Raw genomic sequence first — 72,089 nt, 5'->3', positions numbered from 1 at the left:
GAAATATTCTCCTTCATGGACGATTTTTCTGAATACAATCAAATCAATATTCTACCTGCCGATCAACCAAAAACGGCTTTCATTTGTCCATTGGGGACATTTTCTTATTGCAAGTTACCTTCTGGAATTAAGAATGTCGGAGCAACTTTTCAAAGGGCGATGTCTTATGCGTTTCATGACATCAAGCACATTGTGCAACCCTATCTCGATGACTTGCCTGCTCATTCATTACATCGAGCTGATCACCTCGTCCATTTACGAGCAATCTTTATGAGGTGTAGGCATTATCATATTCGGTTGAACCCACACAAATGTGTCTTCTGTATAGAAACGGGTCGATTGCTGGGGTTTGTAGTTTCAAAAGCTGGCATTCGCGTTGATCCCTCGAAGGTCGAATCTATCATCAAATTGCCTCCTCCTTCGAGTCTTCGCCAACTCCAAAGTTTGCAAGGGAAAGCAAACTTTTTACGACGATTCATTCCTAACTACGCCAAGGTTACAAAGGGTTTTACTGGTTGTTGAAGCAAAATACTCCATTCTATTGGGATGAGATAGCTCAGAAATCTTTTGATGCACTCAAACACGCGTTGACCCATGCACCGTTGTTGCATCCTCCCAACTACAACCAAGATTACTTCTTGTATATCGCCGCCTCTCATTCCACCATTGGAATGGTCTTAGTTCAGGAAGATGAATTCGGAACTGAACATGTGATATATTACCTTAGTCGCACTTTAAATCCAACTGAGCTAAAATACTCACATGTGGAGAAATTGGCATTGGAAGCTGTTCAAGCTGTCCAACGTTTTCGTCACTACATTCTACTACGTAAAACTACGGTAATTTCGGATTGAAACCCTATGATCTACATTTTGACCAAGCAATTGCTAGGGGGCAAGTACTCTAAATGGATCATTATCCTGCAGGAGTTCGACTTGGAATTTGAGAAATCTAAGTCTAAGAAATCTTTAGTTTTTGCGGAGTTAATGTGTGACTTCCCGCGTGCTGACACGGAAACTGTGGCGGAGGAGCCCATTGCGGATGAATCCTTGATTCTAATCAGCACTTTAGATCTGTGGTATGTGGATATCATCGTTTATCTCCAGACCCAATCCTTTCGGCCAGAAATTTCAAGGTCAGAACGTCGAAAAATTCGATTCCAGTCCCAACAATTCAGGATTATTGGAGATACTCTTTATCGCCGTGGGGAAAATTCCGTTTTTCGACGTTGCTTAACTCACGAGGAAGCTGAAAGGGTTCTAAATGACTATCACTCTGGAGCGTGTGGCAGTCATATGTCTAGGTTTGCCACAGCCCAAAAGATATTGCGCACTGGCTACTTCTAGCCGTCTTTATTTAAAGATTGTGTTACGGCGGTCCGAAAATGCCACAACTGCCAAATTTTTTATCGTAAGATGCGCGCTCCACCTGCTCCTCTCCACCCTATAATTGTCGTTGGTCCTTTTGCCAAATGGGGTATCGATTTTATCACATGTAACCCTCACTCGGCCGGGGGGCATGCGTATATCATCCTTGCGGTAGATTATTTTACTAAGTGGGCCGAGGCGATGCCTACATTTGAGGCAGACGGAAAGACAGCTGCAATTTTCGTATTCAATCCTATAATTGCTAGGTTTGGTGTCCCGCAAGCAATAATCACTGATCATGGGCGTCATTTTTGAAATGTTATGATGACCGAACTTACATGCCAGCTTGGTTTACATCACGATAGTTCAACCCCTTATTATCCACAAGCGAATGGTCTAGTTGAATCCATCACAAAGTTTTAGTTATCATGATCCGACGAATCATTGGGATTCATCGGTCGAATTGGCACAACATGCTATTTTCAGCGCTTTGGGCGTACCGAACTTCAGTAAAAACATCAACAGGGTTCACTCCTTTCCAACTAGTCTATGGTTTGGAAGTTGTGTTACCCATTGAATGCGAAATCCCGTCACTGCAAATGGCCATCGAGTTACTTCCAGCCACTTCCGAAGAGGAAAAACGTTTGTTATACTTGGCTCAATTAGATGAGAATCGACGCAATGCTGCATTGGCAATCGAGACTCACGCAAAATGAATGAAAGCTCAGTATGATCGAAATGTGACCCCTCGAAATTTTTCGGAAGGAGATCTAGTCTTAGTTTACGATCAAGCTAATGATAAATTGGGCACTAGAAAATTCGTTCCTATGTGGCATGGTCCCTATGTTGTCAAGCAAAAGCGAGCCAAAGGGGCCTATGAATTGGTAGACTTTGACGGGGACTCTTTGGGTAAACCTAGAAATGGCCTTTACTTGAAGAGGTATTATGCTTAAAAGAATGGGTATGGAGATTTTTAGTTAGGATAGTTTTTCTTTCTAGCTGGTGTGCTTTAGTTTAAATAGTGTTCTTAGCTTAGAGAGTGTTTTTCGTCATTATTCCTGCTTATCTTGGTTTTACTCTTGATATTGCAGATGTCGATGCCTCTCCAAGCATACATTGGTTTCGCTGATGGTGCTTGTCGTAATACACGGAACATCTCTTCCGTAGATTGGGTTATCTATTCGCCCTCTGACAAGTTAGTATCTATGCATGGGGTAAGCCTTGGTCAAACAACGAACAACATTGCCGAGTATAGTGCAGTGATTGAGTTATTATCTGAATCTATTTCATTTGGGATTCGGAGTTTGATAGTGAGGTTAGATTCTGAACTCGTTGTATTACAGCTTAATAGAGTGTATGCCATTAGAAATCCAGTGTTATTGAGATTATTTTTGAGAGTGCGTCTCTTGGAACGTGAATTTGATTATATTGAATATCAGCATATTCCAAGATCTTCAAATACATTAGCATATGCAATTGCTTCTCGAATGTTAAATAGACTTTTGAATGATCATACATGTAAATTTAAAACCATTCCATAACATGATTTACAAGATAAGCCGGTAATAGTGATATATATATATATAGGAGTGTGTCAAAAAATACATCGTCCTCAATCATAGGTTGAAAAACACCTTATGATCGGCAAAAATGATAAGTACAAAAAACAAAAATGTCACATGTGCCCACAATAGGCGATCATCCTATCACTGGTGATGATCTCTATAAGAAACCACTACACGGGCCACCTCACAAAGGAACCTCCTAAAAGGTCCCGGGACCCCAATCACATAGCGCTGAAGTCGACGAGTAATGTCATCTATAGTGGTCTCAGGAATAACTCCTGTCAAGCGCTCGAGATGACCCTCCAACTCGGCCAAAAACTCTGCTGATTCGTCCTATGGGGCTGGCGCGGGTACAACTGGTTGCTTCCTCTCGTAAGGCCGGAGAGCGGCTGGTCGTTGTGGACCCACATCTGCATTTTAAATTTTTTACTATCAGGTTTGAGACGATGGAAAAATAACAAAAAAAAAAATTAAAATAGAAAAGAATGTTGAAAAGGATTTTACCTGACTCATCCCACTGCTCTCCTGGTGGAAGAACCATGTCTGGGTCACCACGAAAATCTATCCCAGCGTAAGGGAAGTACTAAATAGAAAAGACCTGGTTTTCCAGCCATTGGAAATACTCAGGTTTGAATCGAGCAACCTCTGTCCTCTCGTCTGGATGACGGGCCATAACTGCGACCCATTGCATCAATTTGGGCTCTCGAGGAAGCCCAGCTCCAATAGTAAGGTGCTGCGGGATCAGCATAGGAACCCTCTCTAGGCCAAAACTCACGACCAAAGCCCCATAACCAAAGGTCTTTAGTCGTCCATTCTTGGCCCTGGTCAGGTGGCCTTTCACATTGGCCAACACAGCATCGCACCAGTTGAAGATGGTGCCTCGAAAGCAATCAACTGCCATACGCATCTAGGATCCGGTGGCAATATGTAATGTGGAAGCTCCGCAAAGTCTGGTGACAGTGAACGCAATCACCATGAGCTCAGGACAGGATATGGTCTTTATGTCTATCCCTTTGTCTCTAGTTGTTAACGGGAAAAGTGTCTACTCAGAACGCCCCTATCCCACTAAGGTGTGACAGTACCTTAGAAACAAACAGAGAAAACTACTTTCGTATTCTTCTTTATGAACTATAAACGAAGAGGAATAGGATGAACCAACCTGTGTCTTGCGCTAGTCCTTTGATCCAATCTCTCTCCTCTTTGACAGCTTCCAGCTACCTGCTCCCTTACTTGCCCAGCTTCACCAAGTTCCTGCAAGATCACAGAAGAGGAAAACTACACAAAGACATGGATTTATGTCCATAAATAGCTTAGAATCAGATTTAAGCTAAACATGCAAATATAACAAAACATCCTTGATACACAAGCATGTAGGAGAAACTCAAATAGTTTTATTGATATAACAAGAAGGTCCAGGAGGAGTTACAACCGATGATTCCTGATCCAGCATCAACCCCCCAGCAAAGGAATCCCCTCTTCACCTCCAACAAAGCATAAATCACCCAATACTCTGATCTTTATCTCAAAACCAACAGCAATTCTCTGCAATGTACAAAATTCCAGCCTCCTGGATCTCTTGGTGAGGGATCCATATATAGATGTATGCAAAGAGGATGAGACAGCTCATGAATTGATTAGTGGCCTCTCTCTGTCAGTTCTTGCTTCCACTTGGAGACTGAGAGCCTCTTACTCATCACTGGTCGAATTCAGTGAGGCAAGTGTCATTGGAGAAGATTCTGGAAGCTTCCATTGTCTCTCCACCTCGTGGAATGACTCTGCCACTTGTCATTTCCCGCTCAACGCACCCTGGTAGTGCATTCAAGTGCGTTGCAACGCACCTAGCCAGTGTATTTGGGTGCTTTGCAAAGCAGCTAGCTAGTGGAGCAGCTGAAATGATCCTAATTTGACTAGTTCTGAGCAGTTTCTGGTGTGAGAACTTCTGGGAGAAGCTGTAATTTGTTGACCTTGTTTCTTTAGGAGCTGGAACAACACTTTTAGGGATTTAGGATCCCTTGGTTTATGTACATTTCATGCTTAGAGTTGTAAGGCACAAAAATGTCTATAATAGTTGCCCCCTAAAGTATGAGGCCGTTTATCGGGTGAAATGCTTTATAAGGAGGATCCGAATTTCTTTCAATGCTGGGAGGAGACCTGTAATAAGATACAATACAATACATTATATTCATACTGTTTTCATGATCTAGCTGAGGCGGGCATTCCCATGCTCAGCTATATAAATTCATTTTCATGTACATAGGACAGACAATCGTCTGATGGTAGACTGATGATTCTGATGAAGTCATCATCCTTTTGGTAGGATAATTATCTGTGCTGCAATGCTGTACATTTCAACGTCTTTATTTTTCCTGAATATATATCGCAGCTCGGATGGATGAAACTAGATCTGGGGTCTTCAATCTCGTCCGATCTTCACTCGAAGTACAAGTCGATCCATGTGAGAAATGTTTTGAAGTCGAACATGGAAAGACATCGCTTGATTACCAGTCAATGATGTAAACTGTTAACAAGCGCGAGAGGAATCACCGATAATGATAATGACCCTCAAGGTACAGTAGTACAATTCACGTGGTGTGAATAAAGGACTTGGCGTCGAACACCACGCAAAATCTTTCGGTCGAAGGTCATTGATGTATACCTGTCGCCGGAAGTGAGAAACTTGCCATTGAGGCATGCAAGCTTCAAAGTACTGAAGGGGTTGTTCCTAGATCAACTTCTTGGATAATGAGCTGATGTCGACAAGAAGTGATCCGTCAAAGGAGGGCCTTAATGAATCCCACATCAATGACACGGAACAGAGCAAATGATTTTGATCGAGGTGAAAACGATCTGGTGATATATGGTTCAGGGTGGCGATCATGAAAGAATGAAGTATAATGTATGGTAGTGGATGGGACATGGGTGACTTCTCTGGATGACTTCTCTTGAACATGTCGGCGACACTTATGCTTTGGTCAAGGCCATTAAAGACTCTGTTTGGTTTGGAAATATGGAATTTCCTTGAATCCTAAGAAGTCTCTGTTTGGTTTGGAAGAAGGTAAGCTGTTGGGACATATCATTTCAAAGGATGGCATCAGAATTGACCCAGACAGAATAAAAGCTATCTTGCAAATGCCTCACCCAAGAAATATCAAAGAATTGCAAGCTTTCTTAGGGAGGATCAATTTCTTAAGAAGGTTTATCCCAAACTTAGGAGAATTGATCAGATTATTGAACAACATGCTAAAAAAGGATTCAAAAGTAAAGTGGACAGTAGAAGCAAATCAAGCCTTTGAAGGTATAAAATTGGCCCTTACCCAAACCCCAGTCTTAACAAACCCTCAATTTGACAGAGAATTTATCATTTTCTCTTTTGCCTCCCAGCATACCATTGCTGTTGTTTTATTGCAGAAAGATGACCAAGGAAATGAGAAACCCATTGCTTTCTTTAGTAGAGCTCTTAGAGATGCACCTCTGAAATATCAAATCATGGAGAAACAAGCTTATGCTTTGGTCAAGGCCATTAAAGACTTTAGGATTTACAACCTTTATTCCCATGTTATAGCTTATGTGCCAAGTCCCATTGTAAAAGACATTCTCACTCAAGAAAACTTAGAGGGTAGAAGAGGAAAATGGATTGCCAACATCTTGGAATTTGATATTGAGATAAAACCCACAAAACTAATAAAAGGGCAAGGCTTGGCCAAATTAATGACAGAAGCAAACTTCCAAGCCTTAGACATAAACCAGCTGGACAATGAACCGGAGCTGGCGACTCCAAAGATCAATGTAGCCTTTGAACAATCCCCTTGGTATTCTGATATATGTTATGTACTACAAAACCTGTGTGCTCCCCCAGGATTGTCCAGAACTAAATGTAGGTTCCTAAAAATGAAAGCTTCAAGATTTTGTGTCATGGATGGCAATTTGCTTGAATCCTAAGAAGTCTCTATTTGGTTTGGAAGAAGGTAAGCTGTTGGGACATATCATTTCAAAGGATGGCATCAGAATTGACCCAGGCAGAATACAAGCTATCTTGCAAATGCCTCACCCAAGAAATATCAAAGAATTGCAAGCTTTCTTAGGGAGGATCGATTTCTTAAGAAGGTTTATCCCAAACTTAGCAGAATTGATCAGATTATTAAACAACATGCTAAAAAAGGATTCAAAAGTAAAGTGGACAGTAGAAGCAAATCAAGCCTTTGAAGGTATAAAATTGGCCCTTACCCAAACCCCAGTCTTAACAAACCCTCAATTTGACAGAGAATTTATCATTTTCTCTTTTGCCTCCCAGCATACCATTGCTGTTGTTTTATTGCAGAAAGATGACCAAGGAAATGAGAAACCCATTGCTTTCTTTAGTAGAGCTCTTAGAGATGCACCTCTGAAATATCAAATCATGGAGAAACAAGCTTATGCTTTGGTCAAGGCCATTAAAGACTTTAGGATTTAAATCCTTTATTCCCATGTTATAGCTTATGTGCCAAGTCCCATTGTAAAAGACATTCTCACTCAAGAAAACTTAGAGGGTAGAAGAGGAAAATGGATTGCCAACATCTTGGAATTTGATATTGAGATAAAACCAACAAAACTAATAAAAGGGCAAGGCTTGGCCAAATTAATGACAGAAGCAAACTTCCAAGCCTTAGACATAAACCAGCTGGACAATGAACCGGAGCTGGCGACTCCAAAGACCAATGTAGCCTTTGAACAATCCCCTTGGTATTCTAATATCTGTTATGTACTACAAAACCTGTGTGCTCCCCCAGGATTGTCCAGAACTAAATGTAGGTTCCTAAAAATGAAAGCTTCAAGATTTTGTGTCATGGATGGCAATTTGCTTTGGAAAAACCATGAGGGTATATTGTTAAACTGCCTGATTGAGAATGAAGCTAATAATGTCACCAAAGAATTTCATGCAGGTGACTGTGGTGGACACTTGTATTGGAAGTCCACTGTGGATAAGATACTAAGGGCTGGTTACTATTGGCCCACTGTTTTCTCTGATGTCAAGAAATTTACCACCTCCTGTCATAAATGTCAAGTGTTTGAGGGAAAGAGAAAGTTACTGCCACTTCCTTTGAGGCCTATTGCAACAGAGAGACCTTTTCAGCAATGGGGCTTGGATTTCATTGGGGAAATTCATCCCTCATCTTCAGGCCAACATAGATGGATTCTAACAGCTACAGACTACTTTACTAAATGGATTGAAGCTGTTCCATGCAGACAAGCCAATGATTCCACAATCATTCAGTTCCTTGAGACCAATATTCTTTCTAGATTTGGTTGTCCTGACAAAATAATAACAGACAATGCTGCTGCCTTCAGATCTAAGAAGATGGTGAATTTCTGCCACAAATTTCACATTACTTTGGGCCATTCTACTGCATATTATCCCCAAGGAAATGGCCTTGCTGAATCATCAAATAAAAGCCTTGTAAACATCATAAAGAAGGTGTTGGAAGAAAATAAGAAGAATTGGCATAAGAAGCTTGTAAATGCCTTATGGGCAGATAGACTAACAACCAAGAGATCAATTGGGATCAGCCCATATCAGTTAGTTTATGGATTAGAAGCCAAATTTCCTTCATCACTAGGGGTCCCGGTTATGAAACTTCTTCAAGAAAGCCAGGCAGAACCAAATGATATGCAAAGAAGGATCAATCAAATAATATGTTTGCAGCAAACTAGAGACCAAGTTTACAACAGAGTTCAAGTTTTACAAGAAAAGTTAAAGAAAGCCTTTGACAGAAGGACCAAGGCAGAAGATTTTAATGTTGGAGACAAAGTCCTCAAGTGGGATTCAAGAAGAGAAGATAAGGGAAAACATGGAAAATTTGATTCCCTTTGGAGAGGACCATTTGCTGTCCAAGCAGTACAAGGAAACAATACTTACTTCCTTAAAAGTCTTGATGAAGCTGATTTGGATGAAGGTCCTGTGAATGGCAGGATGTTGAAGCACTATTTTGACAACTATCCATAAGTGCAGCCTGAGTTTCCCTTGTACATATTCAGGTGTATATATTACTTTCTGTTAAAATGTAAAAATGCAGTTTCTCAAGTTTTATTAGTTATCAGCAAAAGGCAAATGAGTTCAGAGATCTACCAAGATGGGAAGAGTACAATTTGGCATGTCAAAGCAGCATACTTCAAGTTCTGGTAAAAGGAGTCAAGGGCCAAGGCATTCTGACCTGCTGTTCTTGGCCTTTCAAATGGACAAGCCATCCCCATGTGGAGCCACTGTTAGCTACCTATACCAATAGGTTTCATATTTCATGATTGGCAAAGAAAGTTCCAAATATGCTCTGCTTTGGTGATACAAAGATCCCATATTTCCAAAAAGAGACAATGTCTGTATATAGTTTCATGTTGATTAAGTTTTGATGGGTGGTCCAATTGCCTAATCTGGATCATGCCATGTTTCAATTTTTTGTTGTAGAATAGAGAAAGAAGTCTGTCCAAACTGTTTAATCTTGGCAGACCAGTAGCTTAGGTAGAGAAGTAAGGTTCCCAACTGCTTAATCTGGGACCTTGGAAGCAATAAGGGTAGTTCTAGATAGAAAATCAAAAGTAAAATCCAAGAGAAAGGAAAAGGCAAATAAGGGTCTGCAAGTCCAAGTGCACCCTCCAAGAAGAAACAAAAAATGCTAGGCAAGTAGATGGGTAGGCAGATGGGGTTGCAGAAATGGCATTTCTCTCAAATGAATCTTGCTGGTCTAATATGCAGCAAAGCAAAGGAGCATGTCTAACTTCACATTTTCCCCTTTCACATTCATTACTAACATCCCTTCATCAGTTGAGATTCATGGAAGAATTTGAGGCTTTATGGTGGTTCTTATTCCTTTAAAAGCCACATTTCTTGTCTAAAATTCTTTTCATTTTGATCTACTCCCAAAGCTAAGTTGTCCTCATATAAACTTAGTGATTTTATCCCTCATTCACTCCTTCCATTCATATTAACCCCTAATTCTTATTATCTAAATCCCCTATATTACCCTTTCCCTATTATTATAAACACTATGGTGTATAAACCCCAAGCATTCTATAAATATCCCTTCCCCTTGGCATTATAGCCATATGTTCACCGTCAGGGATTAAATTGACATCTGGTCAGTTTAAGAACCCAAACCTTACCCCTTTTCCCCCTTCAGAAGTTATCTAAACCCCTTCATTGGCTAAAAGAACCTTGTGAAAAACCCCCATTTGCACCCCTAACCCGCTTCATTTGAAAAAACATATGAAAAAACCCACTTTTTCCTTTTATCCTAAGTTTTGGGCGCTATGCGCGTTTTTACAAAATACATTGAAAAATCATGCAAATCCGCCAAAGTTCTAAGGTCCCCGTCGGGCGCATTTACCAAAGAAAATATTATTTTATTCCCCGCCAATATCCGTATCGACCTGGCAGCTTAACGATCCGTCGACCGTCGGATCGGGCCCTTTTCATCCGACGGCCCACATGAATATCGGAGTGGCTCCGACGTCCGAAGAATAGCTTCTGATATTTGTCAGAGGGTGACGTCAGGCCTCTGCCACGCATCACCCCCACATCGTATCGGAGCCCCCTCTGACAATTCAGCTTCCGTATAGAGGGCGGTGCGATATCAAACCGCTTACCGCTTCCGGTTTCCGTTAACCCGCTAGGCCAGCGTCACTGCTACGTCATCGCCGCGTCAGCACCCCCGTTCGCCATTTGCTCCACCTGTCCGCCACCTCATCGTCCCCGTGGACCACTCTTAAGCCGCCACGTCACCTGATGACGTCATGCTGACGTCATCCGACCTTGACCCCACCTGATGACGTCATGCTGACGTCATCCAAAAAGGCGCCAATGTTCCAAAAAATCCATATTTTGGCCAAAAAACCATGTTTTTTGCACTTTTTGCAAAAACGACTGTTGTTTCTTCTGCATGCATTTTACGTCCAAGCTTTCACCAACCTGCTGAATTCGACCTGGAGACCGTTGGCGCGCCAAACTCACCTGAATTTGTCACCATTGCCGCAGTGTACCAGGTATTTAATCGAATTATCCTCCCTGCGCCCAAGTTTGTCAATAATTCTCCAAGGATAACTTAAAACACTGAAAAACACATAATTCACCGGCAAATCCTCTCTGCCTAGTCTCCATTTACAACTGTAAGGGCGAAATTCAACTGCTGAGCCTTGTTTACCCGAGTTTCACAAAACCTGCATGATGTTCGTGCAAACGTGAATGGGGAACCCGAGCTGCACTAATTTACAGAGAAAAAAGAGATGTGAGGGCCAAGCATTAGCTTTATCAGTTCTTGTGCAGTATTTCAATTGCTGCCTTTTCCATTGTTCCCTCTGTTTCTTGCAATTCACCTCTCTATTGCAAAAATACCCCTTTGGGATTGTTCCGTTCATTAACACCAGTTTACATACCAACAGAGCTTTAAAGTAACCATGGATGCTCCAGTAGCTCCTGTAGCCTTGAACATTGCTCCTTTAAATTCTCCTCAGAGACAATTTGATTGGCAGCCATTAGCAGACCTGGATTATCAGATATCAGAAGAAATGCTGATGCACAGCAAGTTCCACATTCCCTTGCTGAATGAGTTGAAAATTAAACATGAGGCTGGAACAAATGTATTGGGCATTTGGGATTCTTTCCTCCCTCTCTTCAAGCTCCCTTAGGTCAACCAGTTTCCTGACCTAATCCACCTATGTGCTGAATCCTACGACGCCACTCAGAGGGCTGTGATGGACCCTTCAGGCTCAGTTGTTTTCTATGTCACCCCTGAAGCCATCAGAGAGATGTTGCATTTCAAAACTGAGAAGAAATTAGTCCCTTTATCACTGGCTGATCTGATAAAGCAAGGAGCCAAATTGACAGATGCTCAGATCACCAAACTAAATCAGTTATACATAGGGTCTGACACTGTGAAGTACCCTCCCATTTCTCATGTTTACCTCAACCAAGTGGGCAGGGACCTTGTAGATATGATCAGTCCCATTCTGGGCTATAATTCTATTGAGTTTGTTGATGAGACTATGCTGGTGATGATGCTCATGTTTGCCCCTGGAAAGTCCCCAATCTGCTATGACTATGCCACCTACATATCTGACAAGATACATGAGCAACTAATGAACTTGGCAAGAGAAAGGGTGTTCAGATACACCTCTTATATCTATCACTTAATCTTGTATTATCAACATGAGAAATTTCACTTTTCTATGAAGAGAGTGGATGCGCAAGGCAATCCAAGGTCAGTGGTTTATTGGTCCTCTGCCTTCCACTGCAGATCTAGCTCTCCATATACTTATTGTGAGTTTATAGACCTCTTCATTCACCCAGCCATGTCTCTGCTCATGAGCTCACCTCCTCCTAGACTGACTGATGAGATGCAGAGGATTCTTCAGCTGTCCAAGGCATATAGCATCGGGGATTGGTACTATTACCAACACCACACAGTCATTAGAATCTATGGGTGTGAGTTGCCCCCATACAGATTGCCCAGATATGTGCCCATGAGATTGTTTGCCCTTGAATACTTCAGGCAGTTTGGGAACGCTGATGTGCTACATTTCTCAGGTAAGGGCAAGAAGGCACAGCTCAAGGTAAGAAACCAATTAGGCCACTTCATCTACAACAAAAGGGAGGAAGGTTGGCAAGAAGCAGACAGAATGCTAGAATCCCTTGGCCTACAGACCAGTTTCCTTTGGAAACCTTATGACCCCAATCACTTCATAACTTTAAGAAGGGTCAAATATAGGTTGTCCGGTTATGACCATGTAAGGTTGCCTCACATAGAAAAGTATGCAAATCAAATTAAGTGGAGGAGAGGAACCTTAGAGGAGGCTGCTACACAAGAAGAATTAAATCAAAGAGCAGTTAGAAATATCCAAAAGATGGCTGACTTGGAGCTTTGTGCACAGGTATTTGCTCTTCCAAGCACTCAAGTGGGAGCAGCTGCCTCATCCTCCACAGCACAGCAGCAAACAGCCAAAGCTACTGATCAAACCTCTAGCAAAGGCAAAGAGAAAGAAATGGAGCCAGAGCAGCCACCTCATGGAGAGGTGCACCATGAAGAGGTGCACCATGAAGAGATGCAGCATGAGCAGGCACAGCAGCAGGAAATGCAGCAACAACAACAGGTACAGCAGCAACAAGAGGAGCAGCAAGAAAAGGAGAAATCAGGGCAGCAAGAAAATATATCACAGGCCCCAATTTCCACTGAGCAGCAACCCCAACAAATTGTGCCTCCTAGGCAAGAGACAACAGTGGAGGCCTCAGTCCTCCAAACCCCACAAAAAGAAGACATAAGCAGAAAGAGGGACAGAGAGACTCCCCTCACAACATCAACAACTCATGGGGAGAAAAGACATAGAATGAATCCCTTCTCAGAGGAAGAAATGCCTATAGGGAAATCTTTGGGCATGGGCCCACCTAGCATGGAGGCATCTGCAAGTTCCTTCCAGCAGGAACAAGAGAGGACAGTGGGAGGAGAAGTCAGCTCCTCAAGCCAGCAAAGAGGAGCTGAGGTGGGCATCAAGCAGCAATTCATTGACATAAAGAAGAGGAATGAGCCCATAAGAGTACAGCTATACAATCATCTGTTGAAAATGGCCCCCACTAACCAGCAAAGACTAATGTCTGCATTTGATGTCCAGGAGGGCAAGATGATCATGAGCCATTTTATGCCAGCAGTGTTGCAGCCGCAGTCAGCGGCAGATTACATAAGGACCAACCTTGAGGTCCTTGCCAAGGACATCCACCCAATGGACAAAATCGAATTGCATAAGCAAACGGGTGAGATGGTGTATGCCTCCTTGGCAGATAAGACATTGGATAACTACAGGCTAGAAAATAGCCTAAATAATACAGCTGCCCAACTTGAGTTGGAGAGAGCATCCTCTCAAGCAAAGGACAACAGAATTAAAGCCTTGGAGGAGATAATCATAGAACTTGGGCATGATCCCAAGGACATCAAGGTTGTGCAGGCATTGTTGAAATTGAGAGATGCAGATATGGCAGCATTAAGAAAGATGGTGAAAGTCCCAGCAACCATTCACCCACAAACTGAAGAAGTTTCCCAGCTGAGACATGACCAAGATGCATCAGCTATGCTGGTGTCCCTATATAAACAACTGATCCAAACACAAGAAAAATTGGGGGAATCAGAGGCTGCACAGGCTGCACTGCAGGCAGCATTGCAAGAAAAAGAAGGAGGACAAACATCTCAGCCTCCTCCAGAAATAATTAACCTGGAGGAACCTCCTCAGACTACAGCTACTCCTACTGAACAGACAGCACCATCTACATCAGCAACTGCACCAACAACAGAGCAGGCTCCAGGCCTAGATATGCAGAAGCTCAAGAATGAAATACAAGCCCTGGAAGCCCAAATGGCAGAGCTAAATGAGGCCAGGGAGAATCTAGCCAAGCTCAATGAAAGATATGATAAATCCAAGCAGACTGTAGCAGAAAAGGGCAGGGAAATAAAGGCCCTTAAGGATAAGATAAAGGAACTGGAGAAGGAGCTCACACTTGACAAAGTGACAGCTGAGCTCAAGATAGTCTTATGGGCCAACATTGGCCAATCCATAACTGATCAATGGCAATACATTGAGACAATTCATGAGAAAATAGAGCTCATAGGAAAAGCACAGAGGGAAATCCAGAGATCAAGGGCATCTCTAGGCAATATGCCTGAAGTCGCCAACAGAATGATCAATGTGCTTAATAACAGAACAAGTGCTCAGCTGGTGACAATGGGAATCACAAGCAGAACTGAGACCATCCAGCTGATAAAGAGGGTCCTTACACTGAGAAACCTGGTACAAACGCTGGAAAGAAGAAGCCAGGACATGCAGACAGAGGTGAATAAGTTCATGGACAAGTTCACAGCACTACAGGGCAAAGGTCTTCCTAGCTTACTGAACAGCGCAGGGAGACTACTTTCACATGAGCATTATGCCAAGAGGGTCAATACATTCGCTACTAATCAGATCACTGAAAGGCCCTGTACCTCAGAAGAAACAGGACCAGCAACAGGACAAAGTCTCTTCAACAGGGTAGAGAATTTATTCTTTATAATGAATGAAATTAAACATCTGTTCGAAGTGCCTCCAAACTTCTATAAATACACAGAGGCAAATGAGACTTTAGAGGCAATTCTGAGACATCAATTGCCCACACAGGAATGGTGGACTAAGGCAATACAGATGATATTATAGACAAGAAGCCATTCACTAAGTTTTTTCATCAAAAAATACAAGTTATCATGCACAGGAAAATTTTAACAAAAATCAGCATGCATGGAGAAGAATGGGCTGAGCCAACTCAGCAAAACCATTTCGACCACCAGAGCAGCAGTGACAGTCACAGGTGACAGGGCCGAAAAGCTACAGGAGGACAGAACTACAAAGACACATCATTCATCATTTATAACAGAGCGTTCAACCGACTCAGTGACCTCCAAAGGTCGAAAAAGTCTTCTGACAGAATTAAAGAAGCATTTATGTTATATTCAAAGCTGTAATAACTTCTTATCTGCTTTCTGTACAAGTTGGTGAACATATTTATGTCTCAGATGACTCAACGCCTCAGATATTTTGTATGACCACTTGTATATATTCCCCCCTCGCATAAGTTTGCAGGGGTTGTTGTTGATTTCTCTTCCAGATTTCTTGTGTTGTAAACTTCCAGATTATTAATACAAAAGTGATGGAATTTCCAAAGCTCTGCGTTGTTTGATGCATTGTGGTGTTTAGCTGAATGTTACAGGATTCCTGCGTATTTCATGAATCAATAAGTTTTCTTCAAACTCTTCGTTATATGTTTTGTCATCTTCTCATAGCTCATTCATGTTCTGTGTTTTACAGTTTAATGGCAAGGAAAAAGAATAGTTCTAGGATTTAATCACAGATTACCCTGGACTCAATCTATGCTATTATAAATGTTTTCTTCAATTACAGTTATAAAGGTGTAATTCTTAGTTGTTGCACCCCTACACTATATCTTTCACAGTGATTATTGTTTCAAGAAATTCAAGTCTGCTTCCTGTGCAGTATATCTCTTTCTCACACTCCCAGCTTAGTGGAAAATTCTCAATTGCTTTCCACTGGATAATACACACTTCACCATCACAATTTCATATTTGTTTCATGAAGTATTTAAATGGCCCTGTAATTTCAGTAACTCAACTCAATATTTCAAACAACCTGTAGTCACGGACTCCATGGCCCAATGGATTAGAACTATCTGAAAGTTTCACATTAAGTACAGAAAGATATCCCTCAACCAAAACATAAACCAAACCCTGAACTCATAACTAGCATAAAATCCTCACAAAACAGAGACAAATCATAAAGAGAGAGCCCTCTCTGATTACAGTTTGGCTAGAAACTGTAATCCAAAGATTGGTTAGTGGTTACCCCGGCCGTATTCCCTTGGGAGTCAAAGGGAACAACCTGGGTGTTAACATGGAAAACACATTACTCTAAAGAGTGAGAAGACAATGGCTCCCATGCAATAAATATAGTCTCATCCAAGGAGTAGGTTATAATCCAAGGGTCCTTGAACTACCATGACGTTCATGCGAACTGTCTTCCCTCTCAATGTTATGGGCACATCGGGAAGGATCCCTAAAGGTCGACTGGTTCCTTTATCAAAGCCTGTCATATTTCTCATCTCAGGCAACAGCGATGGCGAACCAAGCGCTTTCCAAGCAATAGAGGAAAGGATACTCACAGAAGCCCCCTCATCTATGATGGTACCAGCCATGACCATTCTATATATTTGAACGATAATTCAGAATGGTACACTTGCTGGTAGGCGGGGTCTGCCTAGTTGATTCCAATCGAAGGATACAACTAGGTTGCTTGGAGGTGGGACCGAATAGACGGCCGGGTATAGCTCTGACGAACTTCCTTCCTGCGGTAAAGGAACGGGTAAATTGCCCCCATGTTCGTCGGAGTCTGTGTTGATGAAGAGAATTTGGACGGTGTCATCTTTGTTCTCTTCAGTGACTGTATCATCCGAAGATAAAACTTCTGAAGGCAAGACCGGGTCAACTGCCGCCTTGACCTTTTGACTTTCGTCTGGTATGGATTCAGATGGCTTATCTTTGATGATAAGCGCTTCAGCCGACCACTTGAGCGGGCCAGCTGGATTCTCAACTAGCGACGGACTCGGCAAGAGTTTTTTATATCCAGGAGGAAGTCATAACGGTGAAACCGGACGATCATCCAAAACTCTTTTTGCTTCATCTAAGAAGGGACAACGGTGGACAGCATGATTGCCTTCGCACAGTTTGCAGGGAAATCTAGCTTTCCCTTTTTGTCCTGGGGCTTCACTTTCGCTAGTTGACGGTGTGCTTTCAACATGATCATCAGAGGTTGATGACACCGGATTGTGCAAACGAGGAGACCAGTCCCTTAGTATCTGAGGGATGCCAGGACAATCTCTGTGAAAGTGGTATCCTTTGCAAATGACACATGGCAATTTAGGCCTGGTCAGTGTAGTGTGTGGATTTTCGTTAGACGACACTCGTTTTCCCCCATTCGCCTTTGGCTCCTTCTTCTTCTTCTCTTTCTTCTTCTTCTCCTTCTTCTCCTTAGGAACTTGACTTTTGGCTTTGCCAACCCCATCAAGCGAAGAGGAAGGGGGAGAGGAAGAATTAGAGGAAGTAGAAGGTTGGTGGGCAACTCTGGACTCATTTAGTTGCTGATTCGATTGTTCAGGAATAGTGGTGTTCTGAACGACATTGGTTGAGAAGAGCCATACTGGCAGGCCAATTGTCAGTCCTGGAAGGGACAATGTGGCCATATGGGGCGCACCAACATCTCCCCAAGAGGAGAAGGGACTAGGATTTCCACCAAGGGGAATTCCTTGGTTGGTAGGCTCCATTTTCTCAACCCAAAGATCAACGTAGGAAAAGGGGATGAATATTTCGCTTAAAATAAATTTTAACACGCTTTGACACAACTTGTTTTTTCAGTTTTAAAGAGTCAAGAAAAAACAAAAGATGACTCTAGTCTCCTTCGATTTTTAATGAGCCTGAAGTGACAAGTGCTCAGATGGACCTTTTCGTTAAGGAGTCTGAAAAGGAACGAAAGGGACTGCTCTTGAGGTCTAGGTAGAGGGAGTACTAAACCAATCGCAAAACTGCAGAATACTTTTTACGGTACGGCAGTCAATCTTCCCGAATGTTGTGTTCGGTGCATTGCGATCAGTAGGGCGACCGACACAGCTTCCTATGGATAAAGGTTTTATGCCTATAGGGGTCTCCCAATATATACTCGATGGAACGTGGGAGCACAAGTCCGTACTGGCACTTATCGTCTCAAAGTGGAGGAATCACCCAACCATCAGTGAGGACAACAGTTACCAGGCTTTACGACGCCGGAATACGTCTCTAGCCTAGACCTCTAAATATTGTGCATTAAGTTACAAAGCGTTGTTAAGTTCATTGAATTTATTTTAGGTTGATCTTTCTTATGAAGTTTGCCTTTTTGGTTCACCACGAGATGTAGATGTAATTCCTAAAATGCAATCTAAAAATGATAAGCAAGCTTTTATCTCTTTTCAGCAATGAAAATCCTAGCTACAAGGGGAAAAGAAAGACACAATCTTTTCTCAAAGAGCAAGGAGCACACTGTAAATGCACTTTTCCTAAATCAAGCCAAACAGACTGTCAATATGCAAATGCACATGTGCATGTATTTGTTTTTCACTTTCTTAATATTGATGCCTAAAAAGAAAGTTGATGTACAAATCTGAATTTGCTTTCAAGTGAAAAACAAAAACAAACTTCTTTTCGAAATCAAAAGGTAGAGATGATTACAACACTTTATGATTTTGAAATAAACACTCGTTCGACACTAGAAAGTCTCAAATTCAAACCAAAGGCAAAAGTAAAAGCATAATCAACTGTCAACAGCAAATAAACTTTCTCCTAAGATCAAAATCGACACTTACGACAGATCTAAATCAAAGGACGACAGTATGGCTATTCTACTTTTGCAATGGGAAACTGTAAATGATGCAACAAACACACAAAAAAAATACAGTTTCTTTTATACAACTGAGGCAGAATTAAGGCAAAGAAAAGGGGTTTTTAAACAGACACACACACTGATCACAGGCTGCAAAAATCAGAGACAAAACTGAAAAAATTGAGCAAAGAACCTCAGCTGCACAGGGCTAGGCTGATCAACGCACCTGGTACACAGAAAAACTAGATTGCAACGCAGGTTGCCCTCTTGGGAACTGTGCTGAAATGCAGGAACTCTTCACAGCACCTGCGCTGGGGCAGAAACGAGAATTCTATCCGGGTTCTAGGTCACAGTTTGCAGTTAATCTATGGTTTTTGGCCAAGTAAAAGCAATCAGTAATGCACAATCAGAGGGTGGATTTAAAGGAGGTCTAAGAGCTATCACAAAGGGTAATTAGATCATTTGTGAATCAGCTGTTCAAATCATAAACAAATCCAGTGAATGGATTGAAGTAACAGGTGTCTACTTTGCATTTGATAATGGCAAATGCAGTTCGATTGCTACTTCTATGTTTATGAAACAAACAACAAGAGAAACACAAACAAACTAACTAGACACGATCCCCAGCGGAGTCGCCATTTTGTTAACGGGAAAAGTGTCTACTCAGAACGCCCCTATCCCACTAAGGTGTGACAGTACCTTAGAAAAAAACAGAGAAAACTACTTTCGTATTCTTCTTTATGAACTATAAACGAAGAGGAATAGGATGAACCAACCTGTGTCTTGCGCTAGTCCTTTGATCCAATCTCTCTCCTCTTTGACAGCTTCCAGCTACCTGCTCCCTTACTTGCCCAGCTTCACCAAGTTCCTGCAAGATCACAGAAGAGGAAAACTACACAAAGACATGGATTTATGTTCATAAATAGCTTAGGATCAGATTTAAGCTAAACATGCAAATATAACAAAACATCATTGATACACAAGCATGTAGGAGAAACTCAAATAGTTTTATTGATATAACAAGAAGGTCCAAGAGGAGTTACAACCGATGATTCCTGATCTAGCATCAACCCCCAGCAAAGGAATCCCCTCTTCACCTCCAACAAAGCATAAATCACCCAATACTCTGATCTCTATCTCAAAATCAACAGCAATTCTCTGCAATGTACAAAATTCCAGCCTCCTGGATCTCTTGGTGAGGGATCCATATATAGATGTATGCAAAGAGGATGAGTCAGCTCATGAATTGATTAGTGGCCTCTCTCTGTCAGTTCTTGCTTCCACTTGGAGACTGAGAGCCTCTTACTCATCACTGGTCGAATTCAGTGAGGCAAGTGTCATTGGAGAAGATTCTGGAAGCTTCCATTGTCTCTCCACCTCATGGAATGACTCTGCCACTTGTCATTTCCCGCTCAACGCACCCTGGTAGTGCATTCAAGTGCGTTGCAACGCACCTAGCCAGTGAATTTGGGTGCTTTGCAACGCAGCTAGCTAGTGGAGCAGCTGAAATGATCCTGATTTGACTAGTTCTGAGCAGTTTCTGGTGGAGAACTTCTGGGAGAAGCTGTAATTTGTTGACCTTGTTTCTTTAGGAGCTGGAACAACACTTTTAGGGACTTAGGATCCCTTGGTTTATGGACATTTCATGCTTAGAGATGTAAGGCACAAAAATGTCTATAACACTAGCCTGGCTGTTGCAGTACTCTAGCCTGAGGCTATCGACAAACTGGCCACCTACCCTAGCCCTAAACAGAGTCAAGTCTTCGCCTCTCTTAGGCAAACTAGTCAAGAAATATATGTCCACCAGCTCGATTTCGAGCTGGTGGCCGCCAATGAAAAAGCACTGGTCCTGTACGCTCCATCTGTCAACCATCCACTGTAAGAAATCCACCTGAGCCCTCATGCCAGGAATGGCCCAGAATTTGTACAAGCCGCACGCCCTCAAAGCATCAAGTGAAGGCTGATGATTCCATGCGGCAGCATCCACATCCTCATTCTCTCGTTTGCGCCAATCTAGCATGATGTACTCTCTGCATCAAGTATAAGGATAAATTAAATTGCTAGAAATTATTTTGATTGGTCCATTTTTGAGAATTTTTGGGTTAAAAACCCTTGCGACGGGGACCGCAACCTCCAGGTTAGACACAGTGCATGGGACCGCACTTTTTCTACATGGAAGGTGCGGACCACGAGCTTTTTCCCAATGGATAAAAATTCGGGGTCCGCAGGCCAACAGTGGTAAACCTGCGGGCCCCCGCGCGCGGGTTTTATGCCTAAAAACCCTCCCAAAAATGAAATAAATGACTAAAACAAAAAAATCAAACTGTTAAAAATGAAGAGTGGGATGATGTGGATTACCTGGAGAAGACGGCGTTCGATTCCGACGATTGGATTTTCCGCAATCTTCACGGGAAGTTTTCTGAGCAAAAGCACTATTTTCTCACCCAAACTCAAACGGTAAAAATGAATTGACAAAGGCCCTTTTTATAAGTTTTTTGAGTAAATAAATTGCAAATTTGTTTATGTTTCACTTTGAAAAGGTATTTTTGTGACCTTTTTATCTATTTCAAACAGGTATGAGTAATGTTTTTGTTTTTGTGCAGGATAAAAGATTATTCAGGCGAAATCTATCATTTTCAACGAAAAAACATTTAGAGTCACCTTTAAGCTCTTTTCTGACTCCTGAAACATGAAAAGATTGTCGAGTGTTTCTTTTAAACTCGTTAAAACGGAATTAAAAGACAGTCCACTTACAGCTCTTTTCCGAAAGTAAAAACACGAAAAGATTGCCGGATTTTTGTCGTTTCAAATTCGATATCGGTTATAAAACGACATGTTATTGATCGCTTTTTTACTTTTTCGGGTCAAAGGCACTAATGACAAAAAGTACTCCTTGGTTGTAAAAGATCAAGCGATTCTCTCAGGTATTATTTTATACTTTTTCGGGCTTGGGAGACACAAATTTACGAAAAAGGTCAACCCTGGAGCCTTCTTAAGTTTTTTCAGACTCTCTAAAATTGAAAAACGCTGAGTTTCTCCTATACTGGACTCGTTAAAATTTCACAGTAAAGGACATGTTCAATTACAAACAGGAACGAACCACTCCTTCTTAGGGTTCGAATTTAAACTAAGTTGGACTCATCCGAAGGATGAGCTTATAATCAAGCAAATGTTATCCTCCTCAAGCTTGTCAGAAATAAAGAGGTACTTGCCAGAAATGGTGGGGGAAAAGAGAGAAAAATGAGCCTATTTGTCATACTTTGTAACCACTCTTGAACACGACACTTTTATTCACCTGGGTTGGGAAATCCTTTGCCTAACAGTTGATCAAACCACATTGAAAGTGCCGGTTTCTGGGTATTAACTTTGGGTCAATTGTCACCAAGCCATCTGTCGTGTCGTTATGTGTTCAAGAGGTCACTGCCAATAAGCCATTCATCTGCAAAATATCTGTCATCCATCTTCACCATCCCTGAGTCAGTCCTTGCAACTAAATTTCTTCAACTTGATCTATGATTTCGTGTTGTGGGCTTGCCTACGACGGATCGCTTTCTATCGACATCAGCTCATTATCTAGAAAGATGATCTAGGAATTGTCAGTACCTTGAGATCTGCATGCCTCAATGGCAGGTTTCTCGCCTTTGATGACAGTTTAGATCATTGACTTTCGATCAAAGGATTCCGTGACATGTTCGACATCAACACATTTATTCGCATCTCATGGATTGTACTGGGTACTTTGAGAGCCATTGACATCACTGGTGGTTTCTCTCACACTTGTTAACAGTTTACATCATTGACTGGTAATCAAGTGGTTTCTACCATGTTCGACGTCAACACATTCATTCGCATGGATAGAATCGTATTGTTCGACGTCAACACATTCATTCGCATGGAAGTAGAAATGAAGACCCTGGATCTAATTTCCACAATCCAAGCTGCGAGGAATTTTGTATTCATTATATAATGGACTATTCATAAACAGATGGCTGCATCCATACTGTGTCCACATGAGTCTTTACTTGTGATGTTTTACAAGATCATTCCTATATCAGAGCAGTAGTTAGTTTTTCTAGTCAGTTTTGATCTGAGTATGGGAATGCCTACCTCAGCGATGATATGATCTCATATATATATCTTGCATTGAATGTTTTTACAGGTTCCAACTGGGCTCTCCACAATATGATCCTCGAAATGATAAACTGCTTCACTCTTCCTAAATGATAAGAAATCCTCATCTACTACAGACTTCGCACTTTAGGGGGCAATCTGTTACACAAAAATATCGTCACCATGATTATTTGTAGTCAGTATGGGTCTATCATCACTTGTACTGTCCTCCTAAGCAAGTCTCAGATCTCAGCTCTTCAAGTCAAGCTTTCAAAATGAGAGAAAGACATTAAAAATCAATGTAACTCTGGTTCCGCACTTTCTCTCACTGTCACCTGCAGTCCCGCACCTTCTATGTACAAAAACTGCGGACCTACCCACTCTGTCCCTAACGGTGTAGGTGCGGACCCCTGTGAAAGTCAAAAGGTGCAAGTTTTATCTTAAAAAACTCACTTTGGGTTAATTCTAGAGGTTTCTAGAAGGAATTTTGACGTGGATTGTTCACTCTAAGGTGGTTCATACATCCCAAAAGAGAAGGAGCTAATCCCTTGATGAGAGGAGCTATCCCTTTGAAGGAGGGTTTTATCCCTTTGAAGGAGGACCTGGTAACCTCCCTCCATTGCACTATAAATACAGGCATTGGGTTGGTTGCTAAGGAGGTTAGAAGCTGAACATTTTTGAGGGTAAATGCTGGTGAAATCAAGACTTCCTAGTTGAGCTTAAGAGGAGAGATCACATACCTTTTTGGCTTCATTGGGGAGTGAGTGAAACTTGTCAAAGTAGAGGAGACTTCTTGCTGGACCCTTGGAGGAGCTTGTACAGCATCAAGGAAAAGGTTGTAAAGTTCTTCTTCTTTTGAATTAATACAATCAAACTCATTTTTCTCAAAAAGTATCTCATGTTATTTGTTTCATGGACTCCTTGACTTTCATGTTAAATATGTTTTATGCAATTGGCTTTTCAGGTGCTATTTAATTTGTTTGCCTTGTTTGTGTTTGCAGATTCACGACAAAGGAGCTCATTTGGATTGAAGGAGCGAGGGCATCCACAAGCTTGCGTTGGACCTAAGGTAGGCCCTAAAAACACTTTTTTACCATTGTTTATCAAAGCATATTTAGAGAAAGATAGTGTCTGGTTGGTTTGCTTGTCATTAGGTCTTCTTTAGATTCTAGGAAGGTCTATCTTGTCCGCAAGATCGACTTATTCTGTGCAACAATTATAACAACAGGAAATATACTCGGCCTTCTCAAATTTTTTCCTTGTTGAAGTTTTACTAGAAAAATAATTTATTTATTTTTTTAACAAAATAACTATACCTATATTGAGTTAGTTAGACTAAATAAGACTCAATACATCCAATATTCAAAAGAAAACATAATTCTCACCATATTGTCCACATATTATCGTAGCTCCAAAAATATAGTGCCATGACCTATTAATTTATCTCATCAACATGGCCCAAATAACTTCCACATTTAAATCGTCTTCTCGCCAACCCCAGACTTGAGACCAAATCACTTCTGCATTTAAACTTCCTTCTCGCTAGCCCCAGACTCTAGACCAACAATTTCATATCAGCTCTAGGAAAACTCTCCATGATTGTTTTTCGAAGCCATCACAGACATGCAAACAAGCTTCGTCACTTTTTTTATCAATTGTGGGTTGCACCGAACTATTTTTAAATTAGTCAGTCAAAATTACAACATCATATTGGATTCCACGTTGCCAAAAGAATGTCGCCCAAAACACACTGAACGCTGAAAAAACAAACCGCTTTGTACTCTTTTAGATTCATGCACCAAATTATTTGCAACACACTCCACGGCTTCCACATTCCATGATTGATTCCTCCTCAAATTTAAGTTTGATGAACCTTCCATCATTTCTACATTTGGAATTACCTTTTCCTCACATTATTTCATTGTAATATCAAAGAAATAGAACCAATAAATTCAATGGAAAGCGAGTGAGAAACATTAGAAACTAATCCAACTTAATCAGTGTAATGTTGTTTGAGTGAAAAAAACAAAACCATGGATCTGATTATCTAAATAAAAATAAAAAATGGAAATGAATAATTTTGGCATCATATCCTCCAGTGTACAGACATAATTGAATTCAATGAATACAACTATAACAAAAGTTTCCAACTAGATATCACCATCTCAAAGAGTTGAGATTGTAGGAGAGAATTTAAAATGGATTGAAGTTATTCTTTGATAGTTTACATGATGGTTTACGAAACTACACACGCAGATGGTCTGCTCTACACACAGCTTGTTCACACACATACTTCTTCAACACTGATTTTTCACTGCTCTGATTTTTTAGTGCTCCACATACTTCTTCAATACCAATTTTTCACTGCTCAACACCAATTTTCCAACCCAGAGATTGGAAACATGTTTGATACAGAAGATCCAAAAGAGTGTCCTCAAAATAATGGGACGTCCAACATAGCATCCTCCCTGCATCAGCTTGTTAATTTTCCACAACGCTCAGTTTTCACTTTCCCAGCACATGAGACTAGTGCAATCAATTCCTTTTCTTATGTCAATGCTCAATCTATAGGAAGCATGTAGTTGATTGTCTCTTTGTCCCTTCACAAGAAACAAATGTGGTAGGGGTGGCCTCTCGACTTTGAAATGGAAAGCGACACCAAAATTCAGTGAGTAGCCTCGTTGTCCCCTTCTATTGGAGTTCACGGTAGCCAGATATTTAATCATAATGCATCGGCTCTCCAAATATGAGAAAATGGATCGATCTCTTATGGGAGTTTTAAAATTCGGCCTCTACAACTCAAATGTATAGATCTGCAGACTCAGATTCAACTTGGAAACTAAATCACCTCACGGATATAGATCTGGTTTCAAGGATGGTTAGTTTGATCAAATCATCTTCAAATGTATCGTTGGCTTCAAATGTTGGTTAGATCTAATCTAATAATCCCTACAATAAAGATAATAAACCCTTACATTGGTTACAATAAAGTCCCAAAAATAAAATTAACTAACTTAACCAATTAGGGTGAAATTGTCGGCTAGGGCGAAAGGAATCCCACCAAAGTTCTGATAAGATTTTTAGGAACCATCACACTGGAAGGATGCGCAACTTTGATACCACTGTAAGATCCCAAACCTTAAAAATTTTAACAGATTTAGCACACTTTAGTGTTCTAGTTAAAATTGCTTGCAATCAAAACACTAAATACAATGGGACCTAGAAATGCAGCCTTATTTATATTATTAACTGAATAAAATAGTACATGCCCATTCAATAATATAAGAGCCCCTACAATGGCATGCACAGGTGCTCATTAAAAGAGAAAACAAAAAAAATTGAAGCAGACTCATGGACTTTGGATGGATCCACCACACAGATTACACCCCCGGGTTTTCGTCGCTGGGATTATACTAGAACTAGCCTCACCAAGTTCTCAACAAAGGAAAAATAGATAGATAACTCAGGATGATCTAAATGTCTATCTCCTATCCCCTTTAATAGGCTTTAGAGACTCTCTAAAAACCTTATTTTATTATTTTCCCTTGAAAAACAAATGCAAATACTATGGGCAAATCCCATCAGAAAACACCATGGTAAATACCATGGGTAGATTACGTCCATTTTGACCACATCAAGAAAAGGGAATACTACATTAAATGTAAGATGGAAAGTGTGTAGTTTATCCATAGTGGAATTTTTCAATACCAATCGTCCAACATTGACACTCCATATGACTGAGGATGGATTGAATCTATGTGTCAAGTCTACATTACATTTTTTAGCACAGTTTACATCACAGTAAGGCACACTCTACAATGGAAATTTTCATTAGTTGAGAAAAAATTGTCATTTTCTTAGCGATTTAACAAGTTCACATTTTATCTAGTTGGAGGTATTAGTATACTAAGTCACAAACACAGCAAAATTAGCACTAAATAGTGATAACATGTTCACAAATTGGCGCACAATAGTTGTACTCTAGATTTATTCTAGGTGGACATTGACATTTTTACCATCCAGAGGATGGAATCTCAAACAAGTTACTAAGGAAGAACCAATGATGGTAGTAATTGGAAACTACTAGGGACAAGAAGAAATTATAGAGTTTTAGAGTTGTTGTGAGAGTATCGTGACCTATTTCCAAGCATTTCATAATAATGAATATTGAATTAAAACAACCTTCAAGAAGAGACTATTTTGCGAGAACCTAAGGCAGAAGGGGAAAGTATAGCGAGAGTTAGACACAATATTGAATGCAAGCCTTGTAATTCCAGTGGAATATTTAGAAGAGTTCAGTGTTAATTCACAAAAAAACTAGATGTTTAAGTATATGTGTAGATTCACACTTTGAATGAAGATTTTGTAATTGATCATTTCCCAATGTTAAATATTGTTGTTAGAATAGAGGTGTACCAAACTCTTTCCTTACCAGAATAAATGAGTGATGCAGGGTGCAGGCTCAGTGACTAAGGATGAACACACAAGGGTGTGGGTTCAGTAATTCAGGATGAACAGGTAGGGTGCAGGTTCAGTGATTTACTGGTTTACTAATTGATTTTCCAACTACCATCAATTGTATAGTGAAAGAGAGGTTGGGGGTGAGAACAACCTCCTATTTAACCTTGCGAACTATTATGAAACCAGCTCACAAAAAGATAGAAAAGATAGATAAACACCTTAGAAATAAGCCTCTTCGAGGGGGCAACCTCCTTTACATTACACAAATGAACAATTCTTGGATGATACAAATGACAAGACCTCCTTTCTATATATAGGAGTCTAAGGGGTCATAATATAATCAGAGCCAACATAACAATAATAATGTAAGGGCACAATAATAACAATAATGGGCTTCTATGGGGCACAATAATAACAATATGGGGACTACATGGGCACAACAATATAATAAAGGGGTTGTACTAATAACAATAAGGGGTTACACTAGTAGTATAGGGACCTAACATGCCCCTGTCCTTCAAAAAGTGTTGTCCTCAACGCTTGAGTAGTTTTTTATGCTTCTGTGTAAAATTATTGTCCTTCCATGTGGAACCTTCAGCAAGTAAGTTCTTCCACTTGATGAGATACTCTGAAATTGATTGATTTCGTAGTTGTAAGGTTCTTGTTTCAGTGACTTCTCCAGGTTCCAATATGATTTTTCCTTCCTCATCAAGTTCTGGCAATATTGTTTGAATTGGGATCTTCTGCAACTTTTGAATGAGTGGCCACTTTTCTTCGTCCTTCTTCCATTCATCCATTGCTTTGTTTATCCAATCTGTTTAGATAATAGAAATAGCACAAAAAAATGCTTCCACATCCTCATCCTTTCTTGAGAGTGCATCTGCCACAACATTTTGCTTCCCTTTTTTGTAGATGATTTCAAAGTCATAACCCAACATCTTTGTGACCCATTTTTGTTGCTCTTAAGAGGATAATATTTGTTCTAAAAAGTATTTAAGACTATCATGATCCATTTTTACCTTGAAGTGTCTTCCCATTAGGTACGGTCGCCATTTCTTAAGTGCATGTAGTATTGCCAATATTTCCTTCTCATAAATAGCTTTGTGTAAATACTTTCCTTTGATTGGATGACTTTCAAAAGCAATGGGTCTTTCATCTTGCATTAAAACAAAACCAATTCCATTTCCTGAAGCATCACATTCCACAATAAAGGTTTTTGTGAAGTCCGGTGAAGCTAAGACCGGTGCTTGGCACATTGCCTCTTTAAGATGTCCGAATGCCTTTGTTGCTTCTGGAATCCATGAAAATGCATCTTTCTTCAATAATGTTGTTAGAGATGCTTCTATTCTCCCATAATCCTTAAAAAACTTGCGATAATACCCTGTAAACCCAAGAAATCCTCGCAAATGCTTTATGGATGTGGGGATTTTCCATTCCTTAATGGATTTAATTTTGCTAGGGTCTACCTTAACACCTTCATGAGATACAATATGACCTAAATAGTCCACCTCTTGTACTCCAAAGAAACATTTGGAGCGTTTGTCATATAATTGTTTCTCCTCCAATAGTTTGAGCACCCTGTCAACATGTTGAACATGATCCTTCCAAGACTTGTTGTAGATTAGTATATCATCAAAAAATACTGACACAAATTTTCTAAGGAAGGGTTTGAAAATGGAATTCATCAAACCTTGAAATGTAGAAGGTGCATTGGTAAGGCCAAAAGGCATGACCAAAAATTCATAATGACCCTCATTAGTTCGAAACGTTGTTTTCAGAATGTCTTCAGTATTCATTCTTATTTGATGATATCCTGAATGAAGATCCAACTTGGTGAAGTAAATTGATCCATGCAATTCATCCAATAATTCATCAATGACAGGAATGGGAAAATTATATTTAATAGTGAGCTTGTTGAGCTCCCTATAATCTGGACACATGCGCCATGATCCATCCTTCTTGTGCACCAATACTACTAGAGCAAAGAAAGAACTTTGACTAGGTTGAATTATACCAGCCTCTAGCATTTCTGCAACCATACGTTCAATTTCACTCTTTTGGGCATAGGGATATCTGTACGGACTGATGTTTGGAGGAACACTTCATGGAATCAAATGAATAGCATGATCATGATCATGAATAGGTGGGATGCCTTTTGGAGTCTCAATTACCTTGAAATCATTGTCCAAGACTTTTTGGATATCTGAAGAAATAGATGATTTTGATGTGGGAACCTCTAGCGAACATAATTGTGCAATTATGCCTCGTTGTTCCTTCTTTAGAAGCTTTGGCATACCGTTAGAGCTGATTATCTTTCCCGATTTCCCTGCAATACCCCTTAATTCAACTTCCTTTCCTTCTGCACAAAATTTCATGAATGTTCTTGAAAATTAAAAGCTATTGTACCCAAGGATTGTAGCCATTGGACTCCTAGTACAACATCAGTACCACCCATTGGAATGGAAAGAATTGGGCTATTCAATACGTATTCTCCCATGGATAACTTGATATTATGGAACTTTCCAGAGCAATTTATGGTTCTTCCACTTGCAACCATCACTTGACACTCTGGTGCTGGATATAGGAAGTAATTCAATTCCTTGGCTATCTTGCAATGAATAAAATTATAGGTACTTCCCGCATCAATCAACATTATTACCTTTTTCTTCTTGATATGTCCTTCTATTTTGATAGTTTGAGGAGTGGTAATTCCAGCCAATGCATTACAAGATATGGTCAAATTCATTTCTTCTTTATCTAGGGTTTGTTCCTGGAGTATATCCTCTTCTTTTGACATTTCTTGTTCATTTTCTTCCTCCTCTTCACAATCTATGTATAATAATTTCTTCTCAGCACACTTATGACCTTTAGTGTATTTTCTATCACAACTATAGCAAAGTCCTTTGCTCTTTTTTATTTCAATTGTTTTGGTGTCAACCTTGTAGGTTGTGGAAGGCTAGGGGCAACAACACTTCCATCTTTATAGTTGTGAGTGGTGGGCTTCCTAGTTGCCATAATTTTTCTTTCCATTTTTCTTGCTAACTTGAATGCCTTCTCCAATGAATTAGGTTCCCAAAGGTGAACCTCATGTTGGATATTATCCTTTAAAGTCCCTATGAACACATCAATCCTATGCTCCTCTGGAATATCTTTTACCCTTATGTTCAATTTTTGGAAGTCCTCAATGTGCTCCATCATTGGACCCTTTTGTTTGAGATTTATCAACTGGCTAAAAAAGGTGTTGATTTTTGTATCCTCATAATGTGCTATCATTTCTTCCATAAAAATTGACCAAGTCATAATTTTTTTATGAGGCCAAAGCCATCAATACCATACAAACTGATTTGGTTCCAAATATAAAGTTGCAATACGTACCTTTTGTGTGTTTTGCACATTATGGAGATCGAAAAATTGCTCCATCTGTAGTATCAATGTTCCGGGATCCTTGCCATCAAACTTCCTCATATCGATTTTTAGAACATGGTGGGTCTTCAATCCAACATTATAGTCTATGAAATCATGATTAACATTTATTTTGTTCTCATCATGAGATTCCTTTACTACCTTTTCACCATTAGTAACCATTTCTTGTAGCAACTTATTCAAATTTATCTTCAATTCTTCCATCTTAGCATCCATGTCATTCATCTTAGCATCCATTCCATTCATCTTAGCTTCCATGCCATCCATATTAACTTCCACGCCATCCATATTAACTTGCACGCCATTCATATTAGCTTCCACGCCATTCATCTTGGCTTTAGTTAGATTTTGTGAGAATGAAATTTGTTGTACTTGGTCTTGTAATTTTGACATATCATGTTGCATTTCTTCCTCTTCTTCACGAGTCATGCTAGAGCTTTCAGGTTGCTTACTAGGAGTTTCCATTTTATTTCTTTGGTGCATCAATTAACGCTAATAATTCTTCACTATTCCCTTTGAATTCATTTAAACTAATTTTTCAAACCAATCTTATGCAAAATTTTAAAAAAAAAACTACACACCTTTTTTTCACTTGTTAAGAGCTCGATATTGAATCTGTTGTATCTTTGTAACTGCGGATCTCAAATATATAAAATTGCATCCTGCAGTAGCCCTTTGAGTCCTTTTTCTAACCCCACAATTCTGATCAATATTGGATTCTCCAAGGAAGAGTTATGCCAAATCTCCCGCGGTGACCTGATTATAGACTAGTTCATTAGAGCGAACTTGTACGAAGTGGCATGTGTCACTGTTTTGACCTTAGTACCTGAAACTTATATACATAAAACTAGATGCCGACCTATTTCTGAAAATTCTTACGAAATTTCGAGCTGATGCTTAAAACAAAAGTTATGACGATTTTCCCCAAGTCACCTCTTTGGAATGTAATTTGGGACTCTGCAAAAACCCTAACTTCCTTAAATCATATCCCTGAAAATATAGTGAGACAAGCTCTGAAATTCGGACCCAAAGTTTAGAACAATTTTGGCTCAAATGGGTTTTTTTTAGCTTCTGAAACATCGCAGAAAAAAGTTATAGTGAAAATGCCACAATGACCTGTTTGGAGCAATGAAACCCTAGAATCCAAAGCTCTAATACCAAATGTTATGAAACCAACTCACAAAAAGATAGAAAAGATAGATAAACGCCTTAGAAATAAGCCTCTTCGAGGGGGAAACCTCCTTTACATTACACAAATAAACAATTCTTGGATGATACAAATGACAAGACCTGCTTTCTATATAAAGGAGTCTAAGGGGTCATAATATAATCAGAGCCGACATAACAATAATAATGTAAGGGCACAATAATAACAATAGTGGGCTTCTATGGGGCACAATAATAACAATATGGGGACTACATGGGCACAACAATATAATAAGGGGGTTGTACTAATAACAATAAGGGGTTACAGTAGTAGTATACGACCTAACACGAACTCTCTAATCCAAAAAGATTCTGGGCAAAATAGAAATGGCATGGCTCTCAAAAGATAAGGCTTGAATTAACCAGAAGAAACAATACTAACACAACAAACCCATTAAATCTACTCACTAAAGCAAAAAAGTGACATCATTGCGTGGAGTTGACAAAATGAAGGCTTGTTGTCTTAAAGAGAAAATTAATTAAAAGAAGTGTAGATGAAAATCAATTAATTATTTTCAATCTTGACAATAAATCTCATCCAAGGTTCAAAGTAAGAAAATTTACAAAAAAATCCCTAATTTCTAACTGTCCAAAACACCAATTTCCAAAATATATGTTAATTTATAATAACTAAGAAAATTTACAAAAACCCCTAATTTATGACTGTCCAGAACACCAATATCCAAGAACCCCGAGTTAATTTACAATAACAGTTAGCAAATTTACAAAAAAAAAAAACTCTAAATTTTAACTATCTAAAACACCAATTTCAAATACCCTGTTAATTTACAATAACAGTAGGAAAACTCATAAAAAAACCCTAATTTCTGACTGTTCAGAATGCCAATTTCCAGAAACACTATTAATTTACAATAACCGTACAAAAACCCTAATTTATGATTGTCCATAACACCATTTTCCAAAAATCCTGAGTTAATTTACAAAAAACTTCTGCAAATTTACAAAAAAACTCTAATTTTTTGTTGTCCACAAACAAGAAATTAAAAACAAAAAGAGCACAGTCTCATAAAAACATTGAATAACATAGACTTCCCATGGTTTGAATGTGTTTACAAACATAGAGTTTTCAGCTGGTAGGATTGAAAATTATATCAGACAGCCATCGACAAAGGCATTAAGCCGCACAAACCCTATTGCATCAGTGTTGAAGACCCCACCACCTTGCCATACCTAAAATGCAAACCCAACCAAGCTTACCTACAACACAAAGCACAAAGGTATAAAAAAACTACAAAAAACCCATCAACCCCAGTGAAAATGTGTGAAAAAATGACAAGAAAGAGAACTTACCCTCCTGAAAACCCACTGGAGAATGAAACCTCCATGTCCACCATTGAACCTACTAAAATTTAGTAGAGGGTCGAAAGCATACAACTATACCAATTGCTAGTGCACCACGGGCATGGAGCAACATTCTGTGAAAAACTAAACCTTGAACCACAACCAGTTAACCCCTAAACCCCCCACAAACTAGTTCTCTCAACAAATAGACCAGTTCAACGCAATGATCGAACTATAGGTTACTAACATTAGGGTGTCAGGCAAAAAAATTTCAGGGCAAGGAAATGCCCATACACTGGCCCAAACAAAATAACATTGCCTTCCTCACAAACCTCATGAAAAACCCTAATCAAAGACTTAAATTCAGGCGGGAGTTAATTCCCCATTTACTACAACAGGTGGGAGGGTGAGTCAACAATGTGTCATACAAATTGCGTGATGATTTATTGGATGTAACAGCCCCTGGTTGATTTTTCATGTAAAAAATATATAAGACCAAGGTCATAGGACATGTACTCCAAGCTGAATGGTAGGCATAACGTCCTAGTGGGTGTCACTTTTGGTTTATTTATGTCTAAGGAAATTGGAAAAGGCATTGGCAAAGGAAAAGGGGAAAAAATTGGCATTTTATTTATGAAATAAAGGAAAATAGAAGAAAATAGAGATAAAAGGTCACATATTTGCATGAGGGGAAAATTGAAGGAAAATGAAGAAATAGAGGTCTCAATGATAAAAAGGTTTCTGAGGATTAGTTCACAGACTTTTGTCAGTTTTGTTTCGGAGCTCTCTTATATTCTCGCATTCTCTCATACTCTTTCACACTTAGAGTATTCTTGGAGCACTTTGGCATACACTGGATTTGGAGAAAGAAGGCAAAGGAAAGCAGGAAACCACAAGGGAATAGGTGGATTAGCAGCGACAGTTGGATTGATTTGCAGGTATCGAGTTGCATGTATGGTTTCATTGCTAGTTTTGGCATGAATGGTACATGTATGTGGTTTCTTTGTTATTTTTTGTCATTGGCATGGATATTTGCCTAGATTAATAGTGGTTTTAGCCTTGTAATGTCATTTCCTGGATAGCTATGGTGTTGTGGGTTTTTCCGCTTGTTGTTTTCTGATTGGTGCTCAGGTTCCTTATGGATGTGGGTTGAGTTACTAGTTCTTGGAGTCTTTGGTAGGAACAAATGCTTTGGAAAACCTGGAACATCTTGGGTTGAGATACTTGATCACGTGATCATTTTAAGATCAAAAATGAAAGTGCCTAGTACTTCTTGAAACCAGTGCCAAATCAAATATCTCATTGATTTGAATCCAACGCAACTTGAATGGCTCAAAACCAATATTGTATGCTCCTGATATCACGTTCTAATCGTTTTCTTAAACAGGTAAAAAATTACAGATTGGTTGCGGGACTATTGACTGTGGAATCCGTACGCTGACTAGGCAAGATGACTGGATATGTTGACGGGGTTTCTTGAACCAATGGCAAGCTACCACTTTTCCTCCTCAAATTGGTTTGAATTTTACTGTGTTTTTATTGGTCGAAGTGGATTTGAGTTGGACCAATGGGGGGATGCCACCTGGACCAATCATGGGCTACCATGTGGCACCCCAGGGTCCGCTAAAATTTTGGGAAGGCCAAACTGCACTTGGTCAGAATCGAACACGAGACATCCAAGCCACAAGCCTCAAGCCTTACCACTAAGGTCGGGTTATGGTTCATAACCATATGGTTCAAAACACATATATAAATGTTATGATATGCGCATTTGGGGGAAGGGGCTAGGGCTAAGCCCTAGCCCCTGGCCACCCCATGCCCATGAGACCATATGCAGGTGAGCCAAGGGCTAGGTCTTAACCCTGGCCCATGGTTCCAGCACCATGGCCACACAACCATATAACCCGACCCAAGGTCCCAACGCTATGGACACATGCCACCGGACCAAGCCTTATACCCTGGAGTGGAATGGATGTTGAGGCAAAGGAACGATCCCTATCCCAAGTCACATGCCACAACGTATAACAATAGGTGCAGAGGATAAGGCGCTAGGCGGAAGGCGCTAATGTGTGGGGGCCAACCCCAGGTCTTATGTGACCTTATGTGACTCGGTACATAGGATTAGTGGCTCTGATGGTTAGGGCGAGCCATTGCCCTGGCCTTGGCCCCATGGAGTGTTATACGACCACTCGCCTGAATTTTAAGGGGCATAACCAGCAGGGGTGGGCATTAAGGCCCAAACTGCAGCCATATCTGCCCATACGACCCTAATTTTCAGTCTCAAGGGGTTAGAGGTTGAATTAAAGTTCCAACAAAATGCACTAGCATAGGGCAGAATTATCGCTACATTAGTGATTTTCAGGGCGGATTTGTAGGACAATTAGCCATAGGTGGAGAATTTGTAGGATGGTTAACATACAAGTTCATGGGAAAGCTTGGAAGCTCATAACTTTTTGATCTTTTATCCAAATTGAGATTAGAAAGAGGCTACTTAGGGGTTTTTGGATGTTTTGAATCCATTGGTAACCTCTAATTTCTTATTTGAGCACATATTCAGAGTCATGTTTGCAGGTTTGAGACTAAAGGTGTATGAATCAGTCAGGGTTTAGAAGCAGTTCTGGAAGGTATTTGGACATGGAGAAGAACTTGTAGGGGTATTCTCACTTTCATAAGGCTACTATTGCAGTTGTAACCAGCATGGTTTAGCTCAGGTTCAACTTCTCTTATCATGAAGTTTTGTTTATGTGCTTCAATGTGGAATTGAAGTTTTCACATGCTTGTTTTAGCTCATTTCAATTGGAGTGTGCCATCTTTGTAGGAGATTCTTTGATTTGTTGTTGTTGTGAGAGTTATCTATAGGAGAAAATTACCGTGTAGGGGTAATAGCCACATATTTACCTGCAGCAAATTTTTATGTACTTCATTGATACTGAATATATGAGTGGTCTAGTCATGTTGACAGGCCCAGAGATGTAGCCCAAGAGGGGTGAACTCCATTAACAAACTTTTTTGTTTTTCTCTCCTTTATGCCTGCATGGATTATGTGTTGTTATGTTCATTATGTTAAATTACATATGAAGACTAATCCATGACGAGAAGAGACATTTGAAAAACTTGTTGTTTCAAGACCCATTTTTAACCTTACAAAGTGTTGACATGGTCCTAAGTTTTGTTTTATTTGATTTTGGAAAAGAGGAAGAAATCACCTAATCCAATTTCAAATTAGTTTGGTATCAAAGCACCAATTAACTATGTTGCAAGAATGGGTAGCAAAAATAATCTCCAAGAGCTAGAGGAGCAAGATTTGGCTCTTCGGATGGAGAATATAGAATTGTGAAGGATGTTGGAAGTTGCATCTGGAACTTCGTTCAAAGAAAGGTAAAGATATTATGTTGCATAAGGCAAGGGAAACAAAAGGTGGCAAAGAGGACTCTCCACAATCCTAAGCAACCTTCAATACAAGATGGTGCAAGAAGAGAACCCACAAGCCTCTGAGAGGCCAAGTTTAGGTAAACTTATTGTGAAGTTGTTTTGTAAAATTTTGTAAATACTTGTTGTCATTACCTGTTTAGGTACTTTTGTAAAGTGAATATTCATTGTCACTATGTTCAAAAAGTAGATGTTTTTCATTGGTTTGTGTATTGACTTCATACAGCCCACATGTTAAGGACTTTTGTGAATGTACAAGATTGTCGTTCAAAATTGTCTACAAATCGTCATATGTTCAATGATAAAAGTAATCGCTTTGAAACTTGTGTGAATTGAATATTTGTTTTTAAGATTGTATAAGATGACTATGTATTGTAGGCAAGGTCAATCACATCATGGAAAATTTTGCAGCAATGTATTTGTTTTATGTACAAGCATAGCTTGAAGACATTAAAGCAAGTTTATTTGTTTCTGATTTACAAGATGGGGTCAATTTTGTCTTCAATGGTTTAAACTTCAAGATGAAGTGTTTTTGGAGTTGTGAAAAGATGATAGTAGAGAGAATTTTTAGATTCCACTCATCAATATTTTGTTCCTGCAACAGTGACAACAGGTCTTCATGAGGATGATAAGTGAAGTGCCTTGATTGGGGCTTGAAGGGCACCAATTGAAAATTTTGCATTTTAGATTGATTTTTTTGGTATTTTTGAGTTCAAACCTATTTATATTGACTAGGGAAGTAAATTTTTGGAGTCCAAAATTTCCTAGTGGGCAGGCATGATTAGGTGATCAATTTTAAGCTCAAAAATGAAGTTTCCCATAAATTCTTGAAACCAGCGCCAAATCGAATATATTGTTGATTTGAATCCAAAAAAAATAGAATCACTTAAAACTGATATCGTATGCTCCCGATATCGTGTTCTGATCATTTTCCCAAACAGGTAAAAAAATTGCAAATTGGTTGCAGGATTGCTGACTGGGCAGGGTGACTAGACATGTTGACTGGGTTTCTCGGACCAATGGTAGGATGCCACTTGTCCTCCTTGGATTGGTTCGAATTTTGTTGTGTTTTTATTGGTCGAAGTGGATTTGAGTTGGACCAATGGGAAGATGCCACGTGGCATCCCGGGGTCCACTAAAATTTTGGGAAGGCTGAACAGCAACTAGCCAGCATCAAACACGAGACCTCCAAGCCACAAGTCGCAAGCCTTACCACTAAGGTCGCGTTATGGTTCTTAACCATATGGTTCAGAACACATATATAAATGTTATGATATGCGCATTTGGGGGAAGGGGTCAGTGCTAAGCCCTAACCCTTGGCCATCCCACATCCATGAGACCACAAGAAGGGGATCCAAGCCCTAGGGCTTAGCCCCGGCCCACGGTTCCATCACCATGGCCACACAACCATATACACGGCCCAAGGTCCCATCATTATGGACACACGCCACTGGACCTAGCCTTATACCCTAGAGTAGAATGGAGGTGGGGACGAAGGGATGAGCCCTAGCACAAGTCACATGCCACATCATATAACCATAGGTGTGGAAGGTGCTAATGTGTGAGGACCAACCCCAGGTCTTATGTAAGCTTATGTGACCCGGTGCGCAGGATTAGGGGCTTTGATAGTTAGGGCGGGCCATTGGCCCGACCTTTGGCCCCGTGGAGCACTATACGACCGCTTACCTAACTTTTAAGGGGTGGGGGTGGGCATTAAGGCCCAGCCCACGGCTATATGTGCCCACGCAACCCTAATTTTCAGTCTCAAGGCATTAGAGGCTGAATTAAAGTTCCAACAAAATGCACTGGCAGAGGGTAGAATTATCGCTATGTTAGTGATTTTTGGGGCGGATTCATTGTAAAATTAGCCAAAAGAGGCGAATTTGTAGAATGGTTAACAATCAAGTTCATGGGAGAGCTTGGAAGCTCGTAAATTTTTTATTTTTTATCCAAATTTAGCTCAGAAAGAGGCTACTTAGGGGTTTTTGGATGTTCTAAATCCATTGGTAACCTCTAATTTCTTATTTGAGCACATCTACAAAGCTTATTTGTAGGTTTGAGACTAAAGGTATATGGATCAGTCAGGGTTTGGAGGCAGTTCTGGAAGGTATTTGGACATGGAGAAGACCTTGTAGGGATATTCTCACTTTCAGAAGGCTATTGCAGTAGCTGTCACTAGAAGGATTCAGCTCAGGTTCAACTTCTCTTATCATGAAGTTTTTTTATGTGCTTCGATGTGGAATTGAAGTGTTCACATACTTGTTTTAGCTCATTTCAGTTGGAGTATGTCACCTTTGTAGAAGATGCTTTGAGTTGTTGTTGTTGTGAGAGTTGTTTGTAGGAGAACATTACATTGTATGGGTAATATCCACATATTTACCTACAACAAATGTTTTTTTACTTCATTGATACCGAATATATGAGTGGTCTAGTCATGTTGACAGACCCAGAGATGTAGCCCAGGAAGGGTGAACTCTGTCAACAAACCTTTTGTTTTTCTCTCATTTATGCCTACATGGATTATGTGTTGTTATGTTCATTATGTTAAATTACATATGAAGACTAATTCATGACGAGAAGAGACATTTGAAAAACCTATTGTTTCAAGGCTCATTTTTAACCTTTCAAAGCATTGACACGGTCCTAGGTTTTGTTTTATTTTATTTTGGAAAAGAGGAAGAAATCACCTAATCCAATTTCAAATCATTACTAGTCCTCGAGCCTAGGTTGGGGAAACACTCTAGAGCCTTTGGTGGGTTGAGTTACTAGTCCCTGGAGCTGGTTTGGACAAATGCTTTGGAGCTTTGGAAGGTTGTGTGTTGAGTTATTATTTCCTAGAGTTGCGGTTGGAACAAATGCTATGGAGCCCTTGATAGCTTGGGTAGAGACTGATATGGTTGGTGTTAGTGATGTCCAGCCGTGAGGTGTATTCACTAGTTTAGGGTTGAAGTGGTTTTTCCTCTAGAAGCCCTGGTTTCGTTTTTGTTTGGTATATTCCATGAGATCTCACATTTATGCTTGGAATATGATGCGTGGGTGATTGGCTGGAAGAATGATTTGGTTCAGCCCAATTTATGGTCATGTGGTACATGGAAGTCCCTAACTTAGTTGGCATTGTCATATGTTAATATGAGGTATTTTCTATTATGATCTATGAGCATATGTATTAATTATGTTGTTGATATTATGGTTATGATGTATATTATCTATGGATTTTGATATATTTTGATTAGTTTATGAATGGTTAATGAATGAATGAGCTAAAAAATGTTCTTGTGGCTATTATGAGAGGGTATTATACCTACTTGGTGATTCTTAGATAAGTTTCAGACCCTTATGTTTAGATATGCATTCATGACCTGTAGATTACATGTTCACCATATGTTTGACAAAATAAATGTCATGGTTAGACCTGGTTAGGTCAAGTCTTTGATCAAGTTTTGTATGATTGGCTTTGTCTTGATGTCATTTATCATTTTGGAAAGTCTCGATGAGTTATGGGAAGTGGTCTAGAGGTTGACCTAGAAGTTAGGCTCAGAATCCTTTACTTCACCCTATGAAACAGAAAACTGGGTTGCACCGCATGGATGCAGGCTTGTGCATGTATATAGAGACTCCCAATTGCATTGATGCCTTTTTATGGGAGAGGCTGAGGGCCCGAGGCAAGGAAAAGGTGTCCAACTTAGGTTTTGGACACCTGGGGTGGTTACTCAACCTTTGAGTGACCTTTAGCCCCTATAGGATGTGTTGAGTTGTCAATTTGTCTTTCGTGGTCGGCCCCACTTCCTTAATGGAACCTAGGAGGTTGGGTAATGCCATAATAGATCATTCTCTCATGTTTAGCCCGGTAAGTCAATGAAATTGGGTAAATGTGGGAGGGGTGGTTACATATTGGTATCAGAAAGAGTTCCATTCTCTTTGGGTATTATATGATACCAAAATGGTATCAGAGCTTCCAGGGTCAAACACTTGGACTAGATGGGCTAGATGCATGATGTTATGCATGCATTGTCATGGTTATGGCTATGCATGCATAGTAGGTCAAATATGTATCCTGGTGGTCATTATGCAGTTTATGTCATCATGATGCTATTGGTATATTATATGTTGATGTGTTGGCTAAGATGAAGCAGGAGATGCAGATTATCAAAGTGAGGTTACAGTGCTGGACCTTGAGATAAGAGCGAATTTTCATACGGTTTGTATGTTGGGCATGCATGTATGTTGGTTAAGGGTTGTTATAAGAATTATGGTTATGTATATGCTTGTCATTTTATTTTTGTTTTGGTTACATGCATGAAAGATGTTAGTTAATCGATGTGGCCATATTCACATGCGTCAGATAGTCGTGAATGATAGTAACTTGTTGTTATATGTATGATGAATATGGTAATTGCAGCTAAAATATTGATGTTATTATGTATCGTGCTAATATGAATTGGCTTGTGCAGATGTTTATGTTATAACATTCAGGTATGAGTCAATATACTTGTGCTATTGTGTTGTACTAATTTGGACTAACTTGTGCAGATGTGATAGCCTCCCTATAGATACATTGAGGTATGAGTTTGATTATGTTTCTATTTAGTTTATGTTAGGTCCCTATAATACTAGTGATTCCCCCATTACTATTGTTATTGTAGCTCTTATTTTTATTTTTGTGCCCCTATTGTCCCCATATTGTTATTATTGTGCCCCATAGAAGCCCATTATTGTTATTGTTGCGCCCTTATATTATTATTGTTATGTCGGCTTTGATTATATTGTGACCCCTTAGACTCCTATATATAGAAAGGAGGTTTTGTCATTTGTATCATCTAAGAATTGTTCATTTGTGTAATTTAAAGGAGTTTTCCCCCTTGAAGAGGCTAATTTTGAAGGCGTTGATCTATATTTTCTTCTATTTTGAGAGATGGTTGCATAACATTTGGTATCAGAGCTTCGGATTCTAAGGTTTCCCTGCTCCAAATAAGTCATCATGGCATTTTCTCTATAACCATTTTTCTGTGATGTTTCAGAAGCTAAAAAAAATACATTTGAGACGCAATATCATTGAACCTCAAGTCCAAATTTCAGATATTTTAGCGCTATATTTTCGGAGATATGATCCAAGGATGTTAGGGTTTTTACAGGATCCCGAATTCTATCTAAAACAGGTGACCTGCGGAAAATCGTCATAACTTTCTCTCTGAGCATCAGATTGAAATTTTGTAAAAATTTGTAGAAATAGGACGGTCTGTAGCTTTTTGTATATCAGTTTCAGGTCCTAAGGTCGAAACAATGACACGTGGAACTTCGTACAAGTTTTCTCTACTGAATCAGTCTATAATCAGGGCATCGAGGGAGATTTGGCATAACCCTTCCTTGGAGAATCGAATATAAATCCAACTTGTGGGGTTGGAAAGAGGACTTAGAGGGCTACCACATGACATAATTTCATACCTTGAAGATCCGAAATTACAGAGATACAACAGATTCAATATCAAGCTCCTACAAAGTGAAAGAAGGTGTGTAGTTTTTTTTTTAATTTTGCATTAGTTTGGTTTGAAAAATTAGTTTGAAGGAATTCAAAGGTCATAGTGAAGCATTATTATCATTTGATGCCCTAAAGAAAGAAAATGGAAAAACCTAGTAAGAAACCTAAAAGCTCTAGCATGACTCATGAAGAAGAGGAAGAAATGCAACATGATATATCAAAATTACGAGACCAAGTGCAACAAAATTCACTCTCACAAAAAGTAATGGAAGCTAAGATGGATGGTTTAAACAAAGGCATGGAAGCTAAGATGGATGTGTTAGGTCCCTATAATACTAGTGATACCCCCATTACTATTGTCATTGTAGCACTTATTGTTATTGTTGTGCCCTTATTGTCCCCATATTGTTACTATTGTGCCCCATAGAAGCCCACTATTGTTATTGTTGTGACCTTATATTATTATTGTTATGTCGGCTTTGATTATATTGTGACCCCTTAGACTCCTATATATAGAAAGGAGGTTTCGTCATTTGTATCATCCAAGAATTGTTCATTTGTGTAATGTAAAGGAGGTTGCCCCCTCAAAGAGGCTAATTTATAAGGCGTTGGTCTTTCTTTTCTATCTTTTTGTGAGATGGTTTCATAACATTTGGTATCAGAGCTTTGGATTCTAGGGTTTCGGTTCTCCAAACAAGTCATCGTGGAATTTTCGCTATAATTATTTTTCTGTGATGTTTCAAAAGCTAATAAACCCATTTGAGCCGAAATCGTTCTGAACCTTGGGTCTGAATTTCATATCTTGTCTCGCTATATTTTTGGATATATGATCTGAGGAAGTTAGGCTTTTGGCAGACTCTCGAATTACATTCCAAACAGGTGACCTTGGGAAAATGGTCAAAACTTTCTCTCTGAGCATCAGATTAAAATTTCATAACTTACAAAAAGAGGAAGGATTGTAGTTTTCTATGTATCTTTTTCAAATCCGAAGGTCGAAACAATGACACGTGGCACGTCGTACAAGTTCGCTCTACTAAAAAATTATATAATCAGGTCATCTTGAGAGATTAGGCATAACTCTTTCTTGGAGAATCCAATTTTGATCAGACTGGTGGCATTGGAAAGAGGACGTAGAGGGATACCGCAGGAATCAATTTCATGCCTTGGAAATCCGCAATTACATAGATACAACAGATTCAATATAGAGCTTCTACAAAGCGAAAAAAGGTGTGTAGTCTTTTTAAAATTTTGCATAAGTTTGGGTTGAAAAAATAGTTTGAAGTTTAAAGGGCATAGTGAAGCATAATTATCATTAATTGATGCCCCAAAGAAAGAAAATGGAAACACCTAGTAAGAAACCTGAAAGCTCTAGCATGACTCATGAAAAAGAGGAAGAAATGCAACATGATATATCAAAATTACGAGACCGAGTGCAACAAATTTCACTCTCAAAAAAGGTAACAGAAGCTAAGATGAATGGCATGGATGCTAAGATGGATGGTATAGAAGAAAAACTGAAAGGTGACATGGAAGATTTGAAGATAGATTTGACTAAGTTGTTATAAGAAATGCTTACTAATGGTGAAAGGGTAGTAAAGGAAACTCATGATGAGAAAAAAAGAAATGTTAATCATGATTTCATAGACTCTAACATTGGATTGAAGACCCACCATGTTCCAAAGATCGATATGAGGAAGTTTGACGGCAAGGATCCCGTAACATGGATAGTACATATGGATCAATATTTTGATCTCCATAATCTGCAAAACACACAAAAGGTATGCATTGCAACTTTATATTTGGAACCAAATCAGTTTGTATGGTATCGATGGCTTTGCTCTCGTAAACAAATTCTCACTTGGGCAATTTGTATGGAAAAAATGATAGCACATTATGAGGATACAAAAAGCAACACTTTTTTTAGCCAATTGATAAACCTCAAACAAAACAATTCAATGATGGAGCACATTGAGGAATTCCAAAAATTGAATATAAGGGTAAAAGATATTCTAGAGGAGCGTAGGATTGATGTGTTCATAGGGATTTTAAAGGATAACATCCAACATGAGGTTCATCTTTGGGAACCTGAGTCATTGGAGAAGGCATTCAGGTTGGCAAGAAAAATGGACAACAAAATTATGGCAACAAAGAAGCCTACCACTCGCAACTATAAGGATGGAAGTGTTGTTTCCCCTAACCTTCCACAACCTACAAGGTTGACACCCCAAAAATTGGAAAAAAAAAAAGAGCAAAGGGGCTTTGTTATAGTTGTGATAGAAAATACACTAAAGGTCATAAGTGTGCTGAGAAGAAATTATTTTACATACATTGTGAAAAGGAGGAAGAAAAGGAACAAGAAACTTCAAAATAAGAGGATATACACCAGGACCAAACCCTAGAGAAAGAAGAAATGAATCTGACCATATCTTGTAATGCATTGGCCAGAATTACCACTCCTCAAACTATCAAAATAGAAGGACATATCAAGAAGAAAAAGGTAATAGTGTTGATTGATTCGGGAAGTACCCATAATTTTATTCATTGTAAGATAGCCAAGGAATTAAATTGCTTCCTATATCTAGCACGAGAGTGTCAAGTGATGATTGCAAGTGGAAGAACCATAAATTGCTCTAGAAAGTGACATAATATAAAGCTATCCATGGGAGAATATGTATTGAATATCCCAATGCTTTCCATTCCAATGGGTGGTGATGATGTTGTACTAGGAGTCCAATGGCTACAATCCTTGGGTACAATAGCTTTTAATTTTCATGAAATTTTCTTCAGAAGTAAAGGAAGTTGAATTAAGAGGTATTGCAGGGAAACCAAGAAAGATAATCATCTCTAATGGAATGAAAAAGTTTCTAAATAAATAACAATGAGGTGTAATTGCACAATTATGTTCACTAGAGGTTCCCACATCAAAATCATCTATTTCTCCAAATATCCAAAAAGTCTTGGACAATCATTCCAAGGTATTTGAGACTACCAAAGGTCTCCCACCTATTCGTGATCATGATCATGCTATTCATTTGATTCCAGTAAGTGTTCCTCGGGATTTTTAAAAACTTACCACAGGGTTAATAAGGAATTTTTTGGGATGGCCTTAAATCTAATATGCAAAATTTTGTGGCAGAATGTTTGGTTTTCCAACAAAATAAAGGTGAAACAATTAAGACCCCAGGTCTATTAAACCTTTATCCATTCCAAGTCAACATTGGGAGGAGGTTTCAATGTATTTTATCATGGGTTTACCCAAGTCCGGAGGAAAGAGTGTCATCATGGTGGTAGTTGAAAGACTTACCAAGTATGCACACTTTTGTGCATTATCTCATCCATTTAAAGCCAATATAGTTTATACTGCATTTATGGAAACAATTCAAAAGCTACATGGAAACCCAAAGATTATTGTAAACGACAGAGCTCCCATTTTCACTAGAAAATTTTGGACATAATTATTTTCTTTTCTTGGTACTCAGTTAGCTCGTAGTTCATCTTATCATCCTCAATCTAATGGGCAAACTGGGATAGTAAACAAATGTTTGGAAGCATATCTTCTTTGCTTTGTATATGATAAATAGACACAATGGGTCAAATGGTTGCCTTTGGCTGAATGGTGGTATAACACTTCCTTCCATACTACAGCAAAAATGAACCTGTTTATGGCACTTTGTGGATATCACCAATCGTCCATCAGATCATATTTAAGATAAAATTATAAGGTTCAAGCAGTGGAAGATCACATCGAGTATCAACAACAAGTTCTCCAACTCTTAAATGATAACCTAAATTTGACACAGAATAGAATGAAACAACAGGTAGATCAACATCACAGTGAAAGAAGTTTTGATATAGGTGACTGGGTATTTCTACAGCTACAACCATATAAACAAATGTCCCTCAAGAAAGCTAAGAAGTATAATAAATTATCACCAAATTATTATGTTCCATACAAGGTGTTGCAAAAGATTGGTACTATGGCATACAAATTGGAGTTTCCTGCAACTTCCCGAGTGCACCCAGTTTTCCATGTTTCATGCTTAAAGAAGGTTATTGGTGACAAGCTCCTAGTTCAGAAAATGTTGCCAGAACTTGACAAGGAAGGAAAAATCATATTGGAACCTAAACCAGTCATAGAACAAGAACTTGACAACTACAAAATCGATCAATTTTGGAGTATCTTGTCAAGTGGAAGAACTTACCCATTGAAGATTCCACATGGGAGGATGATAATTTTATACAGAAGCATCCAAAACTACTCAAGCGTTGAGGACAACACTTTTTTGAAGGAGAGGGTCATGTTTGGTCCCTATAATACTAGCGATTCCCCCAATACTATTGTCATTGTAGCCCTTATTGTTATTGTTGAGCCCCTATTATCCCCATATTGTTATAATTGTGCCCCATATAAGCCAAGTATTGTTATTGTTGTGCCCTTATAATTCTATATTTATGTAGGCTTTGATTATATTGTGACCCCTTAGACTCCTATATATAGAAAGTAGTTTTGTCATTTGTATCATCTAAGAATTGTTCTTTTGTGTAATGTAAAGGAGGTTGCCCCCTCGAAGAGGCTGATTTCTAAGGCATTGATCTTTATTTTCTATCTTTTTGTGAGCTAGTTTCATAACAGGATGGTATAGAATAAAAACTTAAAGGCAACATCGAATATTTGAAGACACGCATGGAAGCTAAGATGGATGGTATAGTAGAAAAATTCAAAGGCAACATGGAAGATTTGAAGACAAATTTGACAAATTTTCTATAAGGAATTCTTAAGGGTAGTAAAGGAAACTCATGAGGAGAACAAAAGAAATATCATTCATGATTTCATACACTCTAACGATCGATTAAAGACCCACCATGTTCCAAAGATCGATATGAGGAAGTTTGATGGCAAGGATCTCGTAACATGGATACTACAAATGGAGCAATATGTCGATCTCCATAATGTGGAAAACACACAAAAGGTATGCATCACAACTTTATATTTGGAACCAAATCAGTTTGTATGGTATCTATGGCTTTGATCTCATAAACAAATTGTCACTTGGGCAATTTTTACGGAAGAAATGATAGCACATTATGAGGATACAAAAAGCAACACTTTTTTTAGCCAATTGATAAATCTCAAACAAAAGTTTCAATGGTGGAGCACATTGAGGACTTCCAAAAATTGAATATAAGGGTAAAAAATATTCCAAAGGAGCATAGGATTGATGTGTTCATAGGGACTTTAAAGGATAACATCCAACATGAGGTTTGCCTTTGGGAACCTAATTCATTGGAGAAAGCATTCAGGTTGGCAAGAAAAATGGAAAGCAAAATTATGGCACAAGGAAGCCTACCACTCACAATTATAAATATGGAAGTGTTGTTGCCCCTAGCCTTCCACAACCTTCAAGTTTGACACCACAAAAATTGGAAGAAAAAAGAGAAAAAGGGCTTTGTTAAAGTTGTGGTAGCAAATACACTAAAGGTCATAAGTGTGTTGAGAAGAAATTATTTTACATAGATTGTGAAGAGGAGGAAGAAAAGGAACAAGAAACATCAAAATAATATGATATACATCACGAACAAAACCTATAGAAATAAGAAATGAATCCAACCATAGCTTGTAATTCATTGGCTGGAATTACCACTCCTCAAATTACGAAGATAGAAGGACATATTAAGAATAAAAAGGTAATAGCATTGATTGATTCAGGAATTACCCATAATTTTATTCATTGTAAGATAGCTAAGGAATTGAATTACTTCATATATCCAACACTAGAGTTTCAAGTGATGGTTACAAGTGGAGGAACCATAAATTTCTCTGGAAAGTGCCATAATATCAAGCTATCCATGGGAGAATATGTATTAAATAGCCCAATGCTTTCCATTCCAATGGGTGGTGTTGATGTTGTACTAGGAGTCCAATGGCTACAATCCTTGGGTACAATAGCTTTTAATTTTCAATAACTTTTCATGAAATTATCTTCGGAAGGAAAGGAAGTTTAATTAAGGGGTATCACAGGGAAACCACGAAAGATAATCAACTCTAACAGAATGACAAAGCTTCTAAAGAAATAATAACAAAATGTAATTATACAATTATGTTCGCTAGGGGTTCCCACATGGAAATCATCTATTTCTCCAGATCTCCAAAAAGTATTCGACAATCATTCCAAGGTATTTGAGATTCCCAAAGGCCTCCCACCTATTCGTTCTCATGATAATGCTATTCATTTGATTCCGGGAAGTGTTCCTCCAAACATCAGGCCTTACAAATATCCATATGCCCAAAAGAGTGAAATTGATGGTTGCAGAAATGCTAGACGCTGGTATAATTCAACCTAGTCAAAGTTCTTTCTCTACTCCAGTAGTATTGGTGCACAATAATGATGGGTCATGGCACATGTGTCCGGATTATAGGGAGCTCAACAAGCTCACTATGAAAGATAAATTTCTCATTCCTGTCATTGATGAATTATTGGATGAATTGCATGGATAAATTTAGTTCACCAAGTTGGATCTTCGTTCAGGATATCATCAAATCAAAATGAAGACTGAAGACATTCCAAAAACACCATTGATAACTCATGAGGGTCATTATGAATTTTTATTCATGTCTTTTGGCCTTACCAATGCACCTTCTACATTTCAAGGTTTGATGAATTCCATTTTCAAACCCCTCCTTAGAAAATTTGTGTTAGTATTTTTGAAGATATACTAATCTACAGCAAGTCTTGGAAGGATCATGTTCAACATGTTGACAGGGTGCTCAAACTATTGGAGGAGAAACAATTATATGCAAAAATATCCAAATGTTTCTTTGAAGTACAAGAGGTGGAATATCTGATTCATATTATATCTCATGAATGTGTGAAGGTAGACCCTAGTAAAATTAAATCCATTAAGGAATGGAAAATCCCCACACCCATAAAGCATCTACAAGGATTTCTTGGGTTGACAAAGTATTATCGCAAGTTTGTTAAGAATTATGGGCGAATAGCAGCACCTCTAACAACATTATTGAGGAAATATGCATTTTCATGGACTCCAGAAGCAACGAAGGCCTTTGAAAATCTTAAAGAGGCAATTGTGCCAAGCACTGGTCTTAGCTATAGCGGACTTCACAAAAGCCTTTATTGTGGAATGTGATGCCTTGGGAAATGGAATTGGTGTTTTTTTAATGCAAGAAGAAATACCAATTACTTTCGAAATTCATCCAATCAAAGGAAGGTATTTATGCAAAGCTATTTATGGGAAGGAAATGTTGGCAATATTACATGCGCTTAAGAAATGGTGACCCTACCTAATGGGAAGACACTTCAAGGTAAAAATGGATCATGATAGTCTTAAATACTTTTTAGAACAAATATTATCTTCAGAAGAGCAGCAAAAATGGGTCACAAATATGTTGGGTTATGACTTTAAAACCATCTACTAAAAAGGGAAGCAAAATGTTGTCGCAGATGCACTCTCAAGAAAAGATGAGGATGTGGAAGCATTGATTTGCGCCATTTCTATTATCCAACCAAATTAGATAAACGAAGCATGAATGGAAGAATGACGAAGAAGTGTGGGCACTCCTTCAAAAGTTACAACAAGATCCAATACATCTGATACATTTAGCTGGAAAAATGATTCATTATGGTACAAAGATCGCTTATACCTATGTAAGAATTCTCAACTCAAACAAAATATTCTTATGGAAATGCACACCTCTCCCTTAGAAGAGCACTCGGTATTTCTAAAAACTTACCATGGGGTTAAGAAGGAATTTTTTTGGGATGGCCTTAAATCCAATATTCAAAATTTTGTGACCAAATGTTTGGTTTGCAAACAAAATAAAGTTGAAACAATTTTGACCCCAGGTCTATTAAAACATTTATCCATTCCAAGCCAATGTTTGGAGGAGGTTTCAATGGATTTTATCATAGGCTTACCCAAGTGCGAAGGAAAGAGTGTCATCATGATTTTGTGCATTATCGCATCCACTTAAAGCCAGTACAGTTTCTACTACATTTATGGAATCAATTCAAAAGCTACATGGAAACCCAAAGATTATTGTAAGCGGTAGAGATCCCATTTTCACTGGAATTTTTTGGACAGAAATATTTTCTTGTCTTGGTACTCAGTTAACTCATAGCTCATCTTATCATCCTCAATTTCATGGAAAAACTGAGATAGTAAACAAATGTTTGGAAGGATATCTTCGTTGCTTTGTATCCGATAAACAGACACAATGGGTCAAATGGTTGCCTCTGGCTGAATGGTGGTATAACACTTCCTTCCATACTACAACAAAAATGACCCCATTTATGGCACTTTATGGATATCATCCACCATACATCAAATCATATTTAAGAGAAAATTATAAGGTTCAAGCAGTGGAAGATCACATCGAGCATCAACAACAAGTTCTCCAACTCTTAAAGGATAACCTCACTTTGGCATAGAATAGAATGAAACAACAAGCAGATCAACATTGCAGCAAAAGAAGTTTTGATGTAGGTGACTAGGTATTCCTACGACTACAACCATATAAACAAATGTCCCTCAAGCAAGCTAAGAAGGATAATAAATTATCACCAAAGTATTATGGTCCATTCACTGTGTTGCAAAATATTGGCACTATGGCATACAAATTGGAGCTTCCTGCATCTTACTGAGTGCACCCAGTTTTCCATGTTTCATGCTTAAAGAAGGATATGGGTGAAAAACTTATTGTTTAAACAATACTGCCAAAACTTGACGAGGAAGGAAAAATCATATTGGAACCTGAATCAGTCACAGAAATAAGAACTCGACAGCTACAAAATCGATCAATTTCGGAGTATCTCATCAAGTGGAAAACTAACCCACTGAAGATTCCACATGGGAGGGTGATAATTTTATACAGAAGCATCCATAACTACTCAAGTGTTGAGGACAACACTTTTTTGAAGGAGAGGGTCATGTTTGGTCCCTATAATACTAGTGATTCCCCCATTACTATTGTCATTGTAGCCTTCATTATTAATGTTGTGCCCCTATTGTCCCCATATTGTTATTATTGTGCCTCATAGAATCCCACTATTGTTATTGTTGTGCCCTTATATTTTTATTGTTATGCCAGCTTTGATTATATTGTGACCCCTTAGACTCTTATATTTGTATCATCCAATAATTGTTCATTTGTGTAATGTAAATGAGGTTTCCCCCTCGAAGAGGCTGATTTTGAAGGCGTTGATCTATCTTTTCTTCTATTTTGTGAGCTGGTTGCGTAATAGTTTATCTAACATGGTATGTTTACAGGTTGTTTGAATGTTTGATTAATTGCATAATATGTGTACGTGTCTATAAAATTGCATGAAGGAATGATCTTGTTTTAAGACAATTGTACTAACACAATATGTGTTGAGACAGATGACATGACTTGAGTCCAAGTGGGTGTTAGTTGTAGTATTATGATTAATGACTAAGTTAATTATGACATGCTTGCAGTATTGGTAAAATATGATTTAAAATTAATATACATGATGTCTTAATATTTGGAACATGTGACTGACATGTGTGAACAGTAGCAAGGAAATATGTTTGGCATTAGCATGATAAGGTAATAGTTGATTTGTTCATATAACTAACAGTTGGGTGATGTGACAGTACATAGTAGGACTCAATTGCAGCAAGGAAAAGGTAAAAGAAAGGAATTAGGGGAGAATTACTTGGCTATGTTTGGAAACCGTAATTCCAAATGAATAAGTGTTTTGCATGATTACAGGAAATCTTCTTAACCTTAATTTTGTCTAACATTATGTGGATAGGTGTTATATTTATGAACATATATTTGACAGGTATAACAGTTGGTTTCCAATTATGGATGGATTCGTTAAAGAATTGGAGTCCCTTGAGAGATGATATATGTACGAGTTTAGTTACAAGGCAGTGTGTTAGTTACATTGAGGTAAGGTAACCAGTATATTGTTATGTTTATTTATGCACATTTATGTGTTTATGACAGTACGATGCAGGAATTGCGTGGCAAAAGAGACTATCATGAAATTTTGAAGAAGGTTTAGGTTGAGCTTTCCCTTGGAAGCATTGGGAACCCATGGAGATTGAGGCGTGGTGTATGTTGGAAGTTTTGTGATTTCGGTGCTTTGTGATTTGTTTGCACTTGATTTGTAGTTTTCTTTGTGTCTCGTGCATGGTCGTGCCACTTTCTTTGTGGTGTTGTATTGTTAATGGTTCTCCATGGTTTTCTTCTTGTTTGTTTCTTGTCTTTCCTTTTATGTTTTGAAGGTCTTGGGAATTGGTTGGGTAAAGAGGAAATTTAATAGAGTTTGGGGAGAACTAAACGAAACCCATCAAGTAATGTAAGACTTGGATTAAGCTCGGTGCATGTATAAGACCAACTGAAGGCAAGAATATGGCAGTCGATTGGATTGGTTGGGTCCATTGGGGTAAATGGATAGTGGCAGAACAATCATGAGAAAGGTAATAGGAAAGGTAAAGTAAATTGATTTGAGGCATCAGATGCCTTGGCTATGTTGGGAACTGTTGTTCTCAATGTTGTGCATGTTCTGCATAGATAAAGGGAGTTCTCTTAATCTTGACCTTATAATATCTGGTAATTGTGTTGTGATTATGATTATATTAATGTCTATATATGTATACATGTATGTATGTATGTCATTAATCGGAAGGGTTGTCAGTGATCATGATTGTTTAATTCTAATGTTTATATGTATGTATGACATTATCTGACAGGATCGTCAAGGATCATTTTTGTGGAAGAAGGAATTCTTATGCAGGTGAATGGAAATAAGAGGTTGTTAAGTTTATGAGGAATCAAGTGGGAAGAGTAGCCCTGACAAATCTATGAGATCAGTATCATGTGGATATGATTTGATGGTATGTGCTTATGCCTATTTTCATGTTATGGATAGGTAATCTTAAAGGATACATCCGTGGAATGAAAGTAGTGTGATCCGCGACATGTTGGGATAAGCATGGATAGTGGAAAGACATTAAAAGCAAAGATGATTGGTAGAGACAGTGTGGTCCCTAGATGTGCAGTATTAATGTTGTGTACATATGGTGTTTTATACATGTTGCATATTTGGTGTTGTGTACACGTTGTATATGCGATCTTGTGTACATATGGCATTGTGTACATGTTGTATGTGCGGTGTTGCACACATGTTGTATGTGTGGTGTTGTGTAAATATGGTGCCATGTGCATGTTGTATGTGTAGTGATGTGCACATATGGTGGGTTGTGAATGTTGTATATGTGGTGTTGTGTGGTATTGTGTTCATGTTGCATATGCAGTGTTATTTACATATAGTTTTGTGTGCATGAGATGTGTACATGTGGTACATGTGGTGTTGGGTGCATGTGGTGTTGTATACACATTGTGCAGGTGGTGTTATGTACATGTGGTATTGTGTACACATTGTGCATGTAGTGTTGTGTACACGTGCAGATGGTGTTGTGTACATGTGGTGGTGTGTGCACGTTGCAGGTGGTGTTGTGGACATGTGGTGGTGTGTGCATGTTGTGTAGGTGGTGTTGTGTACATGTGGTGGTGTGTGCATGTTGTGCAGGTGGTGTTGTGTACATGTGGTGGTGTGTGCATGTTGTGCAGGTGGTGTTTTGTACATGTGGTATTGTATACATGTCATACATGTTTTGTTGTGTATATATGGCATTGTGTTACAGGTATTGTGTAGTCATTGTGTCACGACATGTGTATTCGTATATGTGTGGTGTTGTACACCAAGTGTAGGTGTATGTTTTGTGGTGTACAGTGTGTATGTGTATGTGTTGTATGGTGTGATGGGACAGGCAAGTATGGGATTTTCTAGGCCCTTGTTTTCATTGTTGAGGGTTGAGGCAGTTTAGTTTCTGATGCCTTTGTTGTTGCTATTGAGGGTTGGGGCGGTTTAGTCTCTGAATTCCCTTATTGTTGATATTGAGGGTTGAGGTGGATAGTCTCTTGGTTATCTTGTTGATATTAAGGGAGGAGGTGGTCTAGTCTCTGGATTCCCTTGTTGCTTGAAGAGAAGAGAAGGCATTGGATGCTTGACAAGTTTCGAAAACCAAACCAATGTGTATATGTGGTCAAAGATAAGAGATGGCACTAGATGCTTGTCAGGATTGGAAACCAATTCAATGTGTGTACGGAAAGGACAGAGAAGAAAGGTAGAAGCAAAGAACTGATTGAAAGATAAGTATCAGTGTTTTATTTTAGTTTTAATTGTGCATGTGATCTGACTTTTATTTATGATGGTTACATGTGATCTATGATTATATTTATGATGATTGAGTTTTGAGCTAACCAAATGTGATATGTTTAAATATGATGATTCGATCAAAGATCTAGTTTGACTTATTGTGGCAGGAAGTAAATAGAATTGCAAGTGTGCCTTATTGATGGGCTACCGTTGAGGTATTATTCGAATTTATTGCAATTTATTTTGAATCTAACAAAAATTATGTGCTTGGTACAGGAAGCATTAAAAATATCTGGTTTTGGTGGTTGAAACCAATTACAAGAATTAGCAGTAGCAGCAAAAGGAATTGGAATGGGTAACAGTGTGTTGGTAAAGCATTCAGGAGCAGGGTCATTATGGGACACTCATACCCAATAGTGTCCATTGATTTCCATGAACATACTATGACCGGTATGATGTTCTTAAGGCAGGGATATGCCTTCATTTTTGAACTTTTCGATGCGAGGAAACCTTGCCAAGGAAGGGGTATCCTGAGGGACTGTGCCACAGAGAAGGAAATGCCCACGAAATTTGGGAGGTGTGTCACTGCATGGAAGGGGGTGACTGGATTTCCCAAGGGATTGTGTAGCAGAGAAGGGAAGGTCGGGAATGAATTTTTTTCAATCATTAGCATTGCCAGATGGTATCAGAAGCACATTGGGAGTGTGTCTTGGAACAAAGAGCGGTAATTGTTCACTAAGAGAACATGTAGTGCAGGATCGTAGCGTTGGACATTGGATGGAAGTTTTACTTTGGTAGTGGATTATGGAGTTCCTGAGAAGGAGGCGAATCTTGGTACTACTTTTGAGGGTGGAGGTGTGAGCCTCTAGATTCCCTTGCTAACTGATGTGGGCATCATATCCTTTTATTTGTTTGTTAGAGAAAATGTGCATATGTATATGTGTATTTCATTGTGAATATTGTATCAAACTGGGTTTATAAAGCTCCATAGACAGTATGATTATTTGTTGGTTGAAGCAAACATGCATAAGTACATGTGGTTGTTATTGTAAATATCACAGTTAGTTTGTTATAAAGCTCCAGTAAGTGGTATGTTGTTTTGTTTTAAGAAAAGGCCATTGTAAATACTACAACAAGCTGGGTTATAAAACTCCATGGGCAGTGTTGTAGCATCCATTGTCATTTTAATTTTATTTTCAGTTTTATCACCAAAAAAAAAAATCAATTATTATGTTATAATGGAAATAAAAGAAAATGTGGAAATCAGAAATAAATGAGTTGTTTTATATTATTGATGGCTTTTGAACGCGAGAAACCCGGGAGAAGATCTGAGCCGTCCGATCAACAGGTAGCAGATCTAACGGTAGTCGCGCAGTTAACAAGGGCAAGGTTTACTCCAAAATTGGACGTGAGAAGTTATAAAACCGAGTTAAAACCTCAGTTAATCAGGGTCGTTCGCTTGAAGAATGCAGATCCGACGGTAATCGTGTGGTTAACATGGACGAGGTTTAATTCAGAAAATGAATGTGATGGTTTATGGAATGAAATTTAATCTGTTGAAGTCCGGATCAATCACAGCCGCTCATCACGAAGGGACGAGATCTGACGGATATTGCGTCAAAAAGTGCACGAGTTTTATTATAAATTTCGGACCCGAGAAGTCTTTTAACTGCAGTTTTGTTTCCTATCAGGTCCGTGGGGAAGGCAAAGGTTTGTGGAAAAGGCGGACATGATAAGGTTATGAACCGGAGTCTAAATTCTTTTTAGTTTCATGGTAGCTGATATTCCACGTAAATCAACCAATTCCATTGTTTTAGCAGAATAACTAGGATTAGAGGCGGATGACCGAAACTTCAAAGGAATGGTGATTGGTCAGGTTTCTTTGTGTTTCTGCCAATCAGAACACTTCCGATAGATATGTGGACCCACAACCACATGTCTATGTACAGAGTCTAGTAAAGATGCAGTTTGTTGTGTTAAAACAATCTAGCTATTATCAAAACATCTACAAAGAAACTTCATCAACAGTCAAGCCACAAATTCGAACAGCAAGCAGCCATCACCTTCTAATTTCTGTTACTTCTTGTTATTTTGTTTTCTTGAGAAGAATGAGGTGTCTTTTACCCTCCAATGTAATATTCTGTAATGACTTTTACCTTAAACAGTTAGGAGATAGTTAGGCAGTTTGACAGTTTTGGTGATTACCAACTATCTCATAATGTATAAAAAGAGGGAAAATTATAGAAAAAGGGTTCGAATTTTGAAGAACATGGAGACTAGGCTACTATATTTTTGATAAACTATTGATTAATGAAAGAATCAGAAGTTTTCCACACATTGTTGGGTATGATTTTGTAACTTCTCTGTTATGTGTCATCATATGTCTTCTTTTCTTTAAGTATAGTAATGAAGTTGCAGGTCTTTGTTTACTTATGTGAATGAAGTTAAAATTCCTTAAAAGAGCGCTCCTATACTTAAAACCCCTACTCCTACATTTCTTCTAAGTTACAGATAATATTTTCTGTGAAAAAAGCATATTGTCTCTAACTTCTCAAAGTGTTACAGATAATAGTTTCTATGAAAAACAGCATATTGTCTCTAACTCTTCAAAGCATTCTTCATTCAGCATTTATATCCAGCATCATATGGCATTCTGAGACTTTCATATCACCTAAGTATTAAGGGTTAAGAACCAAGTCTTTCAAGTCCTTCATTTGAGGATATATCATACAAATAAGTGACAAGAATAGTAAACATTAATGTCTTAAGCACAATTTCTACACAGCCAAGAAATTGGTTTCTTAAGGGACAATAGGTAGTATGTTTTTTTTAGTGGTTTCACTAGTCTTAGGTATCATAGAACACCAAGGATGGTATTCCCTAATCAGGCGTTCAGTATTTAGCTCAAAAAATAAAAATTCTCATAATGGCTTGAAACCTGAACGACCGCGTCCGTCTCAAAAAAATTATCCTAACGCAACTCGTTTCACTAAAAACCGAATTCGTATGAGGAAGTTATTGAGTTCTGTTCGCTTTGCTAAACAGGCGAAATTTGAAAAAAAATGCCCAGTCACTACACAATCAGTAGTTCGTTCTGTTGACGTGGCAAGTAACTAGGTAGGGTCAATTTGGTCAACATTCAATCACAGGTTGACAAGTGGCATATTTTCATTGGGTTACAGGTGGTGATGCGACGCGGTTCTATTGGTTGACATTTGGGCCAATGGAAGAATGCCACGTGGCAAGCTCGGAGGCTACCACGTGGCACCTCCCAACAGCCTAAGCAGATTCCATGTGAACAGGCTACGATAATGGTGGAGATCAGATAATGTGGTGGATAATACAATGGTAACCACGACATGTGATCTCGCCTAAACCACTAGTAGTTTCGGGTTACAGTTAGCCTAATATACGTGATTATCGCTAATCCTCTTGTTAAACTTGAATTAAAATTTAATTAAAATCTAAGTTAAACTGACTAACTTTTAGTGGACTCTGACAATTTTGGCGCCATCCCCAAATTTAGTGGCCCTAACTGGAGTTTTCCATATTTGGAGGAGCTTTTCAAGGAAAAAACTGTCAGAGGCATAACTGGAGCAATTTTCAACCAAATTGAGCTCAAGAAAAGGTGTTCCTAGCTAATTTCGACATTATGAACACATTGGTGTAGGTATCGGTAGCAGTAGATCTTTGTAAACAACATTTTTTCCATATTGAGCTAATACAGAGGCCCAAGCCATGGAAGCTGGACCAATGAGATGTAGCCCAAGAGGGGTGAACTCCTTCATCAAAACATTGTGTTAAAGTGTCTCTTTGATGGTTTGTTATACTTTGAATGTATATTGTTCAGTACTTGTTTTTGAAGCTATTTTGTTCATGTTTGTCACATAAAACTTGATGAAATTTACCTGTCTCAATCACCAAACAACCTAAGGAAATCTATGCACGGGAAGCAATCAACAAGCTTATGTTTATAAATCTGTAATTGAAATTATACAATCTTTAGTAAGATTGTGATTTCAAAAACTGCGCTGCTGCAACCCTAGCCGCGCCATCTGAAGCGATCCCGCAAGCGATCTCCCTCATGGAGCCTGGAGGCGGCCCCTCCCCCCTTACCTCCGGAGCTCGAAGCTTTCAAAGCTCTTGTAACTGCTACAGGAAAACGCCAGCCCACAGGCCCGCAGCAAAAATTTGTAAAAAAACAGGACAGTATTCCCAAGGTGGCCTTACCAGAGGAGGAAACCTGTAGATCTGCGCTGAATCTCGCAGAAAGAGGTCTAATCGGCCAGTTTACCGGCCTGTGGCCATCCCCGAGAGCAGTTGAAGAATGGGTCAAAAGAAATTGGCTATCTCTGGTTAATGAAGGAATCAAGATCTATTTTGTAGGCAAAGGGTTCTTCGTCTTCTTGTTTGACAGTATAGAGGACAGAAACCTGATCTTCAGAAATGGGTCATACTTTATGGGGCCTCAAGGACTCTACTTGAACAAATGGTCTACTAATTTCGACCCAGCTCAAGACGTGCCCAAGGCTGTCCCTGTCTGGGTGCGCCTCCCGCATCTTCCCCTTCATTGCGGGAGTCAAAACTCACTTCAATCCATCGGCAATGCATTAGGGAAATACATAGATCAGGCCCCAAGGAAGGATCAATACTCCTGCGCTTGGATCTGCGTGTAGGTTGATCTGGAAACAGGGTTACCCGAAGTGATCCAGCTATCGGTGGCAAACTGGACACACATTCAAGAGCTCGATTACGAACAGCTGCCTTTCAAGTGTCGATTCTGTCATGAGTACGGGCACTTCGCAAGATACTGCAAAAAGAGAAACGAGGAGACATCAGAGAAGGAAAAAGAAGAACAATGGAAACAGGCAAAGAAGCCAACAATCAGCAGACAGAGTAACAAAAACAAGGCTAAAGGGACAGAGAACAAAGTAGATAATGGAAGCACAAGTAACCAAAACGCCGGAAGCAGTGAAATAAAAGGTAATGAGGGGGACAAAAACCCCTTTGAAATCCTCACGCCGCCTTCAGATCCTCCAGAAGCAGGGGAAGAAGATCCACCTCAGCAGGAGAATAACGAAACCATAGAACCAGGTAATAACCCAATCCCTACCCCAAGCAATATTTCTTCCCCTTCATACGCAGATATAATCAAAAAAAAGAAGAAAACCATAGAGAACACGGGATCATCAGATGATGAAACACTTGAAAGGACAACAAAAAAGGTTGGACGAAGAACAAACAGGGAAACTAGAGAAGAGGAGTCAGAAAGACAGAAAACCCTCGGCAGTCAAGCTACCATAGAAATGACACTAGGGAGAAATATCAGGCCTAGGGCCTCCAAAGGAGGAGGGCCTACCCCTATAAGTGGTAAATGATGCAGTTGATCTCTTGGAACTGTAGGGGTCTGGGTAACCCCAACAAGGCAGAGGCTATCAAAGACTTATTGAAGATGGAGACCGCGGACATCCTTATGCTCCAAGAGACCAAAATAGAAGGGGAAACCCTTCTAAACACTAGCGTCATGAAATGGAAATTTGATTCAGGAAAGGCTGTCAGTGCAAGGGGCACGGCCGGAGGAATAGGCACATTTTGGACAAAAGATTTCTCACTAGAACGATTCTCTGTGACCCAACATTGGATCTTCACAGAGCTGCGCCACACTGTAAGCAATCTTTCCCTCGCTCTGTTTAACTTGTATGTTCCTGTTCATTATGAAGAAAAGAGAGAGTGCTGGAGGACACTCTTGGATTATATAGAGCAGATCAACCCCTCAAATTTAGTCATAGGTGGTGATCTGAATATAATTCTAGATCCCAAAGAAAAGAAAGGAGGGATTTACTCTAGGGACCCTTTCATCAATACAGTGGGAAATCTGATACTGCAGTGGGATTTGGTAGACTTCAAACCAGTGAAAGGCAAATACACCTGGACTAACAACAGAACAGGAGAAAATCAAATCTCTGCCAGGCTGGATAGATTTCTCATCAGCAGCTCTTTAATGATGGATAACAGAATAGTTTTCACCAAGATTCTTCCAAAGCTCACATCGGACCATAAGCCTATCCTCTTATGCCTAAAAGAAGAAGAAGATTTAGGCCCTCTTCCATTTCGTTTCAACCCTCTTTGGGCAGGTAAAGAAGGGTTCTTAGAAACAGTTCAAGCAGCATGGAGGATAGATGTACTCGGTTCCCCAAGCTATGTGTGGGAGCAAAAAATGAAAAATACAAAAAAAGCACTCAAAGATTGGATAAAGAAATCCATGCAATCCCCCACTAGGCAGAGGAAGGAGGCAGTTCTTCAGTTGGAAGGAATACAACTTGAAATTGAGGAGAAAGATCCCTCTCCCATAGATTTAGCCAATGAAAAATCTGCTCAAAGGAATGCATATTGTTCTTTTAGAAACGAAGAGGAATATTGGCACTTAAAGTCTCGAAGTCTGTGGCTCAAATCTGGGGACAGAAATACCACATACTTTCATAGACAGTGTAGGGCCCATCTCTCGCGCAATCATATAACAGAAATTACCAGCACTAGTGGTCAGGTGCATAAAGGATTTTCTCAAATCAAAGAAGCAGCTGTAAACCATTTTCAGAACCTTCTTAGTGCAGAAAGAAACGGGAATGAAGAGGATGTAGTAGAGTTTCTCACAACCATCCCAAATCTAGTCAGTGTGGAAGATAATGATTCTCTGATGAGCCCAGTCACGGAAGAAGAGATTACCAATATAGTCTGGTCCATGGAACCAGACAAAGCTCCAGGACCTGATGGTTTCACAGTACATTTTTATAGAATTTGTTGGGAGATAATCAAAACTGATCTCTTCAGAATGATAAGAGGAATCTTGAGGAATGCAAAAGTGGGTGGAGGAATAAAATCCACATTTCTCGCTTTAATCCCCAAGGAAACAAACCCAAGATCCTTTGACAGATACAGGTCGATCTCCCTTTGTAATTCATCATACAAGATCGTGGCCAAGCTGCTGGCTAACAGAATTAAGCCACTACTTCAAAAGCTCATCTCTCCGGCCCAAGGAGGATTTTTGAAAGGCAGACAAATCCTGGACAATGTCATTCAAATCCAAGAGGCTCTCCACTCCAGCCAAACTCGGAAAGAACAAGGTATGATTATCAAATTAGATATGAGTAATGTGTTTGATCGAGTTAACCGCTCTTTCCTGTTCAGGGTTCTTGCAGCCTTTGGATTCATCCAGGAATTCATAAACCTCATCAAAGCCTGCATTGAAAACATCTGGATCGCCCCAATGGTGAATGGGAGACCAATAGAGTTCTTTTTAGCCACCAGGGTGTTAGGATATTCCGACACATAGGATATAGTTAAGTTCAACTTGGTCTAGCATAGAGTTAGGTTAGAGTTAGGTAAAGTGTGTTTCTTTACCGTTGTACATATTGTAACTTACAATCCGACGGTCACGATATGTAGTGATCCGACGGTTCACTCTCACCTCGGTATTATCGACACTTGATCCGTGGCTTGACACCCGATTGGTCCATGAGTTCTATTTAAAGCGCATGGAGGGTCATTGTTCGTGTAATCCGTGCATGAGAGAAGCTTATGTAAATTTTCATTCTTTGATTAATAAATTGTCTGTACCCACGTTGGGACAGGCCGTGGACTGTTTCCCTCCTTGCACTCTGAGGGTTTTAACCACGTCAAAAATACTGGTGTATTGATTTGAGATCTGGTTGTGAGCGGTGTCCTTTTGGTATTCTTTCTGAGGAACTTACCCTGTAAATTTCTACATGGTATCAGAGCTATTTGAGGGCCGCGTCCGTTGGTGATCCAAATCTGAAGCCGGTAGAACTGCATGTGGCTGTCGTTTCCTAGATCTGCTGTTTCTGACTGCTTTCGGGCCGAGAGGACTGCTCTGTTGCGTTCGGAGCATCTGTTTTAGTGAGGAACCCCTTTCGTTTCACGCGAAAAGGTTTCCGGTAGCCCTAGCTGCGTCATTTTTCAGATCAGGAGGTATACAGTGTTTTTTTTTGCAGTTTACTGTCATTTTCTCTCTGCTTATTTCGGTTTCGGTTTATTTAGCCTTTTTTTTTCCCGGACCTTTCATTTCTGCGTATGCTCTTTGCCCTGCGACTCTGTGCGATCTGGGCAAATCAGAAACAGAAAGAAAGGATTTTTCTCATGCGTATGCTCTTTTCCCTGCACCTTAGTGTGATCTTGGAAAATCAGAAACATTGAGAAAAATATTTAGTTTTTCGGTTAAAAGCTAACTTTGAGATTTTTTTTTAAAATTCTAGTTTTTTGGCTAAAGCTAACTTTGAGCCGTAAGGTTCGTTTTTCTTTGCATATTCGTGTTGGGTTTTGTGTTTTGTGTTTTGTAGGGGAAAAGAGCCTTCCCAGGCAAGCACGCAAATCGAGGCCCCCCCCCCCCCTCTCTCTCTCTCTCTCTCTCTCTCTCTCTCAAATATTTTGTATAGATCAATTGGTTCAAAGACTTTTTAAGAGAGTAGAGGTCTTGGGTTCAAGTCTCCATTTTGTGGGGGCGGATTTTTTCATTCCCGCACATTCGCGCACTTTGCCGGCAACGTCAACAATTTTTTTATAAAAAGCCATAACTTCTTCATCCGGAAGCCTTTTTCAGAGCCGTTTTTTTTAAAACCGCCTATTTTTTCGAGATCTATCCATTGGACCACTTACTTTCAGCATCTTCAGCTTCAGGTTTTTTTCAAAAAAATGGAAAGTCCATGCCAAGTCATTCTTGACAGCACTAACTACTTCCAATGGGTAGCCTACATGGGAGATTTACTTAGAAGTAAAGGTCTCTTCAGAATAGCCACAGACCAAGAGAAGAAACCCAAAGATGAAGACAAGGCTGCAAAATGGGAAAATAGACAAGATCAAGCACGTGGTTTGATAGGAATGTCTGTTTCTCCTGATCTTAGATTCCACATTGCAGAAATTGAAACTCCTCATGAAGCATTAGAAAAACTTGCTAAAGTTTTTGGGATTAAAAATGAAATTAGAGCCCATCAACTTGAGAATGAGTTGCTTACTTTGGATCCTAATAATTTTTCTTGCATTGAAGATTTCTTGTCCAAATTCAAGACCCTTAGATATCTCTTGGAAGGTGTTAAAGTTAAGAAAGAAGATGGTAACCTTATTTATTCCATCCTTACTAAGTTGGGACCAGCCTACTCTGTATTTGTTTCCACTTTCCATTCTATAAGGGAAGCTTTCATTTGTCAAGGCAAAGACTACAAACCCCCTTCCTTTGACTCCTTTTGTGATTCCTTAATAAGAGAACAAGAAAAACTCTTACACCTTGGTCTTCTTAATCTTGGAAACTCTTCCTCGAAAGCGTTAGCCGCCCAGCAGCAACCAAATTCAAAGAATCCTAAGAAGTCTTATCCTCAAAGGAATGGTCCTAAACCAACTCAGCCTCAAGATGAAAGATCATTTCAGCAAAATGACAAGACCAATAAAAACAAATGGAAGAGGACTGACAGACATTGTAACTTTTGTAATCGAGATGGCCACTTAGAATCTAAATGCTTTAAGAAGATGGAAGCCTTGGAAGCCGCAATGAAGAAACATAACATCCATGTGGAGCCTACTTCAACTTCAACTTCCGGAACGGCACTTTCTGCATGTCATCGTCAATCATCTCAGTCTGGTTATGCATTAAATGTATCTTCTTCTTCTTCTCATTCTCATGAGTGGCTCATTGATTCTGGAGCCTCTTGTCACATGGCCAAAAACCAAGCCATGTTTTCTTCTTTAAATGATTGTAACACCAAAAATATATATGTTGGTGATGATAGATCTCTTAATGTTGTAGGGACTGGAACTGTTCATCTAGACAATGGTCAGTTCAATGATGTATTATGTGTTCCAAACTTATCCTGCAACCTTCTATCTGTCTATCAGATAACTCATTCAGGTGAAGGTAAAATTGTTGAATTTTCACCTCATGATGTTGTAATCAAGGATCTAAAAGATCCTAAACAGATTCTAGCTACTGGTCTTGCTGATGATTCCAAAAGGTTGTATAAGTTTCACAACTTTGGGTCATCCCATCTTCCCTCAGTATTTGTTGCTCATAATGATGAAGTGAGCAAACTTTGGCATGAGCGATTTGGTCACTTAAACTATCGCTCCCTTCAGCATCTATGTAAAGAAAATATGGTGACAGGTCTTCCTATGGTATCTTGCAAAGATGGTGTTTGTTCCGGATGTGTACTCGGAAAACATCATCGGGACAGTTTTGACAAACGTGCCTCTTGGCACGCCTCAGCCCCTTTACAGCTTGTGCACAGTGATTTATGTGGTCCTCTTCCTGTTGCTTCATTCTCTGGCTGCAAGTACTTCTTAACTTTCATTGATGATTTCTCCAGACGCACTTGGGTATACTTCTTAAAACTCAAGAGCGAAGTATTTAACACTTTTTTGGCCTTCAAAGCATTTGTTGAAAAACAATCTGGACATCAAATTCTTAAGCTAAGAACTGATAATGGTGGAGAATATGTTAAAAACACATTCATCAACTTTTGCACCGAAAATGGAATTCAAATGCAACATACTGTTCCATACACTCCACAACAAAATGGTGTAGCTGAAAGGAAAAATCGCACCTTAAAGGAAATGGCTAATTGTATGCTGCAATCTAAAGGACTCAGTCTTAGTTTTTGGGCCGAAGCAATTAATTGTGCAAATTATATAATCAATCGCACTCCTACTAAGGTTCTAGAGAATATCACTCCAGAAGAAGCTTGGAGTTCCATTAAACCAGATGTAAGTCACTTTCGTGTGTTTGGAAGTGAAGCATGGGCCCATATTCCAGATGAAAAGCATAAAGCTTTAGAACCTAAGAGTGAGAAATGTACTTTTGTTGGATATTCTGAAGATGTAAAAGGTTATAGACTTATTCCATTTAAGTCCAAAAATGTTATCATTAGAAGAGATGTAAAATTTGATGAAAATAAATCGGCCTGCGAGCCTAGTCCGGCGGATGTGCCACCTCTTCCTATCTCTTCTATCTTTGAAAACATTTCTTCTTCTGATGATGAAAGCGAGGATGATAATCCTCCCCCACCTTCTCAGGATCCTCAACTTCCAAGATGGGTCCGTGCTACTCGGGATGCAGCAGGTGATCTTGCCGGTGATCCTACAGATCAGCGACGTACACGTTCTCAGTTTGAAAGAGCCTCTTCTTTACTGGCTCAAGCTCCAGTAAATCATGATCCTGACACTTTTGCAGAAGCTTCAGGCCATCCACATTGGGAAGCAGCTATGAATGAAGAATATCATTCATTGATGACAAATGATACATGGGATCTTGTTCCTCTACCAAAGGGACGCAAACTTGTTAGATGCAAATGGGTTTACAGAACCAAGTATGGACCAGATGGGAAAGTTGATAAACATAAAGCTCGTCTAGTTGCTAAGGGCTTTTCACAGGTTGAAGGCATTGACTACACTGAAACCTTCTCTCCTGTTGCCAAAATGAACTCTATCCGCCTTGTTCTTTCCCTTGCTGCCTCTTTAAAATGGGAAGTCCATCAAATGGATGTTAAATCTGCCTTCTTGCATGGGGACTTGCAGGAAGAAATCTATATGGAACAACCCATTGGCTTCATACAAACAGACTCCAGCCTTGTTTGTCGACTTAAGAAATCCCTTTATGGCCTCAAGCAAGCTCCTCGGGCTTGGTATGCCAAAATGGATAGCTTTCTTTTAGAATCTGGCTTTTCTAGGTGTCATTCTGACAATACTGTCTACACCAAGAAAGTGGGCAACTCTCTTATCATCCTTGTTCTTTATGTTGATGATCTTATTCTTACTGGTAGTGATCCCAACCTTATAAACCATGTGAAGTCCAGCCTTAAAAAGAAATTTGAAATGACAGACTTAGGACACTTACACTATTTTCTCGGTCTTCAAGTCTTGCAATCCCAAGAGGGTATTTTCCTTTCCCAGTCCAAGTATGCTTGTGATATTCTTCGTCATTTTCACATGGAAGACTGTAAGCCAGCCCCTTCTCCCTTTCAGTCTGGAGTCAAACTTTCAGTCTCTTGTACTTCTCCTGAAGTTGATGCTACCTTATACCGTCAACTTGTCGGAAAACTCTTGTATTTAACCCATACTCGTCCTGATCTTTCCTTTGTTGTTGGCCTTGTTGCTCGTTTTATGCAAAACCCCCGTGAAAGTCATTGGAAAGCAGCTAAAAGAATACTTCGTTATGTTCGAGGTACAGTACAGTTTGGGATTCATTACAGTGCCAAAGCAGCTCCTCTGTTAGTTGGTTTCACTGATTCTGATTGGGCTGGTGACCTTGATGATCGGAAGTCTACTGCCGGTTATGTCTTCACTCTTGGTTCAGGACCTATTACATGGGCTTGTAAGAAACAGGCTGCCATTTCTCTTTCGTCAGCAGAAGCAGAGTATCGTGGTGCCGTGGAAGCTAGTAAGGAAGCCTTGTGGCTTCGTCAGATCCTATCAGAGTTTGGCTTTGAGCAGCAGCATCCAACCACACTTTGGTGTGATAATCAAAGTGCCATTCAGCTATGCAAAGATCCAGTCCAGCATCAGCGCAGCAAACACATTGAACTACACATGCACTTCATCAGAAAGCTCATTCATGACCATGTTCTTGAAGTGCAATATTGTCCAACAGATGATCAGGTTGCAGACATCTTCACAAAGGCTCTCACAGAGGCGAAGTTCACTAAACTTCGATATATGCTTGGAGTTCAGGAAGTTGTCACTAAGGGGGGATAGGCTCTAGTGCCTCCTTCCTTCTCCTATTGTGTCATATTTGTAAATCCTTCAATCCTATCCCAAGTTGTTCTTAAGGGGGGATGTTAGGATATTCCGACACATAGGATATAGTTAAGTTCAACTTGGTCTAGTATAGAGTTAGGTTAGAGTTAGGTAAAGTGTGTTTCTTTACCGTTGTACATTTTGTAACTTACAATCCGACGGTCACGATATGTAGTGATCCGACGGTTCACTCTCACCTCGGTATTACCGACACTTGATCCGTGGCTTGACACCCGATTGGTCCATGAGTTCTATTTAAAGCGCATGGAGGGTCATTGTTCGGGTAATCCGTGCATGAGAGAAGCTTATGTAAATTTTCATTCTTTGATTAATAAATTGTCTGTACCCACGTTGGGACAGGCCGTGGACTGTTTCCCTCCTTGCACTCTGAGGGTTTTAACCACGTCAAAAATACTGGTGTATTGATTTGAGATCTGGTTGTGAGCGGTGTCCTTTTGGTATTCTTTCTGAGGAACTTACCCTGTAAATTTCTACACAGGGGACTGAGGCAGGGCTGCCCTCTGTCTCCCTTTCTCTATATTCTGATGGCGTATTCACTAAGCAGAAAGCTGACATAGGAGCAACAAATCGGCACCATACCTGGGATAAGAATTGTGCAAGGCGTAGCCCCAGTGAATCACGCGCTCTTTGCTGATGATTCACTCCTGCTCGGGGGTGCTTCCATGATAATTGCTAACTCCTTCAAGACTATTCTCCAAAAGTATTGCAGCATTTCTGGAGCACTAATCAGTGAGAGGAAAAGTGCAGTTTATGGATGGAATACAGATCAACAAACAATTGAAAGGATTTCCAGCGAATTGGGGTTCAAAGGCTATGCAGAGTGGGATAAAATAAAGTATCTAGGTCTTCCTCTGACGATGGGATCCAATCCCAATCACTTGTGGGAGGAGGTGATTTCAAAGTTCAAAAAAAAGATAGCAGCGTGGGGTGGAGTCTGGCTTACCACAGGCGGCAAGCTTACTCTCATTCGTTCGGTGCTTTCAGCTCTGCCTACATTCCAAGCCTCTTTGTTGATGGCTCCAAGGCAAATCGCAGATCAAATTTCTTGTCTAATGCAGAACTTTCTGTGGAATGGTGGGAAGGGGAACAGCAACCGATTTCACTTAGTTAATTGGGAAACAGTGAAGCGTCCCATTGCTGAAGGCAGACTCCAAATTCGAGACCCCCAGCAAGCAAATCTAGCCCTGGGTTGTAAACTCCTGTGGCAGCTATTATCCGAGCCTACACATCCTATCAGCCAGCTCTTAAAACTCAAGTATCTCAGAAATCAGTCGATCATCTCCTTCAACCCAGTGCCTTCTCCTAGAGGAACACAGGCTTGGAGGCTCTATTGCAAAGGGATAGATTTCTTCAGAACTCATTTGTATAAAATTCCAGGGAACGGCAAAAATACATTGCTGTGGAGAGACCGAATCATGGGCCACCCTCCACTTTCAGTCATTAACGAAATTGCAGATTTAAGAGCTTGGTTAAGTTCAAAAGGAATCAAGAAAATCGAGGATATTGCAGAGTGGGATAACAAAGGCAATTGACAGTGTTGGACATTGCCCAACATTCCAGCGCACTTAAAAAATCAGTTAAATTCTCTCATAGATGCAATTACAGACTTTACTCCAGTGCACAAGGACGAGGAAGATTCATGGGGATGGGGAAAAACAGGGGTGTACACAGCCAAACAAGGGTACTTACAGATGCAAGGCAAAAAGGACTCTCCGCACCCGGAAACAGTGTGGAAGCAGATCTGGGAAAGCTTCAGCATCCCGAAGATCAACTTCTTCTTTTGGACTTTGTTTCACAACAAAATCCTGACTGGAGATAACCTATGCAGAAGGAACATAGCTGGTCCACATCGATGCGTGTTTTGCAAAAAAGCATTGGAGACCTCAGTTCACATATTTATTGAATGTGAGTATGCACAGAAGGCCTGGGTTAGCTTCTTGGCAGGTCTGAATGTGAGATCCCCAGCTCATTGTTCGATAACAGACATGTTCTCGTCTTGGAAAGCTCGTTACCCCTACAGCATCGCTGAAAAATCTCTTTGGCATAAGGTGTGGATTGCAGCTCCAAAATATGTGTGCTGGAAGTTGTGGCTCTCCCGAAACGAAATTGTCTTTAATCAAAAAGAAATGACTGCAGGAAATGTCGCTGAACAGGCCAAGAAACTACTAATAGAAACTCTGAGACAATCCAATGTCAGAGATAGCTCCCTTCGAGATGAAGAAAGAGCATGGTTGGACGATTACACTCCCATGTCGAGACCTTCAACAATACCTCGTCCAAATCACAAGGAAAATTGGCAGATTCGAGACACTTTGGAAAGTTTCCAGAAGTGGTGGAAGTCACAAGGAAAATGCATTATCTTCTTTGACGGAGCCTCGAAAGGCAATCCAGGCAGGTCAGGAGCAGGGGGGGTCATTCACCTCCCGAACGGGAGAAAAGAGGACTTCAGCTGGGGACTTGGGCTTAAAACCAACAATCAGGCAGAAGTCCTCAGTCTTTTAAAAGCTTGCCAACTGGCCAAAAAAGGAAACCCAAGGGAAATCTTAGTATTTGGAGACTCAGAACTGCTGATAAAATCTCTATTAAATAAGAAAGGGCTCAAGGATCCAGTACTGAACAAACAGATATCAAGAGTGAACAGACTCATGAAGGACTTCTCTTCAGTTCAAATCTTCCATATCCTCAGAGAATTAAACACAGAATCAGACAGCCTGGAAAATACTGGATGTAATCTAGAAAAGAACATGATCAGCATAAATGCAGGAGAACCGAATATGGCAACTATTCCTTAAAAGGGCAAGGCGATCTTGTAAAAGCAGAAAATTGTTCTGTTAGAAACAGTGAATTGTAATACTTGATATGGCTTCGGCCACCCATAAATAAAAATATCCGTTTCGGTTATAAAAAAAAATCTGTAATTGAAATTAGCACAGTGAAACTAATATTCAATAACAGATCAAGTTGGTATGAGAGAAAAAGTTGATTTGCTTGATTGCTTGAGTTGTGTGAAATTAGGGTTTTAATGGTTGCAAAATTGTGATGCTTACAAGGTTAAAGTTGCAGAAAGGAGAAGGGAAATTGTTGGTTGCACTCCTGAGGTAATGCCCAAAAGAAGGAGAACCACAAGGCCACAATCTCCATCACCCAAAGTTCCAATTCCAGCTACACTTGAAACTCCTCAAGTTCTTCCTTCAACTGAGATTGAAGAGGTACAAGCAGTATTAGATATCATTTTTGGGATTCAACTGCGTTAAGTAAGTCATTCAAACGTATGACCATTTCCATGAGAGGTAGTCGTAACTGACTAATTTCTCATGATTTTTGAATAGTTCACTTAGCACTCATTGCATCGGGTGATGCTCACAGGGGTGAAGAAGTGGGATTGAAACTAATGAAATGTGGAGAACGAATCACATAGCATCAATCATCACTTCCGGGGCTTGCACCCGGTAACCAGGACTTCCTGTGAGCATCACCCGATGCAATGAGTGCTAAGTGAACTATTCAAAAATCATGAGAAATTAGTCAGTTACGACTACCTCTCATGGAAATGGTCATACGTTTGAATGACTTACTTAACGCAGTTGAATCCCAAAAATGATATCTAATATAATGCACTGCGTAAATCCCCCATACTTAAAAGCAGTACTAGTTTTTGAGCCTGAATCCATAGCCATTATGTTTGGAGAAAGAGAGCCTGAAGGTCCTTCTTTAGAAGAAGAATAATTCAAGAAAGATTTTTATACTTTAACTGAGATGATTAAAGTCCTCTATGAAGAGAGGAAAACTAGAATGGTTGGAGAGGGTTCTAAACCTCCACATGGAGAAGGAAGCTTAGGAGAAAAAAAGATGATAAGAAGGATTCCAAGGGTAATGGAGGGAAGCCACCTCCATCTCCACAATCTTCATCATCTTCCTCATCATGTCCATCATCACATACAACATCATTGTCCACTACGACCACTGCAACTACTCATACCCATTCCCAAACCCCAAAAGGAAAACCCACTTACTCAAATTGGACATTAAGTTTGAACTTCCCATGTACAATGGTGAAGTGAATGTAGAAAAGTTAGACAATTGGATTCGACAATTGGAGGTATACTACAGAATTCATAACCTTCAAGAAGATGACATAAAGATCCAGTTGGCTTCATTTAGGCTAGAAGGAGCAGCATTAGTCTGGTGGGAAGAAAAGACTCAAGAGGAAATGTGAACTCATGGTAAGATATCCATTACTTGTGTTGAATTTGTTTTTGCAATTAAAAGACAGTTTTACCCTTTAGCCTATATGCAAAAATCCATTATGAGTTGGCAGAATTTTAGGTAGCTCAAAGGCCAAACAGTCCAAGATTATACACAGGAGTTTAGAAAGAGGGCTTTGTTGTTAGGAGTAAATTTTAATTCCCAAGATACAATGTTGAAATATATTGGGGGTTTACATTCCTATTTGAAACATATTGTCCTTATGTTCAATTCAAGCAATTTGGATGAGGTATGTGTGCAAGCCACGCACCTTGAAGCAATGGGAAAGAACATTCAAGAAGAGGGTAGTAAGAAGAAGCCTTTCAAGGGTAAGGAGAAAGAGAAGGGTGGAAAAGGGAAAGGGAAGAAGAATGCATGTGTGAATAAAGAAGGGTAGAAAAATATATGCCAACATTGTTCCAAATTTGGGCATGATGAAGCCCATTGTTGGAAATTACATCCCGAATTAAGGCCCAAGAAACAAAACAATAAAGGAAAAAAAAAGATGACCGCTACCACACAACAT

General features: G+C 39.5%; 1 protein-coding gene across 1 annotated transcript; it reads left to right on the top strand.

The window, feature by feature from the left end:
* Nucleotides 1-12,937: 12,937 nt before the first annotated feature.
* Nucleotides 12,938-70,110, top strand: LOC149145845 (uncharacterized). Its single transcript, XM_089452578.1, has 6 exons — nt 12,938-13,045; nt 58,552-59,049; nt 59,182-59,599; nt 60,052-61,772; nt 67,876-68,842; nt 68,924-70,110. The coding sequence occupies exons 1-6, from the start codon at nt 12,938-12,940 to the stop codon at nt 70,108-70,110; spliced, it is 4,899 nt and encodes a 1,632-aa protein (XP_089308704.1).
* The last annotated feature ends 1,979 nt before the right edge of the window (nt 70,111-72,089 follow it).

The sequence above is a fragment of the Pinus tabuliformis genome, chromosome X, assembly GCF_031772625.1.
Source record: "Pinus tabuliformis cultivar Carrire ecotype Pingquan chromosome X, CPIR1, whole genome shotgun sequence".
NCBI lineage: Eukaryota > Viridiplantae > Streptophyta > Pinopsida > Pinales > Pinaceae > Pinus > Pinus tabuliformis.
The sequence above is the reverse complement of the archived record's forward strand: the minus strand, read 5'-3'. Positions and strand labels throughout refer to the sequence as shown.

Excerpts from the sequence above, each read along its gene's own strand:
- LOC149145845 (XM_089452578.1), top strand. The coding sequence starts at position 12,938 with ATGGAGCCAGAGCAGCCACCTCATGGAGAGGTGCACCATGAAGAGGTG. Across the intron at positions 13,046-58,551 it reads AAATGCAGCAACAACAACAG|CCGCGCCATCTGAAGCGATC; the intron begins GTACAGCAGCAA and ends CTGCAACCCTAG. Across the intron at positions 61,773-67,875 it reads ACATCTGGATCGCCCCAATG|GAGCAACAAATCGGCACCAT; the intron begins GTGAATGGGAGA and ends AAGCTGACATAG.